This window comes from Ambystoma mexicanum, chromosome 14, assembly GCF_040938575.1.
Source record: "Ambystoma mexicanum isolate Mex_15411 chromosome 14, UKY_AmexF1_1, whole genome shotgun sequence".
Lineage (NCBI taxonomy): Eukaryota > Metazoa > Chordata > Amphibia > Caudata > Ambystomatidae > Ambystoma > Ambystoma mexicanum.
Window position 1 is genome coordinate 567,610,754 of NC_090940.1, and position 71,665 is coordinate 567,682,418.

Below are 71,665 nucleotides of genomic sequence, written 5' to 3' on the forward strand. Positions count from 1 at the left end.
ATTCTGAACGTTCACGGGTGTAGGATGCATTTTCCGTGCCCAAAATATTTTTGGGAAATTCAGTTGTCTAGGATGCGGGTTAATGCCCCTTTCAGGCTGCAAATGTTTTTGGGACATTCAGAGCTCTCTGACACAGTTTTTGGGCCACAAACATTTTCTGGACTTTAGGGGGTCTAGGATGTCTGTAAAGCCCTTTTTTGGGCCTCCAAAGTTTTCAATGTTTTTACAGGCCTTAGATGCATTTTAAGGGCTTTTTTGGCTGCTAACATATACTGAACGTTCAGGGGTATAGGATTCATTTTTTCGTTCCCAATATATTTTTGGGATTTTCAGTGGTCTAGGATGCGGGTTAATGCCCCTTTCAGGCTGCAAATGTTTTTGGGACATTCAGAGCTCTCTGACACAGTTTTTGGGCCACCAACATTTTCTGGACTTTAGGGGGTCTAGGATGCCTGTAAACCCCTTTTTTGGGCCTTAAAAGTTTTCAACCTTTTTGCAGGCCTAAGATGCATTTTAAAGCCTTTTTTGGGCTGCTAACATATACTGAACTTTTAGGGGTGTAGGATGCATTTTTGGTGCCCAATATATTTTTGAGAATTTCAGTGGTCTAGGATGCGGGTTAATGCCCCTTTCAAGCTGCAAATGTTTTTGGGTCATTCAGAGCTCTCTGACAGTTTGTGGGCCACCAAAAGTTGCTGGACTTTAGGGGGTCTAGGATGTCTGTAAAGCCCTTTTTTGGGCCTCCAAAGTTTTCAACTTTTTTGCAGGCCTTAGATGCATTTTAAGGGCTTTTTTGGCTGCTAACATATACTGAACGTTCAGGGGTATAGGATTCATTTTTTCGTTCCCAATATATTTTTGGGATTTTCAGTGGTCTAGGATGCGGGTTAATGCCCCTTTCAGGCTGCAAATGTTTTTGGGACATTCAGAGCTCTCTGACACAGTTTTTGGGCCACCAACATTTTCTGGACTTTAGGGGGTCTAGGATGCCTGTAAACCCCTTTTTTTGGCCTTCAAAGTTTTCAACCTTTTTGAAGGCCTAAGATGCATTTTAAGGCCTTTTTTGGGCTGCTAACATATACTGAACATTCAGGGGTGTAGGATGCATTTTTCGTGCCCAAAATATTTTTGGAAATTCAGTCGTCTAGGATGCGGGTTATTGCCCCTATCAGGCTGCAAATGTTTTTGGGACATTCAGAGCTCTCTGGACTTTAGGGGGTCTAGGATGTCTGTAAAGCCCTTTTTTGGGCCTCCAAAGTTTTCAACCTTTTTGCAGGCCTAAGATGCATTTTAAGGCCTTTTTGGGCTGCTAACATATACTGAACTTTCAGGGTGTAGGATGCATTTTCCGTGCCCAAAATATTTTTAAGAACTTCAGTGGTCTAGGATGCTGGTTAATGCCCCTTTCAGGCTGCAAATGTTTTTGGGTCATTCAGAGCTCTCTGACAGTTTTTGGGCCACCAACATTTTCTGGACTTTAGGGGGTCTAGGATGTCTGTAAACCCCTTTTTTGGGCCTCCAAAGTTTTCAACCTTTTTGCAGGCCTAAGATGCATTTTAAGGCCTTTTTTGCCTGCTAACATATTCTGAACGTTCACGGGTGTAGGATGCATTTTCCGTGCCCAAAATATTTTTGGGAAATTCAGTTGTCTAGGATGCAGGTTAATGCCCCTTTCAGGCTGCAAATGTTTTTGGGACATTCAGAGCTCTCTGACACAGTTTTTGGGCCACAAACATTTTCTGGACTTTAGGGGGTCTAGGATGTCTGTAAAGCCCTTTTTTGGGCCTCCAAAGTTTTCAATGTTTTTACAGGCCTTAGATGCATTTTAAGGGCTTTTTTGGCTGCTAACATATACTGAACGTTCAAGGGTGTAGGATTCATTTTTTCGTCCCCAATATATTTTTGGGATTTTCAGTGGTCTAGGATGCGGGTTAATGCCCCTTTCAGGCTGCAAATGTTTTTGGGACATTCAGAGCTCTCTGACACAGTTTTTGGGCCACCAATATTTTCTGGACTTTAGGGGCTCTAGGATGCCTATAAACCCCTTTTTTGGGCATCCAAAGTTTTCAACCTTTTTGCAGGCCTAAGTTGCATTTTAAGGCCTTTTTTGGGCTGCTAACATATACTGAACTTTCAGGGTGTAGGATGCATTTTCCGTGCCCAAAATATTTTTGGGAAATTCAGTGGTCTAGGATGCGGGTTAATGCCCCTTTCAGGCTGCAAATGTTTTTGGGACATTCAGAGCTCTCTGACACAGTTTTTGGGCCACCAACATTTTCTGGACTTTAGGGGGTCTAGGATGCCTGTAAACCCCTTTTTTGGGCCTTCAAAGTTTTCAACCTTTTTGCAGGCCTAAGATGCATTTTAAGGTCTTTTTTGCCTGCTAACATATTCTGAACGTTCACGGGTGTAGGATGCATTTTCCGTGCCCAAAATATTTTTGGGAAATTCAGTCGTCTAGGATGCGGGTTAATGCCCCTTTCAGGCTGCAAATGTTTTTGGGACATTCAGAGCTCTCTGACACAGTTTTTGGGCCACAAACATTTTCTGGAATTTAGGGGGTCTAGGATGTCTGTAAAGCCCTTTTTTGGGCCTCCAAAGTTTTCAACTTTTTTGCAGGCCTTAGAGGCATTTTAAGGGCTTTTTTGGCTGCTAACATATACTGAACGTTCAGGGGTATAGGATTCATTTTTTCGTTCCCAATATATTTTTGGGATTTTCAGTGGTCTAGGATGCGGGTTAATGCCCCTTTCAGGCTGCAAATGTTTTTGGGACATTCAGAGCTCTCTGACACAGTTTTTGGGCCACCAATATTTTCTGGACTTTAGGGGCTCTAGGATGCCTGTAAAGCCCTTTTTTGGGCATCCAAAGTTTTCAACCTTTTTGCAGGCCTAAGATGCATTTTAAGGCCTTTCCTTTTTGGGCTGCTAACATATACTGAACTTTCAGGGTGTAGGATGCATTTTCTGTGCCCAAAATATTTTTGGGAAATTCAGTGGTCTAGGATGCGGGTTAATGCCCCTTTTAGGCTGCAAATGTTTTTTGGACATTCAGAGCTCTCTGACACAGTTTTTGGGCCACCAACATTTTCTGGACTTTAGGGGGTCTAGGATGCTTGTAAACCCCTTTTTTTGGGCCTTCAAAGTTTTCAACCTTTTTGCAGGCCTAAGATGCATTTAAAGGCCTTTTTTTGGGCTTCTATCATATTCTGAATTTTCAGGGGTGTAGGATGCATTTTTCGTGCCCAAAATATTTTTGAGAATTTCAGTGGTCTAGGATGCGGGTTAATGCCCCTTTCAAGCTGCAAATGTTTTTGGGTCATTCAGAGCTCTCTGAAAGTTTTTGGGCCACCAACATTTTCTGGACTTTAGGGGGTCTAGGATGTCTGTAAACCCCTTTTTTGGGCCTCCAAAGTTTTCAACCTTTTTGCAGGCCTAAGATGCATTTTAAGGCCTTTTTTGCCTGCTAACATATTCTGAACGTTCACGGGTGTAGGATGCATTTTCCGTGCCCAAAATATTTTTTTGAAAATTCAGTCGTGTAGGATGCGGGTTAATGCCCCTTTCAGGCTGCAAATGTTTTTGGGATATTCAGAGCTCTCTGACACAGTTTTTGAGCCACAAACATTTTCTGGACTTTAGGGGGTCTAGGATGTCTGTAAAGCCCTTTTTTGGGCCTCCAAAGTTTTCAACCTTTTTGCAGGCCTAAGATGCATTTTAAGGCCTTTTTTGGGCTGCTAACATATACTGAACATTCAAGGGTATAGGATTCATTTTTTCGTCCCCAATATATTTTTGGGATTTTCAGTGGTCTAGGATGCGGGTTAATATCCGTTTCAGGCTGCAAATGTTTTTGGGACATTCAGAGCTCTCTGACACAGTTTTTGGGCCACCAATATTTTCTGGACTTTAGGGGCTCTAGGATGCCTGTAAAGCCCTTTTTCGGGCATCCAAAGTTTTCAACCTTTTTGCAGGCCTTAGATGCATTTTAAGGGCTTTTTTGGCTGCTAACATATACTGAACGTTCAAGGGTGTAGGATTCATTTTTTCGTCCCCAATATATTTTTGGGATTTTCAGTGGTCTAGGATGCGGGTTAATGCCCCTTTCAGGCTGCAAATGTTTTTGGGACATTCAGAGCTCTCTGACACAGTTTTTGGGCCACCAATATTTTCTGGACTTTAGGGGCTCTAGGATGCCTATAAACCCCTTTTTTGGGCATCCAAAGTTTTCAACCTTTTTGCAGGCCTAAGTTGCATTTTAAGGCCTTTTTTGGGCTGCTAACATATACTGAACTTTCAGGGTGTAGGATGCATTTTCCGTGCCCAAAATATTTTTGGGAAATTCAGTGGTCTAGGATGCGGGTTAATGCCCCTTTCAGGCTGCAAATGTTTTTGGGACATTCAGAGCTCTCTGACACAGTTTTTGGGCCACCAACATTTTCTGGACTTTAGGGGGTCTAGGATGCCTGTAAACCCCTTTTTTGGGCCTTCAAAGTTTTCAACCTTTTTGCAGGCCTAAGATGCATTTTAAGGTCTTTTTTGCCTGCTAACATATTCTGAACGTTCACGGGTGTAGGATGCATTTTCCGTGCCCAAAATATTTTTGGGAAATTCAGTCGTCTAGGATGCGGGTTAATGCCCCTTTCAGGCTGCAAATGTTTTTGGGACATTCAGAGCTCTCTGACACAGTTTTTGGGCCACAAACATTTTCTGGAATTTAGGGGGTCTAGGATGTCTGTAAAGCCCTTTTTTGGGCCTCCAAAGTTTTCAACTTTTTTGCAGGCCTTAGAGGCATTTTAAGGGCTTTTTTGGCTGCTAACATATACTGAACGTTCAGGGGTATAGGATTCATTTTTTCGTTCCCAATATATTTTTGGGATTTTCAGTGGTCTAGGATGCGGGTTAATGCCCCTTTCAGGCTGCAAATGTTTTTGGGACATTCAGAGCTCTCTGACACAGTTTTTGGGCCACCAATATTTTCTGGACTTTAGGGGCTCTAGGATGCCTGTAAAGCCCTTTTTTGGGCATCCAAAGTTTTCAACCTTTTTGCAGGCCTAAGATGCATTTTAAGGCCTTTCCTTTTTGGGCTGCTAACATATACTGAACTTTCAGGGTGTAGGATGCATTTTCTGTGCCCAAAATATTTTTGGGAAATTCAGTGGTCTAGGATGCGGGTTAATGCCCCTTTTAGGCTGCAAATGTTTTTTGGACATTCAGAGCTCTCTGACACAGTTTTTGGGCCACCAACATTTTCTGGACTTTAGGGGGTCTAGGATGCTTGTAAACCCCTTTTTTTGGGCCTTCAAAGTTTTCAACCTTTTTGCAGGCCTAAGATGCATTTTAAGGCCTTTTTTGGGCTGCTAACATATACTGAACATTCAAGGGTATAGGATTCATTTTTTCGTCCCCAATATATTTTTGGGATTTTCAGTGGTCTAGGATGCGGGTTAATATCCGTTTCAGGCTGCAAATGTTTTTGGGACATTCAGAGCTCTCTGACACAGTTTTTGGGCCACCAATATTTTCTGGACTTTAGGGGCTCTAGGATGCCTATAAACCCCTTTTTCGGGCATCCAAAGTTTTCAACCTTTTTGCAGGCCTAAGATGCATTTTAAGGCCTTTTTTGCCTGCTAACATATTCTGAACGTTCACGGGTGTAGGATGCATTTTCCGTGCCCAAAATATTTTTTGGAAATTCAGTCGTCTAGGATGCGGGTTAATGTCCCTTTCAGGCTGCAAATGTTTTTGGGGTCATTCAGAGCTCTCTGACAGTTTTTGGGCCACCAACATTTTCTGGACTTTAGGGGGTCTAGGATGTCTGTAAAGCCCTTTTTTGGGCCTCCAAAGTTTTCAATGTTTTTACAGGCCTTAGATGCATTTTAAGGGCTTTTTTGGCTGCTAACATATACTGAACGTTCAGGGGTGTAGGATGCATTTTTGGTGCCCAATATATTTTTGAGAATTTCAGTGGTCTAGGATGCGGGTTAATGCCCCTTTCAAGCTGCAAATGTTTTTGGGTCATTCAGAGCTCTCTGACAGTTTTTGGGCCACCGACAGTTGCTGGATTTTAGGGGGTCTAGGATGTCTGTAAACCCCTTTTTTGGGCCTCCAAAGTTTTCAACCTTTTTGCAGGCCTAAGATGCATTTTAAGGCCTTTTTTGCCTGCTAACATATTCTGAACGTTCACGGGTGTAGGATGCATTTTCCGTGCCCAAAATATTTTTGGGAAATTCAGTCATCTAGGATGCGGGTTAATGCCCCTTTCAGGCTGCAAATGTTTTTGGGACATTCAGAGCTCTCTGACACAGTTTTTGGGTCACAAATATTTTCTGGACTTTAGGGGGTCTAGGATGTCTGTAAAGCCCTTTTTTGGGCCTCCAAAGTTTTCAACTTTTTTGCAGGCCTTAGATGCATTTTAAGGGCTTTTTTGGCTGCTAACATATACTGAACGTTCAGGGGTATCGGATTCATTTTTTCGTTCCCAATATATTTTTGGGATTTTCAGTGGTCTAGGATGCGGGTTAATGCCCCTTTCAGGCTGCAAATGTTTTTGGGACATTCAGAGCTCTCTGACACAGTTTTTGGGCCACCAACATTTTCTGGACTTTAGGGGGTCTAGGATGCCTGTAAACCCCTTTTTTTGGCCTTCAAAGTTTTCAACCTTTTTGAAGGCCTAAGATGTATTTTAAGGCCTTTTTTGGGCTGCTAACATATACTGAACATTCAGGGGTGTAGGATGCATTTTTCGTGCCCAAAATATTTTTGGAAATTCAGTCGTCTAGGATGCGGGTTATTTCCCCTATCAGGCTGCAAATGTTTTTGGGACATTCAGAGCTCTCTGACACAGTTTTTGGGCCACAAACATTCTCTGGACTTTAGGGGGTCTAGGATGTCTGTAAAGCCCTTTTTTGGGCCTCCAAAGTTTTCAACCTTTTTGCAGGCCTAAGATGCATTTTAAGGCCTTTTTGGGCTGCTAACATATACTGAACTTTCAGGGTGTAGGATGCATTTCCCGTGCCCAAAATATTTTTGAGAATTTCAGTGGTCTAGGATGCGGGTTAATACCCCTTTGAAGCTGCAAATGTTTTTGGGTCATTCAGAGCTCTCTGACAGTTTTTGGGCCACCAACATTTTCTGGACTTTAGGGGGTCTAGGATGTCTGTAAACCCTTTTTTTGGGCCTCCAAAGTTTTCAACCTTTTTGCAGGCCTAAGATGCATTTTAAGGCCTTTTTTGCCTGCTAACATATTCTGAACGTTCACGGGTGTAGGATGCATTTTCCGTGCCCAAAATATTTTTGGGAAATTCAGTTGTCTAGGATGCGGGTTAATGCCCCTTTCAGGCTGCAAATGTTTTTGGGACATTCAGAGCTCTCTGACACAGTTTTTGGGCCACAAACATTTTCTGGACTTTAGGGGGTCTAGGATGTCTGTAAAGCCCTTTTTTGGGCCTCCAAAGTTTTCAATGTTTTTGCAGGCCTTAGAGGCATTTTAAGGGCTTTTTTGGCTGCTAACATATACTGAACGTTCAGGGGTATAGGATTCATTTTTTCGTTCCCAATATATTTTTGGGATTTTCAGTGGTCTAGGATGCGGGTTAATGCCCCTTTCAGGCTGCAAATGTTTTTGGGACATTCAGAGCTCTCTGATACAGTTTTTGGGCCACCAATATTTTCTGGACTTTAGGGGCTCTAGGATGCCTGTAAAGCCCTTTTTGGGCATCCAAAGTTTTCAACCTTTTTGCAGGCCTAAGATGCATTTTAAGGCCTTTTTGGGCTGCTAACATATACTGAACTTTCAGGGTGTAGGATGCATTTTCCGTGCCCAAAATATTTTTGGGAAATTCAGTGGTCTAGGATGCGGGTTAATGCCCCTTTCAGGCTGCAAATGTTTTTGGGACATTCAGAGCTCTCTGGCACAGTTTTAGGCCCACCAACATTTTCTGGACTTTAGGGGGGCTAGGATGCCTGTAAACCCCTTTTTTGGGCCTTCAAAGTTTTCAACCTTTTTGCAGGCCTAAGATGCATTTTAAGGCCTTTTTTTGGGCTGCTATCATATTCTGAACTTTCAGGGGTGTAGGGTGCATTTTTCGTGCCCAAAATATTTTTGAGAATTTCAGTGGTCTACGATGCTGGTTAATGCCCCTTTCAAGCTGCAAATGTTTTTGGGGTCATTCAGAGCTCTCTGACAGTTTTTGGGCCACCAACATTTTCTGGACTTTAGGGGGTCTAGGATGTCTGTAAACCCCTTTTTTGGGCCTCCAAAGTTTTCAACCTTTTTGCAGGCCTAAGATGCATTTTAAGGCCTTTTTTGCCTGCTAACATATTCTGAACGTTCACGGGTGTAGGATGCATTTTCCGTGCCCAAAATATTTTCTGGAAATTCAGTCGTCTAGGATGAGGGTTAATGCCCTTTTCAGGCTGCAAATGTTTTTGGGACATTCAGAGCTCTCTGACACAATTTTTGGGCCACAAACATTTTCTGGACTTTAGGGGGTCTAGGATGTCTGTAAAGCCCTTTTTTGGGCCTCCAAAGTTTTCAACTTTTTTGCAGGCCTTAGAGGCATTTTAAGGGCTTTTTTGGCTGCTAACATATACTGAACGTTCAGGGGTATAGGATTCATTTTTTCGTTCCCAATATATTTTTTGGATTTTCAGTGGTCTAGGATGCGGGTTAATGCCCCCTTCAGGCTGCAAATGTTTTTGGGACATTCAGAGCTCTCTGACACAGTTTTTGGGCCACCAACATTTTCTGGACTTTAGGGGGTCTAGGATGCCTGTAAACCCCTTTTTTTGGCCTTCAAAGTTTTCAACCTTTTTGCAGGCCTAAGATGCATTTTAAGGCCTTTTTTGGGCTGCTAACATATACTGAACTTTCAGGGGTGTAGGATGCATTTTTCGTGCCCAAAATATTTTTGGAAATTCAGTCGTCTAGGATGCGGGTTATTGCCCCTTTCAGGCTGCAAATGTTTTTGGGACATTCAGAGCTCTCTGACACAGTTTTTGGGCCACAAACATTCTCTGGACTTTAGGGGGTCTAGGATGTCTGTAAAGTCCTTTTTTGGGCCTCCAAAGTTTTCAACCTTTTTGCAGGTCTTAGATGCATTTTAAGGGCTTTTTTTGGCTGCTAACATATACTGAACGTTCAGGGGTATAGGATTCATTTTTTCGTTCCTAATATATTTTTGGGATTTTCAGTGGTCTAGGATGCGGGATAATGCCCCTTTCAGGCTGCAAATGTTTTTGGGAAATTCAGAGCTGTCTGACACAGTTTTTGGGCCACAAATATTTTCTGGACTTTAGGGGCTCTAGGATGCCTGTAAACCCCTTTTTTGGGCATCCAAAGTTTTCAACCTTTTTGCAGGCCTAAGATGCATTTTAAGGCCTTTTTGGGCTGCTAACATATACTGAACTTTCAGGGTGTAGGATGCATTTTCCGTGCCCAAAATATTTTTGAGAATTTCAGTGGTCTAGGATGCGGGTTAAATGCCCCTTTGAAGCTGCAAATGTTTTTGGGTCATTCAGAGCTCTCTGACAGTTTTTGGGCCACCAACATTTTCTGGACTTTAGGGGGTCTAGGATGTCTGTAAACCCCTTTTTTGGGCCTCCAAAGTTTTCAACCTTTTTGCAGGCCTAAGATGCATTTTAAGGCCTTTTTTGCCTGCTAACATATTCTGAACGTTCACGGGTGTAGGATGCATTTTCCGTGCCCAAAATATTTTTGGGAAATTCAGTCGTCTAGGATGCGGGTTAATGCCCCTTTCAGGCTGCAAATGTTTTTGGGACATTCAGAGCTCTCTGACACAGTTTTTGGGCCACAAACATTTTCTGGACTTTAGGGGGTCTAGGATGTCTGTAAAGCCCTTTTTTGGGCCTCCAAAGTTTTCAACCTTTTTGCAGGCCTTAGATGCATTTTAAGGGCTTTTTTGGCTGCTAACATATACTGAACCTTCAAGGGTATAGGATTCATTTTTTCGTACCTAATATATTTTTGGGATTTTCAGTGGTCTAGGATGCGGGTTAATGCCCGTTTCAGGCTGCAAATGTTTTTGGGACATTCAGAGCTCTCTGACACAGTTTTTGGGCCACCAATATTTTCTGGACTTTAGGGGCTCTAGGATGCCTATAAACCCCTTTTTTGGGCATCCAAAGTTTTCAACCTTTTTGCAGGCCTAAGATGCATTTTAAGGCCTTTTTGGGCTGCTAACATATACTGAACGTTCACGGGTGTAGGATGCATTTTCCGTGCCCAAAATATTTTTGGGAAATTCAGTCGTCTAGGATGCGGGTTAATGCCCCTTTCAGGCTGCAAATGTTTTTGGGACATTCAGAGCTCTCTGACACAGTTTTTGGGCCACAAACATTTTCTGGACTTTAGGGGGTCTAGGATGTCTGTAAAGCCCTTTTTTGGGCCTCCAAAGATTTCAACCTTTTTGCAGGCCTTAGATGCATTTTCAGGGCTTTTTTGGCTGCTAACATATACTGAACGTTCAAGGGTATAGGATTCATTTTTTCGTTCCCAAAATATTTTTGGGAAATTCAGTGGTCTAGGATGCGGGTTAATGCCCCCTTCAGGCTGCAAATGTTTTTGGGACATTCAGAGCTCTCTGACACAGTTTTTGGGCCACCAACATTTTCTGGACTTTAGGGGGTCTAGGATGCCTGTAAACCCCTTTTTTTGGCCTTCAAAATTTTCAACCTTTTTGCAGGCCTAAGATGCATTTTAAGGCCTTTTTTGGGCTGCTAACATATACTGAACTTTCAGGGGTGTAGGATGCATTTTTCGTGCCCAAAATATTTTTGGAAATTCAGTCGTCTAGGATGCGGGTTATTGCCCCTTTCAGGCTGCAAATGTTTTTGGGACATTCAGAGCTCTCTGACACAGTTTTTGGGCCACAAACATTCTCTGGACTTTAGGGGGTCTAGGATGTCTATAAAGCCCTTTTTTGGGCCTCCAAAGTTTTCAACCTTTTTGCAGGCCTTAGATGCATTTTAAGGGCTTTTTTTTGGCTGCTAACATATACTGAACGTTCAGGGGTATAGGATTCATTTTTTCGTTCCTAATATATTTTTGGGATTTTCAGTGGTCTAGGATGCGGGATAATGCCCCTTTCAGGCTGCAAATGTTTTTGGGAAATTCAGAGCTGTCTGACACAGTTTTTGGGCCACAAATATTTTCTGGACTTTAGGGGCTCTAGGATGCCTGTAAACCCCTTTTTTGGGCATCCAAAGTTTTCAACCTTTTTGCAGGCCTAAGATGCATTTTAAGGCCTTTTTGGGCTGCTAACATATACTGAACTTTCAGGGTGTAGGATGCATTTTCCGTGCCCAAAATATTTTTGGGAAATTCAGTGGTCTAGGATGCGGGTTAATACCCCTTTCAGGCTGCAAATGTTTTTGGGACTTTCAGAGCTCTCTGAAACAGTTTTTGGGCAACCAACATTTTCTGGACTTTAGGGGGTCTAGGATGCCTGTAAACCCCTTTTTTGGGCCTTCAAAGTTTTCAACCTTTTTGCAGGCCTAAGATGCATTTTAAGGCCTTTTTTGGGCTGCTATCATATTCTGAACTTTCAGGGGTGTAGGATGCATTTTTCGTGCCCAAAATATTTTTGAGAATTTCAGTGGTCTAGGATGCGGGTTAAATGCCCCTTTGAAGCTGCAAATGTTTTTGGGTCATTCAGAGCTCTCTGACAGTTTTTGGGCCACCAACATTTTCTGGACTTTAGGGGGTCTAGGATGTCTGTAAACCCCTTTTTTGGGCCTCCAAAGTTTTCAACCTTTTTGCAGGCCTAAGATGCATTTTAAGGCCTTTTTTGCCTGCTAACATATTCTGAACGTTCACGGGTGTAGGATGCATTTTCCGTGCCCAAAATATTTTTGGGAAATTCAGTTGTCTAGGATGCGGGTTAATGCCCCTTTCAGGCTGCAAATGTTTTTGGGACATTCAGAGCTCTCTGACACAGTTTTTGGGCCACAAACATTTTCTGGACTTTAGGGGGTCTAGGATGTCTGTAAAGCCCTTTTTTGGGCCTCCAAAGTTTTCAACCTTTTTGCAGGCCTTAGATGCATTTTCAGGGCTTTTTTGGCTGCTAACATATACTGAACGTTCAAGGGTATAGGATTCATTTTTTCGTTCCCAAAATATTTTTGGGAAATTCAGTTGTCTAGGATGCGGGTTAATGCCCCTTTCAGGCTGCAAATGTTTTTGGGTCATTCAGAGCTCTCTGACAGTTTTTGGGCCACCAACATTTTCTGGACTTTAGGGGGTCTAGGATGTCTGTAAAGCCCTTTTTTGGGCCTCCAAAGTTTTCAATGTTTTTACAGGCCTTAGATGCATTTTAAGGGCTTTTTTGGCTGCTAACATATACTGAACGTTCAGGGGTGTAGGATGCATTTTTCGTGCCCAAAATATTTTTGGAAATTCAGTTGTCTAGGATGCGGGTTATTGCCCCTATCAGGCTGCAAATGTTTTTGGGACATTCAGAGCTCTCTGACACAGTTTTTGGGCCACAAACATTCTCTGGACTTTAGGGGGTCTAGGATGTCTGTAAAGCCCTTTTTTGGGCCTCCAAAGTTTTCAACCTTTTTGCAGGCCTAAGATGCATTTTAAGGCCTTTTTGGGCTGCTAACATATACTGAACTTTCAGGGTGTAGGATGCATTTTCCGTGCCCAAAATATTTTTGAGAATTTCAGTGGTCTAGGATGCGGGTTAATACCCCTTTGAAGCGGCAAATGTTTTTGGGTCATTCAGAGCTCTCTGACAGTTTTTGGGCCACCAACATTTTCTGGACTTTAGGGGGTCTAGGATGTCTGTAAACCCCTTTTTTGGGCCTCCAAAGTTTTCAACCTTTTTGCAGGCCTAAGATGCATTTTAAGGCCTTTTTGGGCTGCTAACATATACTGAACTTTCAGGGTGTAGGATGCATTTTCCGTGCCCAAAATATTTTTGAGAATTTCAGTGGTCTAGGATGCGGGTTAATACCCCTTTGAAGCGGCAAATGTTTTTGGGTCATTCAGAGCTCTCTGACAGTTTTTGGGCCACCAACATTTTCTGGACTTTAGGGGGTCTAGGATGTCTGTAAACCCCTTTTTTGGGCCTCCAAAGTTTTCAACCTTTTTGCAGGCCTAAGATGCATTTTAAGGCCTTTTTTGCCTGCTAACATATTCTGAACGTTCACGGGTGTAGGATGCATTTTCCGTGCCCAAAATATTTTTGGGAATTTCAGTGGTCTAGGATGCTGGTTAATGCCCCTTTCAAGCTGCAAATGTTTTTGGGGTCATTCAGAGCTCTCTGACAGTTTTTGGGCCACCAACATTTTCTGGACTTTAGGGGGTCTAGGATGTCTGTAAACCCCTTTTTTGGGCCTCCAAAGTTTTCAACCTTTTTGCAGGGCTAAGATGCATTTTAAGGCCTTTTTTGCCTGCTAACATATTCTGAACGTTCACGGGTGTAGGATGCATTTTCCGTGCCCAAAATATTTTTGGGAAATTCAGTGGTCTAGGATGCTGGTTAATGCCCCTTTCAGGCTGCAAATGTTTTTGGGTCATTCAGAGCTCTCTGACAGTTTTTGGGCCACCAACATTTTCTGGACTTTAGGGGGTCTAGGATGTCTGTAAAGCCCTTTTTTGGGCCTCCAAAGTTTTCAATGTTTTTACAGGCCTTAGATGCATTTTAAGGGCTTTTTTGGCTGCTAACATATACTGAACGTTCAGGGGTGTAGGATGCATTTTTCGTGCCCAAAATATTTTTGGAAATTCAGTTGTCTAGGATGCGGGTTATTGCCCCTATCAGGCTGCAAATGTTTTTGGGACATTCAGAGCTCTCTGACACAGTTTTTGGGCCACAAACATTCTCTGGACTTTAGGGGGTCTAGGATGTCTGTAAAGCCCTTTTTTGGGCCTCCAAAGTTTTCAACCTTTTTGCAGGCCTAAGATGCATTTTAAGGCCTTTTTGGGCTGCTAACATATACTGAACTTTCAGGGTGTAGGATGCATTTTCCGTGCCCAAAATATTTTTGAGAATTTCAGTGGTCTAGGATGCGGGTTAATACCCCTTTGAAGCGGCAAATGTTTTTGGGTCATTCAGAGCTCTCTGACAGTTTTTGGGCCACCAACATTTTCTGGACTTTAGGGGGTCTAGGATGTCTGTAAACCCCTTTTTTGGGCCTCCAAAGTTTTCAACCTTTTTGCAGGCCTAAGATGCATTTTAAGGCCTTTTTTGCCTGCTAACATATTCTGAACGTTCACGGGTGTAGGATGCATTTTCCGTGCCCAAAATATTTTTGGGAATTTCAGTGGTCTAGGATGCTGGTTAATGCCCCTTTCAGGCTGCAAATGTTTTTGGGACATTCAGAGCTCTCTGACACAGTTTTTGGGCCACAAACATTTTCTGGACTTTAGTGGGTCTAGGATGTCTGTAAAGCCCTTTTTTGGGCCTCCAAAGTTTTCAACCTTTTTGCAGGCCTTAGATGCATTTTAAGGGCTTTTTTGGCTGCTAACATATACTGAACCTTCAAGGGTATAGGATTCATTTTTTCGTCCCTAATATATTTTTGGGATTTTCAGTGGTCTAGGATGCGGGTTAATGCCCCTTTCAGGCTGCAAATGTTTTTGGGACATTCAGAGCTCTCTGACACAGTTTTTGGGCCACCAATATTTTCTGGACTTTAGGGGCTCTAGGATGCCTATAAACCCCTTTTTTGGGCATCCAAAGTTTTCAACCTTTTTGCAGGCCTAAGATGCATTTTAAGGCCTTTTTGGGCTGCTAACATATACTGAACTTTCAGGGTGTAGGATGCATTTTCCGTGCCCAAAATATTTTTGGGAAATTCAGTGGTCTAGGATGCGGGTTAATGCCACTTTCAGGCTGCAAATGTTTTTGGGTCATTCAGAGCTCTCTGACAGTTTTTGGGCCACAAACATTTTCTGGACTTTAGGGGGTCTAGGATGTCTGTAAACCCCTTTTTTGGGCCTCCAAAGTTTTCAACCTTTTTGCAGGCCTAAGATGCATTTTAAGGCCTTTTTTGCCTGCTAACATATTCTGAACGTTCACGGGTGTAGGATGCATTTTCCGTGCCCAAAATATTTTTGGGAAATTCAATCGTCTAGGATGCGGGTTAATGCCCCTTTCAGGCTGCAAATGTTTTTGGGACATTCAGAGCTCACTGACACAGTTTTTGGGCCACAAACATTTTCTGGACTTTAGGGGGTCTAGGATGTCTGTAAACCCCTTTTTTGGGCATCCAAAGTTTTCAACCTTTTTGCAGGCCTATGATGCATTTTAAGACCTTTTTGGGCTGCTAACATATACTGAACTTTCAGGGTGTAGGATGCATTTTCCGTGCCCTAAATATTTTTGGGAAATTCAGTGGTCTAGGATGCTGGTTAATGCCCCTTTCAAGCTGCAAATGTTTTTGGGTCATTCAGAGCTCTCTGACAGTTTTTGGGCCACCAACATTTTCTGGACTTTAGGGGGTCTAGGATGCTTGTAAACCCCTTTTTTGGGCCTTCAAAGTTTTCAACCTTTTTGCAGGCCTAAAATGCATTTTGGGGCCTTTTTTGGGCTGCTATCATATTCTGAACTTTCAGGGGTGTAGGATGCATTTTTCGTGCCCAAAATATTTTTGAGAATTTCAGTGGTCTAGGATGCGGGTTAATGCCCCTTTCAAGCTGCAAATGTTTTTGGGGTCATTCAGATCTCTCTGACAGTTTTTGGGCCACCAACATTTTCTGGACTTTAGGGGGTCTAGGATGTCTGTAAACCCCTTTTTTGGGCCTCCAAAGTTTTCAACCTTTTTGCAGGGCTAAGATGCATTTTAAGGCATTTTTTGCCTGCTAACATATTCTCAACGTTCACGGGTGTAGGATGCATTTTCCGTGCCCAAAATATTTTTGGGAAATTCAGTCGTCTAGGATGCGGGTTAATGCCCCTTTCAGGCTGCAAATGTTTTTAGGACATTCAGAGCTCTCTGACACAGTTTTTGGGCCACAAACATTTTCTGGACTTTAGGGGGTCTAGGATGTCTGTAAAGCCCTTTTTTGGGCCTCCAAAGTTTTCAACCTTTTTGCAGGCCTTAGATGCATTTTAAGGGCTTTTTTGGCTGCTAACATATACTGAACGTTCAAGGGTATAGGATTCATTTTTTCGTCCCTAATATATTTTTGGGATTTTCAGGGGTCTAGGATGCGGGATAATGCCCCTTTCAGGCTGCAAATGTTTTTGGGGTCATTCAGATCTCTCTGACAGTTTTTGGGCCACCAATATTTTCTGGACTTTAGGGGCTCTAGGATGCCTATAAACCCCTTTTTTGGGCATCCAAAGTTTTCAACCTTTTTGCAGGCCTAAGATGCATTTTAAGGCCTTTTTGGGCTGCTAACATATACTGAACTTTCAGGGTGTAGGATGCATTTTCCGTGCCCAAAATATTTTTGGGAAATTCAGTGGTCTAGGATGCGGGTTAATGCCCCTTTCAGGCTGCAAATGTTTTTTGGACATTCAGAGCTCTCTGACACAGTTTTTGGGCCACCAACATTTTCTGGACTTTAGGGGGTCTAGGATGCCTGTAAACCCCTTTTTTGGGCCTTCAAAGTTTTCAACCTTTTTGCAGGCCTAAGATGCATTTTAAGGCCTTTTTTTGGGCTGCTATCATATTCTGAACTTTCAGGGGTGTAGGATGCATTTTTCGTGCCCAAAATATTTTTGAGAATTTCAGTGGTCTAGGATGCGGGTTAATGCCCCTTTCAGGCTGCAAATGTTTTTGGGACATTCAGAGCTCTCTGACACAGTTTTTGGGCTACCAATATTTTCTGGACTTTAGGGGCTCTAGGATGCCTGTAAACCCCTCTTTTGGGCATCCAACGTGTTCAACCTTTTTGCAGGCCTAAGATGCATTTTAAGGCCTTTTTGGGCTGCTAACATATACTGAACTTTCAGGGTGTAGGATGCATTTTCCGGGCCCAAAATATTTTTGGGAAATTCAGTGGTCTAGGATGCTGGTTAATGCCCCTTTCAAGCTGCAAATGTTTTTGGGTCATTCAGAGCTCTCTGACATTTTTGGGCCACCAACATTTTCTGGACTTTAGGGGGTCTAGGATGTCTGTAAACCCCTTTTTTGGGCCTCCAAAGTTTTCAACCTTTTTGCAGGCCTAAGATGCATTTTAAGGCCTTTTTTGCCTGCTAACAAATTATGAACGTTCACGGGTGTAGGATGCATTTTCCGTGCCCAAAATATTTTTGGGAAATTCAGTCGTCTAGGATGCGGGTTAATGCCCCTTTCAGGCTGCAAATGTTTTTGGGACATTCAGAGCTCTCTGACACAGTTTTTGGGCCACAAACATTTTCTGGACTTTAGGGGGTCTAGGATGTCTGTAAAGCCCTTTTTTGGGCGTCCAAAGTTTTCAACCTTTTTGCAGGCCTAAGGTGCATTTTAAGGCCTTTTTGGGCTGCTAACATATACTGAACTTTCAGGGTGTAGGATTCATTTTTTCGTTCCCAATATATTTTTGGGATTTTCAGTGGTCTAGGATGCGGGTTAATGCCCCCTTCAGGCTGCAAATGTTTTTGGGACATTCAGAGCTCTCTCACACAGTTTTTGGGCCACCAACATTTTCTGGACTTTAGGGGGGCTAGGATGCCTGTAAACCCCTTTTTTGGGCCTTCAAAGTTTTCAACCTTTTTGCAGGCCTTAGATGCATTTTAAGGCCTTTTTTTGGGCTGCTATCATATTCTGAAATTTCAGGGGTGTAGGATGCATTTTACGTGCCCAAAATATTTTTGAAAATTTCAGTGGTCTAGGATGCTGGTTAATGCCCCTTTCAAGCTGCAAATGTTTTTGGGGTCATTCAGAGCTCTCTGACAGTTTTTGGGCCACCAACATTTTCTGGACTTTAGGGGGTCTAGGATGTCTGTAAAGCCCCTTTTTTGGGCCTCCAAAGTTTTCAACTTTTTTGCAGGCCTTAGAGGCATTTTAAGGGCTTTTTTAGCTGCTAACATATACTGAACGTTCAGGGGTATAGGATTCATTTTTTCAGTGGTCTTGGATGCGGGTTAATGCCCCTTTCAGGCTGCAAATGTTTTTGGGACATTCAGAGCTCTCCGACACAGTTTTTGGGCCACCAATAATTTCTGGACTTTAGGGGCTCTAGGATGCCTGTAAACCCCTTTTTTGGGCATCCAAAGTTTTCAACCTTTTTGCAGGCCTAAGATGCATTTTAAGGCCTTTTTGGGCTGCTAACATATACTGAACTTTAAGGGTGTAGGATGCATTTTCCGTGCCCAAAATATTTTTGGGAAATTCAGTGGTCTAGGATGCTGGTTAATGCCCCTTTCAAGCTGCAAATGTTTTTGGGTCATTCAGAGCTCTCTGACAGTTTTTGGGCCACCAACATTTTCTGGACTTTAGGGGCTCTAGGATGCCTGTAAACCCCTTTTTTGGGCATCCAAAGTTTTCAACCTTTTTGCAGGCCTAAGATGCATTTTAAGGCCTTTTTGGTCTGCTAACATATACTGAGCTTTCAGGGTGTAGGATGCATTTTCCGTGCCCAAAATATTTTTGGGAAATACAGTCGTCTAGGATGCGGGTTAATGCCCCTTTCAGGCTGCAAATGTTTTTGGGACATTCAGAGCTCTCTGACAGTTGTTGGGCCACCAACATTTTCTGGACTTTAGGGGGTCTAGGATGTCTGTAAACCCCTTTTTTGGGCCTCCAAAGTTTTCAATCTTTTTGCAGGCCTAAGATGCATTTTAAGGCCTTTTTTGCCTGCTAACATATTCTGAACTTTCAGGGTGTAGTATGCATTTCCCGTGCCCAAAATATTTTTGGGAAATTCAGTGGTCTAGGATGCAGGTTAATGCCCCTTTCAGGCTGCAAATGTTTTTGGGATATTCAGAGCTCTCTGCACAGTTTTTGGGCCACCAACATTTTCTGGACTTTAGGGGGGCTAGGATGCCTGTAAACCCCTTTTTTGGGCCTTCAAAGTTTTCAACCTTTTTGCAGGCCTAAGAGTCATTTTAAGGCCTTTTTTTGGGCTGCTATCATATTCTGAACTTTCAGGGGTGTAGGATGCATTTTTCGTGCCCAAAATATTTTTGAGAATTTCAGTGGTCTAGGATGCTGGTTAATGCCCCTTTCAAGCTGCAAATGTTTTTGGGGTCATTCAGAGCTCTCTGACAGTTTTTGGGCCACCAACATTTTCTGGACTTTAGGGGGTCTAGGATGTCTGTAAACCCCTTTTTTGGGCCTCCAAAGTTTTCAACCTTTTTGCAGGGCTAAGATGCATTTTAAGGCCTTTTTTACCTGCTAACATATTCTGAACGTTCACGGGTGTAGGATGCATTTTCCGTGCCCAAAATATTTTTGGGAAATTCAGTCGTCTAGGATGCGGGTTAATGCCCCTTTCAGGCTGCAAATGTTTTTGGGACATTCAGAGCTCTCTGACACAGTTTGTGGGCCACACACATTTTCTGGACTTTAGGGGGTCTAGGATGTCTGTAAAGCCCTTTTTTGGGCCTCCAAAGTTTTCAACCTTTTTGCAGGTCTTAAATGCATTTTAAGGGCTTTTTTGGCTGCTAACATATACTGAACGTTCAAGGGTATAGGATTCATTTTTTCGTCCCTAATATATTTTTGGTATTTTCAGTGGTCTAGGATGCGGGTTAATGCCCCTTTCAGGCTGCAAATGTTTTTGGGACATTCAGAGCTCTCTGACAGTTTTTGGGCCACCAACATTTTCTGGACTTTAGGGGGTCTAGGATGTCTGTAAAGCCCTTTTTTGGGCCTCCAAAGTTTTCAACCTTTTTGCAGGCCTTAGATGCATTTTCAGGGCTTTTTTGGCTGATAACATATATTGAACGTTCAAGGGTATAGGATTCATTTTTTCGTCCCCAATATATTTTTGGGATTTTCAGTGGTCTAGGATGCGGGTTAATGCCCCTTTCAGGCTGCAAATGTTTTTGGGACATTCAGAGCTCTCTGACATTTTTGGGCCACCAACATTTTCTGGACTTTACGGGGGCTAGGATGTCTGTAAACCCCTTTTTTGGGCCTCCAAAGTTTTCAACCTTTTTGCAGGCCTAAGATGCATTTTAAGGCCTTTTTTGCCTGCTAACATATTATGAACGTTCACGGGTGTAGGATGCATTTTCCGTGCCCAAAATATTTTTGGGAAATTCAGTCGTCTAGGATGCGGGTTAATGCCCCTTTCAGGCTGCAAATGTTTTTGGGACATTCAGAGCTCTCTGACACAGTTTTTGGGCCACAAACATTTTCTGGACTTTTAGGGGGTCTAGGATGTCTGTAAAGCCCCTTTTTTGGGCCTCCAAAGTTTTCAACTTTTTTGTAGGCCTTAGAGGCATTTTAAGGGCTTTTTTAGCTGCTAACATATACTGAACGTTCAGGGGTATAGGATTCATTTTTTCAGTGGTCTAGGATGCGGGTTAATGCCCCTTTCAGGCTGCAAATGTTTTTGAGACATTCAGAGCTCTCTGACACAGTTTTTGGGCCACCAATAATTTCTGGACTTTAGGGGCTCTAGGATGCCTGTAAACCCCTTTTTTGGGCATCCAAAGTTTTCAACCTTTTTGCAGGCCTAAGATGCATTTTAAGGCCTTTTTGGGCTGCTAACATATACTGAACTTTCAGGGTGTAGGATGCATTTTCCGTGCCCAAAATATTTTTGGGAAATTCAGTGGTCTAGGATGCTGGTTAATGCCCCTTTCAAGCTGCAAATGTTTTTGGGTCATTCAGAGCTCTCTGACAGTTTTTGGGCCACCAACATTTTCTGGACTTTAGGGGGTCTAGGATGTCTGTAAACCCCTTTTTTGGGCCTCCAAAGTTTTCAACCTTTTTGCAGGCCTAAGATGTATTTTAAGGCCTTTTTTGCCTGCTAACATATTCTGAACGTTCACAGGTGTAGGATGCATTTTCCGTGCCCAAAATATTTTTGGGAAATAAAGTCGTCTAGGATGCGGGTTAATGCCCCTTTCAGGCTGCAAATGTTTTTGGGACATTCAGAGCTCTCTGACACAGTTTTTGGGCCACAAACATTTTCTGGACTTTAGGGGGTCTAGGATGTCTGTAAAGCCCTTTTTTGGGCCTCCAAAGATTTCAACCTTTTTGCAGGCCTTAGATGCATTTTCAGGGCTTTTTTGGCTGCTAACATATACTGAACGTTCAAGGGTATAGGATTCATTTTTTCGTTCCCAAAATATTTTTGGGAAATTCAGTGGTCTAGGATGCGGGTTAATGCCCCTTTCAGGCTGCAAATGTTTTTGGGACATTCAGAGCTCTCTGACACAGTTTTTGGGCCACCAATATTTTCTGGACTTTAGGGGCTCTAGGATGCCTGTAAACCCCTTTTTTGGGCATCCAAAGTTTTCAACGTTTTTGCAGGCCTAAGATGCATTTTAAGACCTTTTTGGGCTGCTAACATATACTGAACTTTCAGGGTGTAGGATGCATTTCCCGTGCCCAAAATATTTTTGGGAAATTCAGTGGTCTAGGATGCTGGTTAATGCCCCTTTCAAGCTGCAAATGTTTTTGGGTCATTCAGAGCTCTCTGACAGTTTTTGGGCCACCAACATTTTCTGGACTTTAGGGGGTCTAGGATGTCTGTAAAGCCCTTTTTTGGGCCTCCAAAGATTTCAACCTTTTTGCAGGCCTTAGATGCATTTTCAGGGCTTTTTTGGCTGCTAACATATACTGAACGTTCAAGAGTATAGGATTTATTTTTTCGTTCCCAAAATATTTTTGGGAAATTCAGTGGTCTAGGATGCGGGTTAATGCCCCTTTCAGGCTGCAAATGTTTTTGGGACATTCAGAGCTCTCTGACACAGTTTTTGGGCCACCAATATTTTCTGGACTTTAGGGGCTCTAGGATGCCTGTAAACCCCTTTTTTGGGCATCCAAAGTTTTCAACCTTTTTGCAGGCCTAAGATGCATTTTAAGGCCTTTTTGGGCTGCTAACATATACTGAACTTTCAGGGTGTAGGATGCATTTCCCGTGCCCAAAATATTTTTGGGAAATTCAGTGGTCTAGGATGCAGGTTAATGCCCCTTTCAGGCTGCAAATGTTTTTGGGATATTCAGAGCTCTCTGCACAGTTTTTGGGCCACCAACATTTTCTGGACTTTAGGGGGGCTAGGATGCCTGTAAACCCCTTTTTTGGGCCTTCAAAGTTTTCAACCTTTTTGCAGGCCTAAGATGCATTTTAAGGCCTTTTTTTGGGCTGCTATCATATTCTGAACTTTCAGGGGTGTAGGATGCCATTTTCGTGCCCAAAATATTTTTGAGAATTTCAGTGGTCTAGGATGCGGGTTAATGCCCCTTTGAAGCTGCAAATGTTTTTGGGTCATTCAGAGCTCTCTGACAGTTTTTGGGCCACCAACATTTTCTGGACTTTAGGGGGTCTAGGATGTCTGTAAACCCCTTTTTTGGGCCTCCAAAGTTTTCAACCTTTTTGCAGGCCTAAGATGCATCCTAAGGCCTTATTTGCCTGCTAACATATTCTGAATGTTCACGGGTGTAGGATGCATTTTCCGTGCCCAAAATATTTTTGGGAAATTCAGTTGTCTAGGATGCGGGTTCATGCCCCTTTCAGGCTGCAAATGTTTTTGGGACATTCAGAGCTCTCTGACACAGTTTTTGGGCCACAAACATTTTCTGGACTTAGGGGGTCTAGGATGTCTGTAAAGCCCTTTTTTGGGCCTCCAAAGTTTTCAACCTTTTTGCAGGCCTTAGATGCATTTTCAGGGCTTTTTTGGCTGCTAACATATATTGAACGTTCAAGGGTATAGGATTCATTTTTTCGTCCCCAATATATTTTTGGGATTTTCAGTGGTCTAGGATGCGGGTTAATGCCCCTTTCAGGCTGCAAATGTTTTTGGGACATTCAGAGCTCTCTGACACAGTTTTTGGGCCACCAATATTTTCTGGACTTTAGGGGCTCTAGGATGCCTGTAAACCCCTTTTTTGGGCATCCAAAGTTTTCAACCTTTTTGCAGGCCTAAGATGCATTTTAAGGCCTTTTTGGGCTGCTGACATATACTGAACTTTCAGGGTGTAGGATGCATTTTCCGGGCCCAAAATATTTTTGGGAAATTCAGTGGTCTAGGATGCTGGTTAATGCCCCTTTCAAGCTGCAAATGTTTTTGGGTCATTCAGAGCTCTCTGACAGTTTTTGGGCCACCAACATTTTCTGGACTTTAGGGGGTCTAGGATGTCTGTAAACCCCTTTTTTGGGCCTCCAAAGTTTTCAACCTTTTTGCAGGCCTAAGATGCATTTTAAGGCCTTTTTTGCCTGCTAACATATTCTGAACGTTCACGGGTGTAGGATGCATTTTCCGTGCCCAAAATATTTTTGGGAAATTCAGTCGTCTAGGATGCGGGTTAATGCCCCTTTCAGGCTGCAAATGTTTTTGGGACATTCAGAGCTCTCTGACACAGTTTTTGGGCCACAAACATTTTCTGGACTTTAGGGGGTCTAGGATGTCTGTAAAGCCCTTTTTTGGGCCTCCAAAGATTTCAACCTTTTTGCAGGCCTTAGATGCATTTTCAGGGCTTTTTTGGCTGCTAACATATACTGAACGTTCAAGGGTATAGGATTCATTTTTTCGTTCCCAAAATATTTTTTGGGAAATTCAGTGGTCTAGGATGCGGGTTAATGCCCCTTTCAGGCTGCAAATGTTTTTGGGAAATTCAGAGCTCTCTGACACAGTTTTTGGGCCACCAATATTTTCTGGACTTTAGGGGCTCTAGGATGCCTGTAAACCCCTTTTTTGGGCATCCAAAGTTTTCAACCTTTTTGCAGGCCTATGATGCATTTTAAGACCTTTTTGGGCTGCTAACATATACTGAACTTTCAGGGTGTAGGATGCATTTTCGTGCCCTAAATATTTTTGGGAAATTCAGTGGTCTAGGATGCTGGTTAATGCCCCTTTCAAGCTGCAAATGTTTTTGGGCCATTCAGAGCTCTCTGACAGTTTTTGGGCCACCAACATTTTCTGGACTTTAGGGGGTCTAGGATGTCTGTAAACCCCTTTTTTGGGCCTCCAAAGTTTTCAACCTTTTTGGAGGCCTAAGATGCATTTTAAGGCCTTTTTTGCCTGCTAACATATTCTGAACGTTCACGGGTGTAGGATGCATTTTCCGTCCCCAAAATATTTTTGGGAAATTCAGTTGTCTAGGATGCGGGTTAATGCCCCTTTCAGGCTGCAAATGTTTTTGGGTCATTCAGAGCTCTCTGACAGTTTTTGGGCCACCAACATTTTCTGGACTTTAGGGGGTCTAGGATGTCTGTAAAGCCCTTTTTTGGGCCTCCAAAGTTTTCAATGTTTTTACAGGCCTTAGATGCATTTTAAGGGCTTTTTTGGCTGCTAACATATACTGAACGTTCAGGGGTGTAGGATGCATTTTTCGTGCCCAAAATGTTTTTGGAAATTCAGTTGTCTAGGATGCGGGTTATTGCCCCTATCAGGCTGCAAATGTTTTTGGGACATTCAGAGCTCTCTGACACAGTTTTTGGGCCACAAACATTCTCTGGACTTTAGGGGGTCTAGGATGTCTGTAAAGCCCTTTTTTGGGCCTCCAAAGTTTTCAACCTTTTTGCAGGCCTAAGATGCATTTTAAGGCCTTTTTGGGCTGCTAACATATACTGAACTTTCAGGGTGTAGGATGCATTTTCCGTGCCCAAAATATTTTTGAGAATTTCAGTGGTCTAGGATGCGGGTTAATACCCCTTTGAAGCGGCAAATGTTTTTGGGTCATTCAGAGCTCTCTGACAGTTTTTGGGCCACCAACATTTTCTGGACTTTAGGGGGTCTAGGATGTCTGTAAACCCCTTTTTTGGGCCTCCAAAGTTTTCAACCTTTTTGCAGGCCTAAGATGCATTTTAAGGCCTTTTTTGCCTGCTAACATATTCTGAACGTTCACGGGTGTAGGATGCATTTTCCGTGCCCAAAATATTTTTGGGAATTTCAGTGGTCTAGGATGCTGGTTAATGCCCCTTTCAAGCTGCAAATGTTTTTGTGGTCATTCAGAGCTCTCTGACAGTTTTTGGGCCACCAACATTTTCTGGACTTTAGGGGGTCTAGGATGTCTGTAAACCCCTTTTTTGGGCCTCCAAAGTTTTCAACCTTTTTGCAGGGCTAAGATGCATTTTAAGGCCTTTTTTGCCTGCTAACATATTCTGAACGTTCACGGGTGTAGGATGCATTTTCCGTGCCCAAAATATTTTTGGGAAATTCAGTGGTCTAGGATGCTGGTTAATGCCCCTTTCAGGCTGCAAATGTTTTTGGGACATTCAGAGCTCTCTGACACAGTTTTTGGGCCACAAACATTTTCTGGACTTTAGTGGGTCTAGGATGTCTGTAAAGCCCTTTTTTGGGCCTCCAAAGTTTTCAACCTTTTTGCAGGCCTATGATGCATTTTAAGACCTTTTTGGGCTGCTAACATATACTGAACTTTCAGGGTGTAGGATGCATTTTCCGTGCCCTAAATATTTTTGGGAAATTCAGTGGTCTAGGATGCTGGTTAATGCCCCTTTCAAGCTGCAAATGTTTTTGGGTCATTCAGAGCTCTCTGACAGTTTTTGGGCCACCAACATTTTCTGGACTTTAGGGGGTCTAGGATGCTTGTAAACCCCTTTTTTGGGCCTTCAAAGTTTTCAACCTTTTTGCAGGCCTAAAATGCATTTTGGGGCCTTTTTTGGGCTGCTATCATATTCTGAACTTTCAGGGGTGTAGGATGCATTTTTCGTGCCCAAAATATTTTTGGGAATTTCAGTGGTCTAGGGTGCGGGTTAATGCTCCTTTCAAGCAGCAAATGTTTTTGGGACATTCAGAGCTCTCTGACACAGTTTTTGGGCCACCAACATTTTCTGGACTTTAGGGGGTCTAGGATGCTTGTAAACCCCTTTTTTGGGCCTTCAAAGTTTTCAACCTTTTTACAGGCCTAAAATGCATTTTAGGGCCTTTTTTGGGCTGCTATCATATTCTGAACTTTCAGGGGTGTAGGATGCATTTTTCGTGCCCAAAATATTTTTGAGAATTTCAGTGGTCTAGGATGCGGGTTAATGCCCCTTTCAAGCTGCAAATGTTTTTGGGGTCATTCAGAGCTCTCTGACAGTTTTTGGGCCACCAACATTTTCTGGACTTTAGGGGGTCTAGGATGTCTGTAAACCCCTTTTTTGGGCCTTCAAAGTTTTCAACCTTTTTGCAGGGCTAAGATGCATTTTAAGGCATTTTTTGCCTGCTAACATATTCTGAACGTTCACGGGTGTAGGATGCATTTTCCGTGCCCAAAATATTTTTGGGAAATTCAGTCGTCTAGGATGCGGGTTAATGCCCCTTTCAGGCTGCAAATGTTTTTAGGACATTCAGAGCTCTCTGACACAGTTTTTGGGCCACAAACATTTTCTGGACTTTAGGGGGTCTAGGATGTCTGTAAAGCCCTTTTTTGGGCCTCCAAAGTTTTCAACCTTTTTGCAGGCCTTAGATGCATTTTAAGGGCTTTTTTGGCTGCTAACATATACTGAACGTTCAAGGGTATAGGATTCATTTTTTCGTCCCTAATATATTTTTGGGATTTTCAGGGGTCTAGGATGCGGGATAATGCCCCTTTCAGGCTGCAAATGTTTTTGGGACATTCAGAGCTCTCTGACACAGTTTTTGGGCCACCAATATTTTCTGGACTTTAGGGGCTCTAGGATGCCTATAAACCCCTTTTTTGGGCATCCAAAGTTTTCAACCTTTTTGCAGGCCTAAGATGCATTTTAAGGCCTTTTTGGGCTGCTAACATATACTGAACTTTCAGGGTGTAGGATGCATTTTCCGTGCCCAAAATATTTTTGGGAAATTCAGTGGTCTAGGATGCGGGTTAATGCCCCTTTCAGGCTGCAAATGTTTTTTGGACATTCAGAGCTCTCTGACACAGTTTTTGGGCCACCAACATTTTCTGGACTTTAGGGGGTCTAGGATGCCTGTAAACCCCTTTTTTGGGCCTTCAAAGTTTTCAACCTTTTTGCAGGCCTAAGATGCATTTTAAGGCCTTTTTTTGGGCTGCTATCATATTCTGAACTTTCAGGGGTGTAGGATGCATTTTTCGTGCCCAAAATATTTTTGAGAATTTCAGTGGTCTAGGATGCGGGTTAATGCCCCTTTCAGGCTGCAAATGTTTTTGGGACATTCAGAGCTCTCTGACACAGTTTTTGGGCTACCAATATTTTCTGGACTTTAGGGGCTCTAGGATGCCTGTAAACCCCTTTTTTGGGCATCCAACGTGTTCAACCTTTTTGCAGGCCTAAGATGCATTTTAAGGCCTTTTTGGGCTGCTAACATATACTGAACTTTCAGGGTGTAGGATGCATTTTCCGGGCCCAAAATATTTTTGGGAAATTCAGTGGTCTAGGATGCTGGTTAATGCCCCTTTCAAGCTGCAAATGTTTTTGGGTCATTCAGAGCTCTCTGACATTTTTGGGCCACCAACATTTTCTGGACTTTAGGGGGTCTAGGATGTCTGTAAACCCCTTTTTTGGGCCTCCAAAGTTTTCAACCTTTTTGCAGGCCTAAGATGCATTTTAAGGCCTTTTTTGCCTGCTAACAAATTATGAACGTTCACGGGTGTAGGATGCATTTTCCGTGCCCAAAATATTTTTGGGAAATTCAGTCGTCTAGGATGCGGGTTAATGCCCCTTTCAGGCTGCAAATGTTTTTGGGACATTCAGAGCTCTCTGACACAGTTTTTGGGCCACAAACATTTTCTGGACTTTAGGGGGTCTAGGATGTCTGTAAAGCCCTTTTTTGTGCCTCCAAAGTTTTCAACCTTTTTGCAGGCCTTAGATGCATTTTAAGGCCTTTTTGGGCTGCTAACATATACTGAACTTTCAGGGTGTAGGATGCATTTTCCGTGCCCAAAATATTTTTGGGAAATTCAGTGGTCTAGGATGCGGGTTAATACCCCTTTCAGGCTGCAAATGTTTTTGGGACATTCAGAGCTCTCTGAAACAGTTTTTGGGCCACCAACATTTTCTGGACTTTAGGGGGTCTAGGATGTCTGTAAAGCCCTTTTTTGGGCGTCCAAAGTTTTCAACCTTTTTGCAGGCCTAAGGTGCATTTTAAGGCCTTTTTGGGCTGCTAACATATACTGAACTTTCAGGGTGTAGGATTCATTTTTTCGTTCCCAATATATTTTTGGGATTTTCAGTGGTCTAGGATGCGGGTTAATGCCCCCTTCAGGCTGCAAATGTTTTTGGGACATTCAGAGCTCTCTCACACAGTTTTTGGGCCACCAACATTTTCTGGACTTTAGGGGGGCTAGGATGCCTGTAAACGCCTTATTTGGGCCTTCAAAGTTTTCAACCTTTTTGCAGGCCTTAGATGCATTTTAAGGCCTTTTTTTGGGCTGCTATCATATTCTGAACTTTCAGGGGTGTAGGATGCATTTTACGTGCCCAAAATATTTTTGAGAATTTCAGTGGTCTAGGATGCTGGTTAATGCCCCTTTCAAGCTGCAAATGTTTTTGGGGTCATTCAGAGCTCTCTGACAGTTTTTGGGCCACCAACATTTTCTGGACTTTAGGGGGTCTAGGATGTCTGTAAAGCCCCTTTTTTGGGCCTCCAAAGTTTTCAACTTTTTTGCAGGCCTTAGAGGCATTTTAAGGGCTTTTTTAGCTGCTAACATATACTGAACGTTCAGGGGTATAGGATTCATTTTTTCAGTGGTCTTGGATGCGGGTTAATGCCCCTTTCAGGCTGCAAATGTTTTTGGGACATTCAGAGCTCTCCGACACAGTTTTTGGGCCACCAATAATTTCTGGACTTTAGGGGCTCTAGGATGCCTGTAAACCCCTTTTTTGGGCATCCAAAGTTTTCAACCTTTTTGCAGGCCTAAGATGCATTTTAAGGCCTTTTTGGGCTGCTAACATATACTGAACTTTAAGGGTGTAGGATGCATTTTCCGTGCCCAAAATATTTTTGGGAAATTCAGTGGTCTAGGATGCTGGTTAATGCCCCTTTCAAGCTGCAAATGTTTTTGGGTCATTCAGAGCTCTCTGACAGTTTTTGGGCCACCAACATTTTCTGGACTTTAGGGGCTCTAGGATGCCTGTAAACCCCTTTTTTGGGCATCCAAAGTTTTCAACCTTTTTGCAGGCCTAAGATGCATTTTAAGGCCTTTTTGGTCTGCTAACATATACTGAGCTTTCAGGGTGTAGGATGCATTTTCCGTGCCCAAAATATTTTTGGGAAATACAGTCGTCTAGGATGCGGGTTAATGCCCCTTTCAGGCTGCAAATGTTTTTGGGACATTCAGAGCTCTCTGACAGTTGTTGGGCCACCAACATTTTCTGGACTTTAGGGGGGTCTAGGATGTCTGTAAACCCCTTTTTTGGGCCTCCAAAGTTTTCAATCTTTTTGCAGGCCTAAGATGCATTTTAAGGCCTTTTTTGCCTGCTAACATATTCTGAACTTTCAGGGTGTAGTATGCATTTCCCGTGCCCAAAATATTTTTGGGAAATTCAGTGGTCTAGGATGCAGGTTAATGCCCCTTTCAGGCTGCAAATGTTTTTGGGATATTCAGAGCTCTCTGCACAGTTTTTGGGCCACCAACATTTTCTGGACTTTAGGGGGGCTAGGATGCCTGTAAACCCCTTTTTTGGGCCTTCAAAGTTTTCAACCTTTTTGCAGGCCTAAGAGTCATTTTAAGGCCTTTTTTTGGGCTGCTATCATATTCTGAACTTTCAGGGGTGTAGGATGCATTTTTCGTGCCCAAAATATTTTTGAGAATTTCAGTGGTCTAGGATGCTGGTTAATGCCCCTTTCAAGCTGCAAATGTTTTTGGGGTCATTCAGAGCTCTCTGACAGTTTTTGGGCCACCAACATTTTCTGGACTTTAGGGGGTCTAGGATGTCTGTAAACCCCTTTTTTGGGCCTCCAAAGTTTTCAACCTTTTTGCAGGGCTAAGATGCATTTTAAGGCCTTTTTTACCTGCTAACATATTCTGAACGTTCACGGGTGTAGGATGCATTTTCCGTGCCCAAAATATTTTTGGGAAATTCAGTCGTCTAGGATGCGGGTTAATGCCCCTTTCAGGCTGCAAATGTTTTTGGGACATTCAGAGCTCTCTGACACAGTTTGTGGGCCACACACATTTTCTGGACTTTAGGGGGTCTAGGATGTCTGTAAAGCCCTTTTTTGGGCCTCCAAAGTTTTCAACCTTTTTGCAGGTCTTAGATGCATTTTAAGGGCTTTTTTGGCTGCTAACATATACTGAACGTTCAAGGGTATAGGATTCATTTTTTCGTCCCTAATATATTTTTGGTATTTTCAGTGGTCTAGGATGCGGGTTAATGCCCCTTTCAGGCTGCAAATGTTTTTGGGACATTCAGAGCTCTCTGACAGTTTTTGGGCCACCAACATTTTCTGGACTTTAGGGGGTCTAGGATGTCTGTAAAGCCCTTTTTTGGGCCTCCAAAGTTTTCAACCTTTTTGCAGGCCTTAGATGCATTTTCAGGGCTTTTTTGGCTGATAACATATATTGAACGTTCAAGGGTATAGGATTCATTTTTTCGTCCCCAATATATTTTTGGGATTTTCAGTGGTCTAGGATGCGGGTTAATGCCCCTTTCAGGCTGCAAATGTTTTTGGGACATTCAGAGCTCTCTGACACAGTTTTTGGGCCACCAATATTTTCTGGACTTTAGGGGCTCTAGGATGCCTGTAAACCCCTTTTTTGGGCATCCAAAGTTTTCAACCTTTTTGCAGGCCTAAGATGCATTTTAAGGCCTTTTTGGGCTGCTAACATATACTGAACTTTCAGGGTGTAGGATGCATTTTCCGGGCCCAAAATATTTTTGGGAAATTCAGTGGTCTAGGATGCTGGTTAATGCCCGTTTCAAGCTGCAAATGTTTTTGGGTCATTCAGAGCTCTCTGACATTTTTGGGCCACCAACATTTTCTGGACTTTACGGGGGCTAGGATGTCTGTAAACCCCTTTTTTGGGCCTCCAAAGTTTTCAACCTTTTTGCAGGCCTAAGATGCATTTTAAGGCCTTTTTTGCCTGCTAACATATTATGAACGTTCACGGGTGTAGGATGCATTTTCCGTGCCCAAAATATTTTTGGGAAATTCAGTCGTCTAGGATGCGGGTTAATGCCCCTTTCAGGCTGCAAATGTTTTTGGGACATTCAGAGCTCTCTGACACAGTTTTTGGGCCACAAACATTTTCTGGACTTTTAGGGGGTCTAGGATGTCTGTAAAGCCCGTCTTTGGGCCTCCAAAGATTTCAACCTTTTTGCAGGCCTTAGATGCATTTTAAGGGCTTTTTTGGCTGCTAACATATACTGAACGTTCAAGGGTATAGGATTCATTTTTTCGTTCCCAAACTATTTTTGGGAAATTCAGTGGTCTAGGATGCGGGTTAATGTCCCCTTCAGGCTGCAAATGTTTTTGGGACATTCAGAGCTCTCTGACACAGTTTTTGGGCCACCAACATTTTCTGGACTTTAGGGGGGCTAGGATGCCTGTAAACCCCTTTTTTGGGCCTCCAAAGTTTTCAACCTTTTTGCAGGCATAAGATGCATTTTAAGGCCTTTTCTGCCTGCTAACATATTCTGAACGTTCACTGGTGTAGGATGCATTTTCCGTGCCCAAAATATTTTTGGGAAATTCAGTCGTCTAGGATGCGGGTTAATGCCCCTTTCAGGCTGCAAATGTTTTTGGGACATTCAGAGCTCTCTGACACTGTTTTTGGGCCACACACATTTTCTGGACTTTAGGGGGTCTAGGATGTCTGTAAAGCCCCTTTTTTGGGCCTCCAAAGTTTTCAACTTTTTTGTAGGCCTTAGAGGCATTTTAAGGGCTTTTTTAGCTGCTAACATATACTGAACGTTCAGGGGTATAGGATTCATTTTTTCAGTGGTCTAGGATGCGGGTTAATGCCCCTTTCAGGCTGCAAATGTTTTTGAGACATTCAGAGCTCTCTGACACAGTTTTTGGGCCACCAATAATTTCTGGACTTTAGGGGCTCTAGGATGCCTGTAAACCCCTTTTTTGGGCATCCAAAGTTTTCAACCTTTTTGCAGGCCTAAGATGCATTTTAAGGCCTTTTTGGGCTGCTAACATATACTGCACTTTCAGGGTGTAGGATGCATTTTCCGTGCCCAAAATATTTTTGGGAAATTCAGTGGTCTAGGATGCTGGTTAATGCCCCTTTCAAGCTGCAAATGTTTTTGGGTCATTCAGAGCTCTCTGACAGTTTTTGGGCCACCAACATTTTCTGGACTTTAGGGGGTCTAGGATGTCTGTAAACCCCTTGTTTGGGCCTCCAAAGTTTTCAACCTTTTTGCAGGCCTAAGATGTATTTTAAGGCCTTTTTTGCCTGCTAACATATTCTGAACGTTCACAGGTGTAGGATGCATTTTCCGTGCCCAAAATATTTTTGGGAAATAAAGTCGTCTAGGATGCGGGTTAATGCCCCTTTCAGGCTGCAAATGTTTTTGGGACATTCAGAGCTCTCTGACACAGTTTTTGGGCCACAAACATTTTCTGGACTTTAGGGGGTCTAGGATGTCTGTAAAGCCCTTTTTTGGGCCTCCAAAGATTTCAACCTTTTTGCAGGCCTTAGATGCATTTTCAGGGCTTTTTTGGCTGCTAACATATACTGAACGTTCAAGGGTATAGGATTCATTTTTTCGTTCCCAAAATATTTTTGGGAAATTCAGTGGTCTAGGATGCGGGTTAATGCCCCTTTCAGGCTGCAAATGTTTTTGGGACATTCAGAGCTCTCTGACACAGTTTTTGGGCCACCAATATTTTCTGGACTTTAGGGGCTCTAGGATGCCTGTAAACCCCTTTTTTGGGCATCCAAAGTTTTCAACGTTTTTGCAGGCCTAAGATGCATTTTAAGACCTTTTTGGGCTGCTAACATATACTGAACTTTCAGGGTGTAGGATGCATTTCCCGTGCCCAAAATATTTTTGGGAAATTCAGTGGTCTAGGATGCTGGTTAATGCCCCTTTCAAGCTGCAAATGTTTTTGGGTCATTCAGAGCTCTCTGACAGTTTTTGGGCCACCAACATTTTCTGGACTTTAGGGGGTCTAGGATGTCTGTAAAGCCCTTTTTTGGGCCTCCAAAGATTTCAACCTTTTTGCAGGCCTTAGATGCATTTTCAGGGCTTTTTTGGCTGCTAACATATACTGAACGTTCAAGAGTATAGGATTTATTTTTTCGTTCCCAAAATATTTTTGGGAAATTCAGTGGTCTAGGATGCGGGTTAATGCCCCTTTCAGGCTGCAAATGTTTTTGGGACATTCAGAGCTCTCTGACACAGTTTTTGGGCCACCAACATTTTCTGGACTTTAGGGGGGCTAGGATGCCTGTAAACCCCTTTTTTGGGCCTTCAAAGTTTTCAACCTTTTTGCAGGCCTAAGAGTCATTTTAAGGCCTTTTTTTGGGCTGCTATCATATTCTGAACTTTCAGGGGTGTAGGATGCATTTTTCGTGCCCAAAATATTTTTGAGAATTTCAGTGGTCTAGGATGCTGGTTAATGCCCCTTTCAGGCTGCAAATGTTTTTGGGACATTCAGAGCTCTCTGACACAGTTTTTGGGCCACAAACATTTTGTGGACTTTAGGGGGTCTAGGATGTCTGTAAAGCCCTTTTTTGGGCCTCCAAAGTTTTCAACCTTTTTGTAGGCCTTAGATGCATTTTAAGGGCTTTTTTGGCTGCTAACATATACTGAACGTTCAAGGGTATAGGATTCATTTTTTCGTCCCTAATATATTTTTGGTATTTTCAGTGGTCTAGGATGCGGGTTAATGCCCCTTTCAGGCTGCAAATGTTTTTGGGACATTCAGAGCTCTCTGACACAGTTTGTGGGCCACACACATTTTCTGGACTTTAGGGGGTCTAGGATGTCTGTAAAGCCCTTTTTTGGGCCTCCAAAGTTTTCAACCTTTTTGCAGGTCTTAGATGCATTTTAAGGGCTTTTTTGGCTGCTAACATATACTGAACGTTCAAGGGTATAGGATTCATTTTTTCGTCCCTAATATATTTTTGGTATTTTCAGTGGTCTAGGATGCGGGTTAATGCCCCTTTCAGGCTGCAAATGTTTTTGGGACATTCAGAGCTCTCTGACAGTTTTTGGGCCACCAACATTTTCTGGACTTTAGGGGGTCTAGGATGTCTGTAAAGCCCTTTTTTGGGCCTCCAAAGTTTTCAACCTTTTTGCAGGCCTTAGATGCATTTTCAGGGCTTTTTTGGCTGATAACATATATTGAACGTTCAAGGGTATAGGATTCATTTTTTCGTCCCCAATATATTTTTGGGATTTTCAGTGGTCTAGGATGCGGGTTAATGCCCCTTTCAGGCTGCAAATGTTTTTGGGACATTCAGAGCTCTCTGACACAGTTTTTGGGCCACCAATATTTTCTGGACTTTAGGGGCTCTAGGATGCCTGTAAACCCCTTTTTTGGGCATCCAAAGTTTTCAACCTTTTTGCAGGCCTAAGATGCATTTTAAGGCCTTTTTGGGCTGCTAACATATACTGAACTTTCAGGGTGTAGGATGCATTTTCCGGGCCCAAAATATTTTTGGGAAATTCAGTGGTCTAGGATGCTGGTTAATGCCCGTTTCAAGCTGCAAATGTTTTTGGGTCATTCAGAGCTCTCTGACATTTTTGGGCCACCAACATTTTCTGGACTTTACGGGGGCTAGGATGTCTGTAAACCCCTTTTTTGGGCCTCCAAAGTTTTCAACCTTTTTGCAGGCCTAAGATGCATTTTAAGGCCTTTTTTGCCTGCTAACATATTATGAACGTTCACGGGTGTAGGATGCATTTTCCGTGCCCAAAATATTTTTGGGAAATTCAGTCGTCTAGGATGCGGGTTAATGCCCCTTTCAGGCTGCAAATGTTTTTGGGACATTCAGAGCTCTCTGACACAGTTTTTGGGCCACAAACATTTTCTGGACTTTTAGGGGGTCTAGGATGTCTGTAAAGCCCGTCTTTGGGCCTCCAAAGATTTCAACCTTTTTGCAGGCCTTAGATGCATTTTAAGGGCTTTTTTGGCTGCTAACATATACTGAACGTTCAAGGGTATAGGATTCATTTTTTCGTTCCCAAACTATTTTTGGGAAATTCAGTGGTCTAGGATGCGGGTTAATGCCCCCTTCAGGCTGCAAATGTTTTTGGGACATTCAGAGCTCTCTGACACAGTTTTTGGGCCACCAACATTTTCTGGACTTTAGGGGGGCTAGGATGCCTGTAAACCCCTTTTTTGGGCCTCCAAAGTTTTCAACCTTTTTGCAGGCATAAGATGCATTTTAAGGCCTTTTCTGCCTGCTAACATATTCTGAACGTTCACTGGTGTAGGATGCATTTTCCGTGCCCAAAATATTTTTGGGAAATTCAGTCGTCTAGGATGCGGGTTAATGCCCCTTTCAGGCTGCAAATGTTTTTGGGACATTCAGAGCTCTCTGACACCGTTTTTGGGCCACAAACATTTTCTGGACTTTAGGGGGTCTAGGATGTCTGTAAAGCCCCTTTTTTGGGCCTCCAAAGTTTTCAACTTTTTTGTAGGCCTTAGAGGCATTTTAAGGGCTTTTTTAGCTGCTAACATATACTGAACGTTCAGGGGTATAGGATTCATTTTTTCAGTGGTCTAGGATGCGGGTTAATGCCCCTTTCAGGCTGCAAATGTTTTTGAGACATTCAGAGCTCTCTGACACAGTTTTTGGGCCACCAATAATTTCTGGACTTTAGGGGCTCTAGGATGCCTGTAAACCCCTTTTTTGGGCATCCAAAGTTTTCAACCTTTTTGCAGGCCTAAGATGCATTTTAAGGCCTTTTTGGGCTGCTAACATATACTGAACTTTCAGGGTGTAGGATGCATTTCCCGTGCCCAAAATATTTTTGGGAAATTCAGTGGTCTAGGATGCTGGTTAATGCCCCTTTCAAGCTGCAAATGTTTTTGGGTCATTCAGAGCTCTCTGACAGTTTTTGGGCCACCAACATTTTCTGGACTTTAGGGGGTCTAGGATGTCTGTAAACCCCTTTTTTGGGCCTCCAAAGTTTTCAACCTTTTTGCAGGCCTAAGATGTATTTTAAGGCCTTTTTTGCCTGCTAACATATTCTGAACGTTCACAGGTGTAGGATGCATTTTCCGTGCCCAAAATATTTTTGGGAAATAAAGTCGTCTAGGATGCGGGTTAATGCCCCTTTCAGGCTGCAAATGTTTTTGGGACATTCAGAGCTCTCTGACACAGTTTTTGGGCCACAAACATTTTCTGGACTTTAGGGGGTCTAGGATGCCTGTAAACCCCTTTTTTGGGCATCCAAAGTTTTCAACGTTTTTGCAGGCCTAAGATGCATTTTAAGACCTTTTTGGGCTGCTAACATATACTGAACTTTCAGGGTGTAGGATGCATTTCCCGTGCCCAAAATATTTTTGGGAAATTCAGTGGTCTAGGATGCTGGTTAATGCCCCTTTCAAGCTGCAAATGTTTTTGGGTCATTCAGAGCTCTCTGACAGTTTTTGGGCCACCAACATTTTCTGGACTTTAGGGGGTCTAGGATGTCTGTAAAGCCCTTTTTTGGGCCTCCAAAGATTTCAACCTTTTTGCAGGCCTTAGATGCATTTTCAGGGCTTTTTTGGCTGCTAACATATACTGAACGTTCAAGAGTATAGGATTTATTTTTTCGTTCCCAAAATATTTTTGGGAAATTCAGTGGTCTAGGATGCGGGTTAATGCCCCTTTCAGGCTGCAAATGTTTTTGGGACATTCAGAGCTCTCTGACACAGTTTTTGGGCCACCAATATTTTCTGGACTTTAGGGGCTCTAGGATGCCTGTAAACCCCTTTTTTGGGCATCCAAAGTTTTCAACCTTTTTGCAGGCCTAAGATGCATTTTAAGGCCTTTTTGGGCTGCTAACATATACTGAACTTTCAGGGTGTAGGATGCATTTCCCGTGCCCAAAATATTTTTGGGAAATTCAGTGGTCTAGGATGCAGGTTAATGCCCCTTTCAGGCTGCAAATGTTTTTGGGATATTCAGAGCTCTCTGCACAGTTTTTGGGCCACCAACATTTTCTGGACTTTAGGGGGGCTAGGATGCCTGTAAACCCCTTTTTTGGGCCTTCAAAGTTTTCAACCTTTTTGCAGGCCTAAGATGCATTTTAAGGCCTTTTTTTGGGCTGCTATCATATTCTGAACTTTCAGGGGTGTAGGATGCCATTTTCGTGCCCAAAATATTTTTGAGAATTTCAGTGGTCTAGGATGCGGGTTAATGCCCCTTTGAAGCTGCAAATGTTTTTGGGTCATTCAGAGCTCTCTGACAGTTTTTGGGCCACCAACATTTTCTGGACTTTAGGGGGTCTAGGATGTCTGTAAACCCCTTTTTTGGGCCTCCAAAGTTTTCAACCTTTTTGCAGGCCTAAGATGCATCTTAAGGCCTTATTTGCCTGCTAACATATTCTGAATGTTCACGGGTGTAGGATGCATTTTCCGTGCCCAAAATATTTTTGGGAAATTCAGTTGTCTAGGATGCGGGTTCATGCCCCTTTCAGGCTGCAAATGTTTTTGGGACATTCAGAGCTCTCTGATACAGTTTTTGGGCCACAAACATTTTCTGGACTTTAGGGGGTCTAGGATGTCTGTAAAGCCCTTTTTTGGGCCTCCAAAGTTTTCAACCTTTTTGCAGGCCTTAGATGCATTTTCAGGGCTTTTTTGGCTGCTAACATATATTGAACGTTCAAGGGTATAGGATTCATTTTTTCGTCCCCAATATATTTTTGGGATTTTCAGTGGTCTAGGATGCGGGTTAATGCCCCTTTCAGGCTGCAAATGTTTTTGGGACATTCAGAGCTCTCTGACACAGTTTTTGGGCCACCAATATTTTCTGGACTTTAGGGGCTCTAGGATGCCTGTAAACCCCTTTTTTGGGCATCCAAAGTTTTCAACCTTTTTGCAGGCCTAAGATGCATTTTAAGGCCTTTTTGGGCTGCTGACATATACTGAACTTTCAGGGTGTAGGATGCATTTTCCGGGCCCAAAATATTTTTGGGAAATTCAGTGGTCTAGGATGCTGGTTAATGCCCCTTTCAAGCTGCAAATGTTTTTGGGTCATTCAGAGCTCTCTGACAGTTTTTGGGCCACCAACATTTTCTGGACTTTAGGGGGTCTAGGATGTCTGTAAACCCCTTTTTTGGGCCTCCAAAGTTTTCAACCTTTTTGCAGGCCTAAGATGCATTTTAAGGCCTTTTTTGCCTGCTAACATATTCTGAACGTTCACGGGTGTAGGATGCATTTTCCGTGCCCAAAATATTTTTGGGAAATTCAGTCGTCTAGGATGTGGGTTAATGCCCCTTTCAGGCTGCAAATGTTTTTGGGACATTCAGAGCTCTCTGACACAGTTTTTGGGCCACACACATTTTCTGGACTTTAGGGGGTCTAGGATGTCTGTAAAGCCCTTTTTTGGGCCTCCAAAGATTTCAACCTTTTTGCAGGCCTTAGATGCATTTTCAGGGCTTTTTTGGCTGCTAACATATACTGAACGTTCAAGGGTATAGGATTCATTTTTTCGTTCCCAAAATATTTTTGGGAAATTCAGTGGTCTAGGATGCGGGTTAATGCCCCCTTCAGGCTGCAAATGTTTTTTCGGACATTTAGAGCTCTCTGACACAGTTTTTGGGCCACCAACATTTTCTGGACTTTAGGGGGGCTAGGATGCCTGTTAACCCCTTTTTTGGGCCTTCATAGTTTTCAACCTTTTTGCAGGCCTAAGATGCATTTTAAGGCCTTTTTTTCGGCTGCTATCATATTCTGAACTTTCAGGGATGTAGGATGCATTTTTCGTGCCCAAAATATTTTTGAGAATTTCAGTGGTCTAGGATGCTGGTTAATGCCCCTTTCAAGCTGCAAATGTTTTTGGGGTCATTCAGAGCTCTCTGACAGTTTTTGGGCCACCAACATTTTCTGGACTTTAGGGGGTCTAGGATGTCTGTAAACCCCTTTTTTGGGCCTCCAAAGTTTTCAACCTTTTTGCAGGCCTAAGATGCATTTTAAGGCCTTTTTTGCCTGCTAACATATTCTGAACGTTCACGGGTGTAGGATGCATTTTCCGTGCCCAAAATATTTTTTTGGAAATTCAGTCGTCTAGGATGCGGGTTAATGCCCCTTTCAGGCTGCAAATGTTTTTGGGACATTCAGAGCTCTCTGACACAGTTTTTGGGCCACAAACATTTTCTGGACTTTAGGGGGTCTAGGATGTCTGTAAAGCCCCTTTTTTGGGCCTCCAAAGTTTTCAACTTTTTTGCAGGCCTTAGAGGCATTTTAAGGGCTTTTTTGGCTGCTAACATATACTGAACGTTCAGGGGTATAGGATTCATTTTTTCGTTCCCGATATATTTTTGGGATTTTCAGTGGTCTAGGAAGCGGGTTAATGCCCCTTTCAGGCTGCAAATGTTTTTGGGACATTCAGAGCTCTCTGACACAGTTTTTGGGCCACCAATATTTTCTGGACTTTAGGGGCTCTAGGATGCCTGTAAACCCCTTTTTTGGGCCTCCAAAGTTTTCAACCTTTTTGCAGGCCTAAGATGCATTTTAAGGCCTTTTTGGGCTGCTAACATATACTGAACTTTCAGGGGTGTAGGATGCATTTTTCGTGCCCAATATATTTTCGGGATTTTCAGTGGTCTAGGATGCGGGTTAATGCCCCTTTCAGGCTGCAAATGTTTTTGGGACATTCAGAGCTCTCTGGCACAGTTTTTGGGCCACCAACATTTTCTGGACTTTAGGGGGTTAGGATGTCTGTAAACCCCTTTTTTGGGCCTTCAAAGTTTTCAACCTTTTTGCAGGCCTAAGATGCATTTTAAGGCCTTTTTTGCCTGCTAACATATTCTGAACGTTCATGGTGTAGGATGCATTTTCCGTGCCCAAAATATTTTTGGGAAATTCAGTCGTCTAGGATGCGGGTTAATGCCCCTTTCAGGCTGCAAATGTTTTTGGGACATTCAGAGCTCTCTGACACAGTTTTTGGGCCACAAACATTTTGTGGACTTTAGGGGGTCTAGGATGTCTGTAAAGCCCTTTTTTGGGCCTCCAAAGTTTTCAACCTTTTTGTAGGCCTTAGATGCATTTTAAGGGCTTTTTTGGCTGCTAACATATACTGAACGTTCAAGGGTATAGGATTCATTTTTTCGTCCCTAATATATTTTTGGTATTTTCAGTGGTCTAGGATGCGGGTTAATGCCCCTTTCAGGCTGCAAATGTTTTTGGGACATTCAGAGCTCTCTGAAACAGTTTTTGGGCCACCAACATTTTCTGGACTTTAGGGGCTCTAGGATGCCTATAAACCCCTTTTTTGGGCATCCAAAGTTTTCAACCTTTTTGCAGGCCTTAGATGCATTTTAAGGCCTTTTTGGGCTGCTAACATATACTGAACTTTCAGGGTGTAGGATGCATTTTCCGTGCCCAAAATATTTTTGGGAAATTCAGTCGTCTAGGATGCGGGTTAATGCCACTTTCAGGCTGCAAATGTTTTTGGGACATTCAGAGCTCTCTGACACAGTTTTTGGGCCACAAACATTTTCTGGACTTTAGGGGGTCTAGGATGTCTGTAAAGCCATTTTTTGGGCCACCAAAGTTTTCAATGTTTTTACAGGCCTTAGATGCATTTTAAGGGTTTTTTTGGCTGCTAACATATACTGAAGGTTCAAGGGTATAGGATTCATTTTTTCGTCCCCAATATATTTTTGGGATTTTCAGTGGTCTAGGATGCGGGTTAATGCCCCTTTCAGGCTGCAAATGTTTTTGGGACATTCAGAGCTCTCTGACACCGTTTTTGGGCCACCAATATTTTCTGGACTTTAGGGGTCTAGGATGCCTGTAAACCCCTTTTTTGGGCATCCAAAGTTTTCAACCTTTTTGCAGGCCTAAGATGCATTTTAAGGCCTTTTTGGGCTCCTAACATATACTGAACTTTCAGGGTGTAGGATGCATTTTCCGTGCCCAAAATATTTTTGGGAAATTCATTGGTCTAGGATGCTGGTTAATGCCCCTTTCAAGCTGCAAATGTTTTTGGGTCATTCAGAGCTCTCTGACAGTTTTTGGGCCACCAACATTTTCTGGACTTTAGGGGATCTAGGATGTCTGTAAACCCCTTTTTTGGGCCTCCAAAGTTGTCAACCTTTTTGCAGGCCTAAGATGCATTTTAAGGCCTTTTTTGCCTGCTAACATATTCTGAACGTTCACGGGTGTAGGATGCATTTTCCGTGCCCAAAATATTTTTGGGAAATTCAGTCGTCTAGGATGCGGGTTAATGCCCCTTTCAGGCTGCAAATGTTTTTGGGACATTCAGAGCTCTCTAACACAGTTTTTGGGCCACAAACATTTTCTGGATTTTAGGGGGTCTAGGATGTCTGTAAAGCCCTTTTTTGGGCCTCCAAAGTTTTCAATGTTTTTACAGGCCTTAGATGCATTTTAAGGGTTTTTTTGGCTGCTAACATATACTGAAAGTTCAAGGGTATAGGATTCATTTTTTCGTCCCCAATATATTTTTGGGATTTTCAGTGGTCTAGGATGCGGGTTAATGCCCCTTTCAGGCTGCAAATGTTTTTGGGACATTCAGAGCTCTCTGACACAGTTTTTGGGCCACAAACATTTTCTGGACTTTAGGGGGTCTAGGATGTCTGTAAAGCCATTTTTTGGGCCACCAAAGTTTTCAATGTTTTTACAGGCCTTAGATGCATTTTAAGGTTTTTTTTGGCTGCTAACATATACTGAACTTTCAGGGTGTAGGATGCATTTTCCGTGCCCAAAATATTTTTGGGAAATTCATTGGTCTAGGATGCTGGTTAATGCCCCTTTCAAGCTGCAAATGTTTTTGGGTCATTCAGAGCTCTCTGACAGTTTTTGGGCCACCAACATTTTCTGGACTTTAGGGGGTCTAGGATGTCTGTAAACCCCTTTTTTGGGCCTCCAAAGTTGTCAACCTTTTTGCAGGCCTAAGATGCATTTTAAGGCCTTTTTTGCCTGCTAACATATTCTGAACGTTCACGGGTGTAGGATGCATTTTCCGTGCCCAAAATATTTTTGGGAAATTCAGTCGTCTAGGATGCGGGTTAATGCCCCTTTCAGGCTGCAAATGTTTTTGGGACATTCAGAGCTCTCTGACACAGTTTTTGGGCCACAAACATTTTCTGGACTTTAGGGGGTCTAGGATGTCTGTAAAGCCCTTTTTTGGGCCTCCAAAGATTTCAACCTTTTTGCAGGCCTTAGATGCATTTTCAGGGCTTTTTTGGCTGCTAACATATACTGAACGTTCAAGGGTATAGGATTCATTTTTTCGTTCCCAAAATATTTTTGGGAAATTCAGTGGTCTAGGATGCGGGTTAATGCCCCCTTCAGGCTGCAAATGTTTTTCGGACATTCAGAGCTCTCTGAGACAGTTTTTGGGCCACCAACATTTTCTGGACTTTAGGGGGGCTAGGATGCCTGTTAACCCCTTTTTTGGGCCTTCAAAGTTTTCAACCTTTTTGCAGGCCTAAGATGCATTTTAAGGCCTTTTTTTCGGCTGCTATCATATTCTGAACTTTCAGGGATGTAGGATGCATTTTTCGTGCCCAAAATATTTTTGAGAATTTCAGTGGTCTAGGATGCTGGTTAATGCCCCTTTCAAGCTGCAAATGTTTTTGGGGTCATTCAGAGCTCTCTGACAGTTTTTGGGCCACCAACATTTTCTGGACTTTAGGGGGTCTAGGATGTCTGTACACCCCTTTTTTGGGCCTCCAAAGTTTTCAACCTTTTTGCAGGCCTAAGATGCATTTTAAGGCCTTTTTTGCCTGCTAACATATTCTGAACGTTCACGGGTGTAGGATGCATTTTCCGTGCCCAAAATATTTTTTGGAAATTCAGTCGTCTAGGATGCGGGTTAATGCCCCTTTCAGGCTGCAAATGTTTTTGGGACATTCAGAGCTCTCTGACACAGTTTTTGGGCCACAAACATTTTCTGGACTTTAGGGGGTCTAGGATGTCTGTAAAGCCCCTTTTTTGGGCCTCCAAAGTTTTCAACTTTTTTGCAGGCCTTAGAGGCATTTTAAGGGCTTTTTTGGCTGCTAACATATACTGAACGTTCAGGGGTATAGGATTCATTTTTTCGTTCCCGATATATTTTTGGGATTTTCAGTGGTCTAGGAAGCGGGTTAATGCCCCTTTCAGGCTGCAAATGTTTTTGGGACATTCAGAGCTCTCTGACACAGTTTTTGGGCCACCAATATTTTCTGGACTTTAGGGGCTCTAGGATGCCTGTAAACCCCTTTTTTGGGCATCCAAAGTTTTCAACCTTTTTGCAGGCCTAAGATGCATTTTAAGGCCTTTTTGGGCTGCTAACATATACTGAACTTTCAGGGGTGTAGGATGCATTTTTCGTGCCCAATATATTTTCGGGATTTTCAGTGGTCTAGGATGCGGGTTAATGCCCCTTTCAGGCTGCAAATGTTTTTGGGACATTCAGAGCTCTCTGGCACAGTTTTTGGGCCACCAACATTTTCTGGACTTTAGGGGGGCTAGGATGCCTGTAAACCCCTTTTTTGGGCCTTCAAAGTTTTCAACCTTTTTGCAGGCCTAAGATGCATTTTAAGGCCTTTTTTGCCTGCTAACATATTCTGAACGTTCATGGTGTAGGATGCATTTTCCGTGCCCAAAATATTTTTGGGAAATTCAGTCGTCTAGGATGCGGGTTAATGCCCCTTTCAGGCTGCAAATGTTTTTGGGACATTCAGAGCTCTCTGACACAGTTTTTGGGCCACAAACATTTTGTGGACTTTAGGGGGTCTAGGATGTCTGTAAAGCCCTTTTTTGGGCCTCCAAAGTTTTCAACCTTTTTGTAGGCCTTAGATGCATTTTAAGGGCTTTTTTGGCTGCTAACATATACTGAACGTTCAAGGGTATAGGATTCATTTTTTCGTCCCTAATATATTTTTGGTATTTTCAGTGGTCTAGGATGCGGGTTAATGCCCCTTTCAGGCTGCAAATGTTTTTGGGACATTCAGAGCTCTCTGAAACAGTTTTTGGGCCACCAACATTTTCTGGACTTTAGGGGCTCTAGGATGCCTATAAACCCCTTTTTTGGGCTTCCAAAGTTTTCAACCTTTTTGCAGGCCTTAGATGCATTTTAAGGCCTTTTTGGGCTGCTAACATATACTGAACTTTCAGGGTGTAGGATGCATTTTCCGTGCCCAAAATATTTTTGGGAAATTCAGTCGTCTAGGATGCGGGTTAATGCCACTTTCAGGCTGCAAATGTTTTTGGGACATTCAGAGCTCTCTGACACAGTTTTTGGGCCACAAACATTTTCTGGACTTTAGGGGGTCTAGGATGTCTGTAAAGCCATTTTTTGGGCCACCAAAGTTTTCAATGTTTTTACAGGCCTTAGATGCATTTTAAGGGTTTTTTTGGCTGCTAACATATACTGAACGTTCAAGGGTATAGGATTCATTTTTTCGTCCCCAATATATTTTTCGGATTTTCAGTGGTCTAGGATGCGGGTTAATGCCCCTTTCAGGCTGCAAATGTTTTTGGGACATTCAGAGCTCTCTGACACAGTTTTTGGGCCACCAACATTTTCTGGACTTTAGGGGGGCTAGGATGCCTGTAAACCCCTTTTTTGGGCATCCAAAGTTTTCAACCTTTTTGCAGGCCTAAGATGCATTTTAAGGCCTTTTTGGGCTGCTAACATATACTGAACTTTCAGGGGTGTAGGATGCATTTTTCGTGCCCAATATATTTTCGGGATTTTCAGTGGTCTAGGATGCGGGTTAATGCCCCTTTCAGGCTGCAAATGTTTTTGGGACATTCAGAGCTCTCTGGCACAGTTTTTGGGCCACCAACATTTTCTGGACTTTAGGGGGGCTAGGATGCCTGTAAACCCCTTTTTTGGGCCTTCAAAGTTTTCAACCTTTTTGCAGGCCTAAGATGCATTTTAAGGCCTTTTTTGCCTGCTAACATATTCTGAACGTTCATGGTGTAGGATGCATTTTCCGTGCCCAAAATATTTTTGGGAAATTCAGTCGTCTAGGATGCGGGTTAATGCCCCTTTCAGGCTGCAAATGTTTTTGGGACATTCAGAGCTCTCTGACACAGTTTTTGGGCCACAAACATTTTGTGGACTTTAGGGGGTCTAGGATGTCTGTAAAGCCCTTTTTTGGGCCTCCAAAGTTTTCAACCTTTTTGTAGGCCTTAGATGCATTTTAAGGGCTTTTTTGGCTGCTAACATATACTGAACGTTCAAGGGTATAGGATTCATTTTTTCGTCCCTAATATATTTTTGGTATTTTCAGTGGTCTAGGATGCGGGTTAATGCCCCTTTCAGGCTGCAAATGTTTTTGGGACATTCAGAGCTCTCTGAAACAGTTTTTGGGCCACCAACATTTTCTGGACTTTAGGGGCTCTAGGATGCCTATAAACCCCTTTTTTGGGCTTCCAAAGTTTTCAACCTTTTTGCAGGCCTTAGATGCATTTTAAGGCCTTTTTGGGCTGCTAACATATACTGAACTTTCAGGGTGTAGGATGCATTTTCCGTGCCCAAAATATTTTTGGGAAATTCAGTCGTCTAGGATGCGGGTTAATGCCACTTTCAGGCTGCAAATGTTTTTGGGACATTCAGAGCTCTCTGACACAGTTTTTGGGCCACAAACATTTTCTGGACTTTAGGGGGTCTAGGATGTCTGTAAAGCCATTTTTTGGGCCACCAAAGTTTTCAATGTTTTTACAGGCCTTAGATGCATTTTAAGGGTTTTTTTGGCTGCTAACATATACTGAACGTTCAAGGGTATAGGATTAATTTTTTCGTCCCCAATATATTTTTCGGATTTTCAGTGGTCTAGGATGCGGGTTAATGCCCCTTTCAGGCTGCAAATGTTTTTGGGACATTCAGAGCTCTCTGACACCGTTTTTGGGCCACCAATATTTTCTGGACTTTAGGGGGTCTAGGATGCCTGTAAACCCCTTTTTTGGGCATCCAAAGTTTTCAACCTTTTTGCAGGCCTAAGATGCATTTTAAGGCCTTTTTGGGCTCCTAACATATACTGAACTTTCAGGGTGTAGGATGCATTTTCCGTGCCCAAAATATTTTTGGGAAATTCATTGGTCTAGGATGCTGGTTAATGCCCCTTTCAAGCTGCAAATGTTTTTGGGTCATTCAGAGCTCTCTGACAGTTTTTGGGCCACCAACATTTTCTGTACTTTAGGGGGTCTAGGATGTCTGTAAACCCCTTTTTTGGGCCTCCAAAGTTGTCAACCTTTTTGCAGGCCTAAGATGCATTTTAAGGCCTTTTTTGCCTGCTAACATATTCTGAACGTTCACGGGTGTAGGATGCATTTTCCGTGCCCAAAATATTTTTGGGAAATTCAGTCGTCTAGGATGCGGGTTAATGCCCCTTTCAGGCTGCAAATGTTTTTGGGACATTCAGAGCTCTCTGACACAGTTTTTGGGCCACAAACATTTTCTGGATTTTAGGGGGTCTAGGATGTCTGTAAAGCCCTTTTTTGGGCCTCCAAAGTTTTCAATGTTTTTGCAGGCCTTAGATGCATTTTAAGGGCTTTTTTTGGCTGCTAACATATACTGAACGTTCAGGGGTATAGGATTCATTTTTTCGTTCCTAATATATTTTTGGGATTTTCATTGGTCTAGGATGCGGGATAATGCCCCTTTCAGGGTGCAAATGTTTTTGGGACATTCAGAGCTCTCTGACACAGTTTTTGGGCCACGAATATTTTCTGGACTTTAGGGGCTCTAGGATGCCTGTAAACCCCTTCTTGGGGCATCCAAAGTTTTCAACCTTTTTGCAGGCCTAATATGCATTTTAAGGCCTTTTTGGGCTGCTAACATATACTGAACTTTCAGGGTGTAGGATGCATTTTCCGTGCCCAAAATATTTTTGGGAAATTCAGTGGTCTAGGATGCGGGTTAATACCCCTTTCAGGCTGCACATGTTTTTGGGACATTCAGAGCTCTCTGAAACAGTTTTTGGGCCACCAACATTTTCTGGACTTTAGGGGGTCTAGGATGCCTGTAAACCCCTTTTTTGGGCCTTAAAAGATTTCAACCTTTTTGCAGGCCTAAGGTGCATTTTAAGACCTTTTTGGGCTGCTAACATATACTGAACTTTCAGGGTGTAGGATGCATTTTCCGTGCCCTAAATATTTTTGGGAAATTCAGTGGTCTAGGATGCTGGTTAATGCCCCTTTCAAGCTGCAAATGTTTTTGGGTCATTCAGAGCTCTCTGACAGTTTTTGGGCCACCAACATTTTCTGGACTTTAGGGGGTCTAGGATGTCTGTAAACCCCTTTTTTGGGCCTCCAAAGTTTTCAACTTTTTTGCAGGCCTAAGATGCATTTTAAGGCCTTTTTTGCCTGCTAACATATTCTGAACGTTCACGGGTGTAGGATGCATTTTCCGTGCCCAAAATATTTTTGGGAAATTCAGTTGTCTAGGATGCGGGTTAATGCCCCTTTCAGGCTGCAAATGTTTTTGGGACATTCAGAGCTCTCTGACACAGTTTTTGGGCCACAAACATTTTCTGGACTTTAGGGGGTCTAGGATGTCTGTAAAGCCCTTTTTTGGGCCTCCAAAGTTTTCAATGTTTTTACAGGCCTTAGATGCATTTTAAGGGCTTTTTTGGCTGCTAACATATACTGAACGTTCAGGGGTATAGGATTCATTTTTTCGTTCCCAATATATTTTTGGGATTTTCAGTGGTCTAGGATGCGGGTTAATGCCCCTTTCAGGCTGCAAATGTTTTTGGGACATTCAGAGCTCTCTGACACAGTTTTTGGGCCACCAACATTTTCTGGACTTTAGGGGGTCTAGGATGCCTGTAAACCCCTTTTTTGGGCCTTAAAAGTTTTCAACCTTTTTGCAGGCCTAAGATGCATTTTAAGGCCTTTTTTGGGCTGCTAACATATACTGAACTTTCAGGGGTGTAGGATGCATTTTTCGTGCCCAATATATTTTTGGGAATTTCAGTGGTCTAGGGTGCGGGTTAATGCTCCTTTCAAGCTGCAAATGTTTTTGGGACATTCAGAGCTCTCTGACACAGTTTTTGGGCCACCAACATTTTCTGGACTTTAGGGGGTCTAGGATGCTTGTAAACCCCTTTTTTGGGCCTTCAAAGTTTTCAACCTTTTTGCAGGCCTAAGATGCATTTTAAGGCCTTTTTTGGGCTGCTATCATATTCTGAACTTTCAGGGGTGTAGGATGCATTTTTCGTGCCCAAAATATTTTTGAGAATTTCAGTGGTCTAGGATGCCGGTTAATGCCCCATTCAAGCTGCAAATGTTTTTGGGTCATTCAGAGCTCTCTGACAGTTTTTGGGCCACCAACAGTTGCTGGACTTTAGGGGGTCTAGGATGTCTGTAAACCCCTTTTTTGGGCCTCCAAAGTTTTCAACCTTTTTGCAGGCCTAAGATGCATTTTAAGACCTTTTTTGCCTGCTAACATATTCTGAACGTTCACGGGTGTAGGATGCATTTTCCGTGCCCAAAATATTTTTTGGAAATTCAGTCATCTAGGATGCGGGTTAATGCCCCTTTCAGGCTGCAAATGTTTTTGGGACATTCAGAGCTCTCTGACACAGTTTTTGGGCCACAAATATTTTCTGGACTTTAGGGGGTCTAGGATGTCTGTAAAGCCCTTTTTTGGGCCTCCAAAGTTTTCAACCTTTTTGCAGGCCTTAGATGCATTTTAAGGGCTTTTTTGGCTGCTAACATATACTGAACGTTCAGGGGTATAGGATTCATTTTTTCGTTCCCAATATATTTTTGGGATTTTCAGTGGTCTAGGATGCTGGTTAATGCCCCTTTCAGGCTGCAAATGTTTTTGGGACATTCAGAGCTCTCTGACACAGTTTTTGGGCCACCAACATTTTCTGGACTTTAGGGGGTCTAGGATGCCTGTAAACCCCTTTTTTGGCCTTCAAAGTTTTCAACCTTTTTGCAGGCCTAAGATGCATTTTAAGGCCTTTTTTGGGCTGCTAACATATACTGAACTTTCAGGGGTGTAGGATGCATTTTTCGTGCCCAAAATATTTTTGGATATTCAGTCGTCTAGGATGCAGGTTATTGCCCCTTTCAGGCTGCAAATGTTTTTGGGACATTCAGAGCTCTCTGACACAGTTTTTGGGCCACAAACATTCTCTGGACTTTAGGGGGTCTAGGATGTCTGTAAAGCCCTTTTTGGGCCTCCAAAGTTTTCAACCTTTTTGCAGGCCTTAGATGCATTTTAAGGACTTTTTTTGGCTGCTAACATATACTGAACGTTCAGGGGTATAGGATTCATTTTTTCGTTCCTAATATATTTTTGGGATTTTCAGTGGTCTAGGATGCGGGATAATGCCCCCTTCAGGCTGCAAATGTTTTTGGGACATTCAGAGCTCTCTGACACAGTTTTTGGGCCACGAATATTTTCTGGACTTTAGGGGCTCTAGGATGCCTGTAAACCCCTTTTTTGGGCATCCAAAGTTTTCAACCTTTTTGCAGGCCTAAGATGCATTTTAAGGCCTTTTTGGGCTGCTAACATATACTGAACTTTCAGGGTGTAGGATGCAATTTCCGTGCCCAAAATATTTTTGGGAAATTCAGTGGACTAGGATGCGGGTTAATACCCCTTTCAGGCTGCAAATGTTTTTGGGACATTCAGAGCTCTCTGAAACAGTTTTTGGGCCACCAACATTTTCTGGACTTTAGGGGGTCTAGGATGTCTGTAAACCCCTTTTTTGGGCCTCCAAAGTTTTCAACCTTTTTGCAGGCCTAAGATGCATTTTAAGGCCTTTTTTGCCTGCTAACATATTCTGAACGTTCACGGGTGTAGGATGCATTTTCCGTGCCCAAAATATTTTTGGGAAATTCAGTCGTCTAGGATGCGGGTTCATGCACCTTTCAGGCTCCAAATGTTTTTGGGACATTCAGAGCTCTCTGACACAGTTTTTGGGCCACAAACATTCTCTGGACTTTAGGGGCTCTAGGATGCCTGTAAACCCCTTTTTTGGGCATCCAAAGTTTTCAACCTTTTTGCAGGCCTAAGATGCATTTTAAGGCCTTTTTGGGCTGCTAACATATACTGAACTTTCAGGGTGTAGGATGCATTTTCCGTGCCCAAAATATTTTTGGGAAATTCAGTGGTCTAGGATGCAGGTTAATAACCCTTTCAGGCTGCAAATGTTTTTGGGACATTCAGAGCTCTCTGAAACAGTTTTTGGGCCACCAACATTTTCTGGACTTTAGGGGGTCTAGGATGCCTGTAAACCCCTTTTTTTGGGCCTTCAAAGTTTTCAACCTTTTTGCAGGCCTAAGATGCATTTTAAGGCCTTTTTTTGGGCTGCTATCATATTCTGAACTTTCAGGGGTGTAGGATGCATTTTTCGTGCCCAAAATATTTTTGAGAATTTCAGTGGTCTAGGATGCGGGTTAATGCCCCTTTGAAGCTGCAAATGTTTTTGGGTCATTCAGAGCTCTCTGACAGTTTTTGGGCCACCAACATCTTCTGGACTTTAGGGGGTCTAGGATGTCTGTAAAGCCCTTTTCTGGGCCTCCAAAGTTTTCAACCTTTTTGCAGGCCTAAGATGCATTTTAAGGCCTTTTTGGGCTGCTAACATATACTGAATTTCAGGGTGTAGGATGCATTTTCCGTGCCCAAAATATTTTTGGGAAATTCAGTGGACTAGGATGCGGGTTAATACCCCTTTCAGGCTGCAAATGTTTTTGGGACATTCAGAGCTCTCTGAAACAGTTTTTGGGCCACCAACATTTTCTGGACTTTAGGGGGTCTAGGATGTCTGTAAACCCCTTTTTTGGGCCTCCAAAGTTTTCAACCTTTTTGCAGGCCTAAGATGCATTTTAAGGCCTTTTTTGCCTGCTAACATATTCTGAACGTTCACGGGTGTAGGATGCATTTTCCGTGCCCAAAATATTTTTGGGAAATTCAGTCGTCTAGGATGTGGGTTAATGCCCCTTTCAGGCTGCAAATGTTTTTGGGACATTCAGAGCTCTCTGACACAGTTTTTGGGCCACAAACATTTTCTGGACTTTAGGGGGTCTAGGATGTCTGTAAAGCCCTTTTTTGGGCCTCCAAAGTTTTCAACCTTTTTGCAGGCCTTAGATGCTTTTTAAGGGCTTTTTTGGCTGCTAACATATACTGAACGTTCAAGGGTATAGGATTCATTTTTTCGTCCCTAATATATTTTTGGGATTTTCAGTGGTCTAGGATGCGGGTTAATGCCCCTTTCAGGCTGCAAATGTTTTTGGGACATTCAGAGCTCTCTGACACAGTTTTTGGGCCACCAATATTTTCTGGACTTTAGGGGCTCTAGGATGCCTATAAACCCCTTTTTTGGGCATCCAAAGTTTTCAACCTTTTTGCAGGCCTAAGATGCATTTTAAGGCCTTTTTGGGCTGCTAACATATACTGAACTTTCAGGGTGTAGGATGCATTTTCCGTGCCCAAAATATTTTTGGGAAATTCAGTGGTCTAGGATGCGGGTTAATGCCCCTTTCAGGCTGCAAATGTTTTTTGGACATTCAGAGCTCTCTGACACAGTTTTTGGGCCACCAACATTTTCTGGACTTTAGGGGGTCTAGGATGCCTGTAAACCCCTTTTTTGGGCCTTCAAAGTTTTCAACCTTTTTGCAGGCCTAAGATGCATTTTAAGGCCTTTTTTTGGGATGCTATCATATTCTGAACTTTCAGGGGTGTAGGATGCATTTTTCGTGCCCAAAATATTTTTGAGAATTTCAGTGGTCTAGGATGCGGGTTAATGCCCCTTTGAAGCTGCAAATGTTTTTGGGTCATTCCGAGCTCTCTGACAGTTTTTGGGCCACCAACATTTTCTGGACTTTAGGGGGTCTAGGATGTCTGTAAACCCCTTTTTTGGGCCTCCAAAGTTTTCAACCTTTTTGCAGGCCTATGATGCATTTTAAGGCCTTTTTTGTCTGCTAACATATTCTCAACGTTCACGGGTGTAGGATGCATTTTCCGTTCCCAAAATATTTTTTGGAAATTCAGTGGTCTAGGATGCGGGTTCATGCCCCTTTCAGGCTGCAAATGTTTTTGGGACATTCAGAGCTCTCTGACACAGTTTTTGGGCCACAAACATTTTCTGGACTTTAGGGGGTCTAGGATGTCTGTAAAGCCCCTTTTTTGGGCCTCCAAAGTTTTCAACTTTTTTGCAGGCCTATGATGCATTTTAAGGCCTTTTTTGTCTGCTAACATATTCTCAACGTTCACGGGTGTAGGATGCATTTTCCGTTCCCAAAATATTTTTTGGAAATTCAGTGGTCTAGGATGCGGGTTCATGCCCCTTTCAGGCTGCAAATGTTTTTGGGACATTCAGAGCTCTCTGACACAGTTTTTGGGCCACAAACATTTTCTGGACTTTAGGGGGTCTAGGATGTCTGTAAAGCCCCTTTTTTGGGCCTCCAAAGTTTTCAACTTTTTTGCAGGCCTTAGAGGCATTTTATGGGCTTTTTTGGCTGCTAACATATACTGAACGTTCAGGGGTATAGGATTCATTTTTTCAGTGGTCTAGGATGCGGGTTAATGCCCCTTTCAGGCTGCAAATGTTTTTGGGACATTCAGAGCTCTCTGACACAGTTTTTGGGCCACCAATAATTTCTGGACTTTAGGGGCTCTAGGATGCCTGTAAACCCCTTTTTTGGGCATCCAAAGTTTTCAACCTTTTTGCAGGCCTAAGATGCATTTTAAGGCCTTTTTGGGCTGCTAACATATACTGAACTTTCAGGGTGTAGGATGCATTTTCCGTGCCCAAAATATTTTTGGAAAATTCAGTGGTCTAGGATGCTGGTTAATGCCCCTTTCAAGCTGCAAATGTTTTTGGGTCATTCCGAGCTCTCTGACACAGTTTTTGGGCCACCAACATTTTCTGGACTTTAGGGGGTCTAGGATGCTTGTAAACCCCTTTTTTGGGCCTCCAAAGTTTTCAACCTTTTTGCAAGCCTAAGATGCATTTTAAGGCCTTTTTTGGGCTGCTAACATATTCTGAACGTTCACAGGTGTAGGATGCATTTTCCGTGCCCAAAATATTTTTGGGAAATTCAGTCGTCTAGGATGCGGGTTAATGCCCCTTTCAGGCTGCAAATGTTTTTGGGACATTCAGAGCTCTCTGACACAGTTTTTGGGCCACAAACATTTTCTGGACTTTAGGGGGTCTAGGATGTCTGTAAAGCCCTTTTTTGGGCCTCCAAAGATTTCAACCTTTTTGCAGGCCTTGGATGCATTTTCAGGGCTTTTTTGGCTGCTAACATATACTGAACGTTCAAGGGTATAGGATTCATTTTTTCGTTCCCAAAATATTTTTGGGAAATTCAGTGGTCTAGGATGCGGGTTAATGCCCCTTTCAGGCTGCAAATGTTTTTGGGACATTCAGAGCTCTCTGACACCGTTTTTGGGCCACCAACATTTTCTGGACTTTAGGGGGTCTAGGATGCCTGTAAACCCCTTTTTTGGGCCTTAAAAGATTTCAACCTTTTTGCAGGCCTAAGGTGCATTTTAAGGCCTTTTTTGGGCTGCTAACATATACTGAACTTTCAGGGGTGTAGGATGCATTTTTCGTGCCCAATATATTTTTGGGAATTTCAGTGGTCTAGGGTGCGGGTTAATGCTCCTTTCAAGCTGCAAATGTTTTTGGGACATTCAGAGCTCTCTGACACAGTTTTTGGGCCACCAACATTTTCTGGACTTTAGGGTTCTAGGATGCTTGTAAACCACTTTTTTGGGCCTTCAAAGTTTTCAACCTTTTTGCAGGCATAAGATGCATTTTAAGGCCTTTTTCTGGGCTGCTATCATATTCTGAACTTTCAGGGGTGTAGGATGCATTTTTCGTGCCCAAAATATTTTTGAGAATTTCAGTGGTCTAGGATGCGGGTTAATGCCCCTTTCAAGCTGCAAATGTTTTTGGGTCATTCAGAGCTCTCTGACACAGTTTTTGGGCCACCAACATTCTCTGGACTTTAGGGGGTCTAGGATGTCTGTAAACCCCTTTTTTGGGCCTCCAAAGTTTTCAACCTTTTTGCAGGCCTAAGATGAATTTTAAGGCCTTTTTTGCCTGCTAACATATTCTGAACGTTCACGGGTGTAGGATGCATTTTCAGTGCCCAAAATATTTTTTGGAAATTCAGTCGTCTAGGGTGCGGGTTAAAGCCCCTTTAAGGCTGCAAATGTTTTTGGGACATTCAGAGCTCTCTGACACAGTTTTTGGGCCACAAACATTTTCTGGACTTTAGGGGGTCTAGGATGTCTGTAAAGCCCTTTTTTTGGCCTCCAAAGTTTTCAACCTTTTTGCAGGCCTTAGATGCATTTTCAGGGCTTTTTTGGCTGCTAACATATATTGAACGTTCAAGGGTATAGGATTCATTTTTTCGTCCCCAATATATTTTTGGGATTTTCAGTGGTCTAGGATGCGGGTTAATGCCCCTTTCAGGCTGCAAATGTTTTTGGGACATTCAGAGCTCTCTGACACAGTTTTTGGGCCACCAATATTTTCTGGACTTTAGGGGCTCTAGGATGCCTGTAAACCCCTTTTTTGGGCATCCAAAGTTTTCAACCTTTTTGCAGGCCTAAGATGCATTTTAAGGCCTTTTTGGGCTGCTAACATACACTGAACTTTCAGGGTGTAGGATGCATTTTCCGGGCCCAAAATATTTTTGGGAAATTCAGTGGTCTAGGATGCTGGTTAATGCCCCTTTCAAGCTGCAAATGTTTTTGGGTCATTCAGAGCTCTCTGACAGTTTTTGGGCCACCAACATTTTCTGGACTTTAGGGGGTCTAGGATGTCTGTAAACCCCTTTTTTGGGCCTCCAAAGTTTTCAACCTTTTTGCAGGCCTAAGATGCATTTTAAGGGCTTTTTTGGCTGCTAACATATACTGAACGTTCAGGGGTGTAGGATTCATTTTTTCGTTCCCAAAATATTTTTTGGAAATTCAGTGGTCTAGGATGCGGGTTAATGCCCCTTTCAGGCTGCAAATGTTTTTGGGACATTCAGAGCTCTCTGACAGTTTTTGGGCCACCAACAGTTGCTGGACTTTAGGGGGTCTAGGATGTCTGTAAACCCCTTTTTTGGGCCTCCAAAGTTTTCAACCTTTTTGCAGACCTAAGATGCATTTTAAGGCCTTTTTTGCCTGCTAACATATTCTGAACGTTCACGGGTGTAGGATGCATTTTCCGTGCCCAAAATATTTTTGGGAAATTCAGTCGTCTAGGATGCGGGTTAATGCCCCTTTCAGGCTGCAAATGTTTTTGGGACATTCAGAGCTCTCTGACAGTTTTTGGGCCACCAACATTTTCTGGACCTTAGGGGGTCTAGGATGTCTGTAAACCCCTTTTTTGGGCCTCCAAAGTTTTCAACCTTTTTGCAGACCTAAGATGCATTTTAAGGCCTTTTTTGCCTGCTAACATATTCTGAACGTTCACGGGTGTAGGATGCATTTTCCGTGCCCAAAATATTTTTGGGAAATTCAGTCGTCTAGGATTCTGGTTAATGCCCCTTTCAGGCTGCAAATGTTTTTGGGACATTCAGAGCTCTCTGACACAGTTTTTGGGCCACAAACATTTTCTGGACTTTAGGGGGTCTAGGATGTCTGTAAAGCCCTTTTTTGGGCCTCCAAAGCTTTCAACCTTTTTGCAGGCCTTTAATGCATTTTAAGGGCTTTTTTGGCTGCTAACATATACTGAACGTTCAAGGGTATAGGATTCATTTTTTCGTCCCTAATATATTTTTGGGATTTTCAGTGGTCTAGGATGCGGGTTAATGCCCCTTTCAGGCTGCAAATGTTTTTGGGACATTCAGAGCTCTCTGACACAGTTTTTGGGCCACCAATATTTTCTGGACTTTAGGGGCTCTAGGATGCCTATAAACCCCTTTTTTGGGCATCCAAAATTTTCAACCTTTTTGCAGGCCTAAGATGCATTTTAAGGCCTTTTTGGGCTGCTAACATATACTGAACTTTCAGGGTGTAGGATGCATTTTCCGTGCCCAAAATATTTTTGGGAAATTCAGTGGTCTAGGATGCGGGTTAATGCCCCTTTCAGGCTGCAAATGTTTTTTGGACATTCAGAGCTCTCTGACACAGTTTTTGGGCCACCAACATTTTCTGGACTTTAGGGGGTCTAGGATGCCTGAAACCCCTTTTTTGGGCCTCCAAAGTTTTCAACCTTTTTGCAGTCCTAAAATGCATTTTAAGGCCTTTTTTGGGGTGCTAACATATTCTGAATTTTCAGGGGTGTAGGATTCATTTTTCGTGCCCAAAATATTTTTGAGAATGTCCGTGGTCTAGGATGTGGGTTAATGCCCCTTTCAGGCTGCAAATGTTTTTGGGACATTCAGAGCTCTCTGACACAGTTTTTGGGCCACCAACATTTTCTGGACTTTAGGGGGTCTAGGATGTCTGTAAACCCCTTTTTTGGGCCTCCAAAGTTTTCAACCTTTTTGCAGGCCTAAGATGCATTTTAAGGCCTTTTTGGGCTGCTAACATATACTGAACTTTCAGGGTTGTAGGATGCATTTTTCGCCCCCAATATATTTTTGGAAATTTCAGTTGTCTAGGGTGCAGGTTAATGCCCCTTTCAAGCTGCAAATGTTTTTGGGTCATTCCGAGCTCTCTGACAGTTTTTGGGCCACCAACATTTTCTGGACTTTAGGGGGGTCTAGGATGCTTGTAAACCACTTTTTTGGGCCTTTAAAGTTTTCAACCTTTTTGCAGGCCTAAGATGCATTTTAAGGCCTTTTTCTGGGCTGCTATCATATTCTGAACTTTCAGGGGTGTAGGATGCATTTTTCGTGCCCAAAATATTTTTGAGAATTTCAGTGCTCTAGGATGCGGGTTAATGCCCTTTCAGGCTGCAAATGTTTTTGGTCATTCAGAGCTCTCTGACACAGTTTTTGGGCCACAAACATTTTCTGGACTTTAGGGGGTCTAGGATGTCTGTAAAGCCCTTTTTTGTGCCTCCAAAGTTTTCAACCTTTTTGCAGGCCTAAGATGCATTTTAAGGCCTTTTTGGGCTGCTAACATATACTGAACTTTCAGGGTGTAGGATTCATTTTTTCGTTCCCAATATATTTTTGGGATTTTCAGTGGTCTAGGATGCGGGTTAATGCCCCTTTCAGGCTGCAAATGTTTTTGGGACATTCAGAGCTCTTTGACACAGTTTTTGGGCCACCAACATTTTCTGGACTTTAGGGGCTCTAGGATGCCTGTAAACCCCTTTTTTGGGCATCCAAAGTTTTCAACCTTTTTGCAGGCCTAAGATGCATTTTAAGGCCTTTTTGGGCTGCTAACATATACTGAACTTTCAGGGTGTAGGATGCATTTTCCGTGCCCAAAATATTTTTTGGGAAATTCAGCGGTCTAGGATGCTGGTTAATGCCCCTTTCAGGCTGCAAATGTTTTTGGGACATTCAGAGCTCTCTGACACAGTTTTTGGGCCACAAACATTTTCTGGACTTTAGGGGGTCTAGGATGTCTGTAAACCCCTTTTTTGGGCCTTCAAAGTTTTCAACCTTTTTGCAGGCCTAAGATGCATTTTAAGGCCTTTTTTGCCTGCTAACATATTCTGAACGTTCACGGGTGTAGGATTCATTTTTTCGTTCCCAAAATATTTTTGGGAAATTCAGTGGTCTAGGATGCGGATTAATGCCCCTTTCAGGCTGCAAATGTTTTTGGGACATTCAGAGCTCTCTGACACAGTTTTTGGGCCACCAATATTTCCTGGACTTTAGGGGCTCTAGGATGCCTGTAAACCCCTTTTTTGGGCATCCAAAGTTTTCAACCTTTTTGCAGGCCTAAAATGGATTTTAAGGCCTTGTTTGGGCTGCTAACATATACTGAACTTTCAGGGGGGTAGGATGCATTTTTCGTGCCCAAAATATTTTTGAGAATTTCAGTGGTCTAGGATGCTGGTTAATGCCCCTTTCAAGCTGCAAATGTTTTTGGGACATTCAGAGCTCTCTGGCATAGTTTTTGGGCCACCAACATTTTCTAGACTTTAGGGGCTCTAGGATGCCTATAAACCCCTTTTTTGGGCATCCAAAGGTTTCAACCTTTTTGCAGGCCTAAGATGCATTTTAAGGCCTTTTTGGGCTGCTAACATATACTGAACTTTCAGGGTGTAGGATGCATTTCCCGTGCCCAAAATATTTTTGGGAAATTCAGTGGTCTAGGATGCGGGTTAATGCCCCTTTCAGGCTGCAAATGTTTTTTGGACATTCAGAGCTCTCTGACACAGTTTTTGGGCCACCAACATTTTCTGGACTTTAGGGGGTCTAGGATGCCTGTAAACCCCTTTTTTGGGCCTTCAAAGTTTTCAACCTTTTTGCAGGCCTAAGATGCATTTTAAGGCCTTTTTTGCCTGCTAACATATTCTGAACGTTCATGGGTGTAGGATGCATCTTCCGTGCCCAAAATATTTTTTTGGAAATTCAGTCGTCTAGGATGCGGGTTAATGCCCCTTTCAGGCTGCAAATGTTTTTGGGACATTCAGAGCTCTCTGACACAGTTTTTGGGCCACAAACATTTTCTGGACTTTAGGGGGTCTAGGATGTCTGTAAAGCCCTTTTTTGGGCCTCCAAAGTTTTCAACCTTTTTGCAGGCCTAAGATGCATTTTAAGGCCTTTTTTGCCTGCTAACATATTCTGAACGTTCAAGGGTATAGGATTCATTTTTTCGTTCCCAAAATATTTTTGGGAAATTCAGTGGTCTAGGATGCGGGTTAATGCCCCTTTCAGGCTGCAAATGTTTTTGGGACATTCAGAGCTCTCTGACACAGTTTTTGGGCCACCAATATTTTCTGGACTTTAGGGGCTCTAGGATGCCTATAAACCCCTTTTTTGGGCATCCAAAGTTTTCAACCTTTTTGCAGGCCTAAGATGCATTTTAAGGCCTTTTTGGGCTGCTAACATATACTGAACTTTCAGGGTGTAGGATCCATTTCCCGTGCCCAAAATATTTTTGGGAAATTCAGTGGTCTAGGATGCGGGTTAATGCCCCTTTCAGGCTGCAAATGTTTTTTGGACATTCAGAGCTCTCTGACACAGTTTTTGGGCCACCAATATTTTCTGTGGTCTAGGATGCGAGTTAATGCCCCTTTCAGGCTGCAAATGTTTTTGGGACATTCAGAGCTCTCTGACACAGTTTTTGGGCCACCAATATTTTCTGGACTTTAGGGGCTCTAGGATGCCTATGAACCCCTTTTTTGGGCATCCAAAGTTTTCAACCTTTTTGCAGGCCTAAGTTGCATTTTAAGGCCTTTTTGGGCTGCTAACATATACTGAACTTTCAGGGTGTAGGATGCATTTTCCGTGCCCAAAATATTTTTGGGAAATTCAGAGGTCTAGGATGCTGGTTAATGCCCCTTTCAAGCTGCAAATGTTTTTGGGGTCATTCAGAGCTCTCTGACAGTTTTTGGGCCACCAACATTTTCTGGACTTTAGGGGGTCTAGGATGTCTGTAAACCCCTTTTTTGGGCCTCCAAAGTTTTCAACCTTTTTGCAGACCTAAGATGCATTTTAAGGCCTTTTGTGCCTGCTAACATATTGTGGTGTTCGAGCTAAAAAACATGGCGTTGGTGCGCAGTGCATTCTGGGGGAACTCAGAGCCATGATGGATATTTATCCATGCCTCAGTGGAAAGCTGCACTTGCTTTGCGAAACAACATGTTTTCAACGTTATTCGCTGATGGGTTTGGAATGCAGGCCTTCTCAGCCAAGGACACGGTGCTGGGAAAGCTAAGATCCGCAGGTGCCGGCTGGTACCTGATAACGAAGTTTGTTTTGGTTTGCTATGCTTGCGCCAAGGTTTTGAGATGAGTTATGGAATTGTTTTCCGGGGCGCTTAGGAGAGGGAAGCGCTCTGCTCCTTGAGGTTACTGTCGGTTGACCCAGCTGGCAATCAACGGTCACCCATCAATGCGCAAGCGCATCTGCCAGAAGGTTCGAGAAGGTGCCACCCCTTGTTGAGGAGGGCATATATGCGGAAGCCCTCAACGGTCAGACGGGACATGCACAAAGACCTCAGTCGGAGGGGGGACGCCCTGGTCCGATATACCTGTGGGCTGTTGTGCTCTTGGCCTGGCTGTTGTTGGGGTCTTTCAGCCGCTTCTGGCGAGATGAGGTTTTGTCAAGATACGCCCATGGTGATGTATTCCTGCTAATTTCCTATGATTTATCTGATTTATGCTTGTATTGTATATATGCCTAATTACGAATAAATAGCCGTATAAGTGCTACTTACTCTCTAAGCGTGCGTGTGGTTGTAAGTCATTGCGTTGTCTACCTGCGTTCAAAGTATTGGCTCTGCGGCTGCGCTGGTGATAAATTACTGTCCGTGCACTATTGGCGAGCAATACATGTTTTGGCTCTGCGGCTGTACTGGTGATAAATTACTGTCCGTGCATTTGGAGAGCAATACATTTTGGCGACGAGCGGATGGGATGGTTTGTGATGAATTGTTCCAACCATTAAAGAATCCGGTTGAACGCAGATAGGTTTTGCTTACATTGCGAGCGAAAGGTTGTTTTCATTTGGCAGAGAGTGCTGGACGGTGTTAATCTGTTCTGTGTGTGTGTGCGTGTCTGCGCAAGTGACTGCGGTGTAGAAAGAAATATTTATATATATATATACAGAGGCTTTGTACATTACTGCAGTGATGAATAGTTTGTTCAAGAAAAAGGGAGTTCTCGCTGGCGGTGAATGTCCCGATGTAATGATTCCAGGGTGGGCGAAAAGCCCATATGATAAGTTGGCTCAGTTATGGGCATGCGGTGCAGGGCTGTGTGAAACATGGGATTGTGAAGTGGGAGACGCTGATCCGTCAGAAGTAATGTCTTGTTTACAACAGATTTCAGTAGAGAGGGGAAAGGAATGTGCCGCGCTAGGCAGGCGGGGTTGGGTTCTCCTGCATGCCTACCGAAAGATGCATCAGAAAAATGTGGAAATGAAGGATAATATTTTGCGATTGGAAAAAGAGTTAGCTGCTGAGAAACAGATTGCATTAATGCAGCAGATTCAGATGAAACTTTTCAAAGACAAAGCTGACAAATATCAGGCTGTGGCTGAAAGGGCAGCAGTCAGAGTAGCCCGATATAAGTATAGGAAAAGACGGGGAGGGGTCAACCAAAGAAAAGTGGCAGCGGTAATCGCTACTGCAGATGTAAATTGGGATCCCGATAAATGGGATGGAGACATTTTTGACTCAACAAGCCCAGAGAGTAGCTCGGCAAATGAGTCAGATTCCAAAGCAGAAATTAATCAGAAGGCAGTGGCAGCCAAGCCGGTTAGAAGACGCCGTGCTGGGCCCCACCCGCAGAACCCTGGAGGCGGTGTTGTAGATTTAACCACGTTGGAAGATTACACTCAGCAGGAGGTTGGAGAGATTATTACTCGTTTGAGGCAAAAGTCAGGGGAACCTTTATTGACATGGATGGTGAGACTACTAGACGGGGGAGCTGCAGGGCTGTTCGTGGATGCCACAGACTCACCGCGTTTTTTGCCTTTGTCCAATGACACCAGTGTACAGGAGGTTTTAAGGGCAGGGCCGCCCCCTGATGAGAATGGCCAACCTCCACAAATGTCTTTGTTGGATTTAGCAGCCCAGGCATGTAACCGCAAGTACCCCATTACCACAGATTGGCCCAGTGAGGAAACAAAGTGGTATACTTTGAAAGAGGCGATTCAAAAGGTCAGAGAGCATGCCATGAAAGAGGCGATTCATATAGATGCTCCAGGACACATGGGGGCCGTGGCGCTCTCAGTTTCAACCAGAAACATGGTGATCAGAACTGCACCGCCCGCATACAAAAGTGTCATTATGACTTTGCTCGTAGGTATGACGGGCAAACCCACAGATGAAGTAGTGGATGCCATTCGGCAACTGGCAGATTTAGGGGAGTGGGATAGGAGTGACAACAGGCCACGGGAAAGAGAGGGGCGTAGCGAGAGAAGAACTGAAGGCAGGAGACAAGATAGCAGAGACTCCCGAGTGTCCAGAAAAGACATGTTTTTGGCCCTGTTAAAAGATGGTGTGCCACGGGAAGAAATTGATGGCATTGAAACCAGGGTCATGTACGAACTATACAGAAAGAGAGGGCTTGCAGCCAAGGAGCGCTACAAACAGGTTAAGAAACAGGTAGTGACTAAACCAGAGGGGGACACCACCCCTTCTGCCCCTCCTGAGGAAGAACAGGAGGAGGGGTCTATGGGGACACCTTCCCCGTACCAACCGACATATGCTGATTTGAGGAAGGTGGTGAGTGCAATGCTAAAGGCAGAGTCAGGTTACACTCATTCAAAATTTGACTAGGGTTATGGCCAAGCCCCGGCAGCGTCTGCTCGCATAAAGGTGGATAGGCGGCCCCATGTTAATGTCAAGATTTTTTGGGGGCCAGGAAATACGCAAGGGGTGCGAGCATTGATAGACACCGGGGCGGAGGCCTCTTTGATTCACGGGAATCCGACACGATTCAAAGGCAGACACTTTACTATTACAGGACTAGGGGGGAAGGAGACCCCCGCAGTACAAACTGAAGTGGAAATGAAAATAGGCAGTTTGGCTAGGCATAAATACCAAGTGTTGATTGTCCCGATACCTGAGTACATAATTGGCTTTGACATTCTGGAAGGGTTGACTTTAGGACTTGGAGGTAAAACATACCAGTTTGGGGTGAGTGCATTAATTTGTACACCCATTACAGTAGGCAAATTGAAGATGCCTCCAGTACATGTGCCTGTGGCGACCAAGCGGGTAGCAATGAAGCAATACCGCATTCCTGGGGGGCAAAAGGAAATTTCAGACACCATCAAGGAGTATGTAGAGGCGGGGGTGTTACGACCTATCACTACCGCCTGGAATAACCCCCTTTGGCCCGTCAAAAAAGGGGATGGGTCTTGGAGGATGACGGTGGATTACCGCGAGTTGAATAAACACACTCCTCCATTGGTGCCCGCAGTCCCAGATGCCATTACCTTGATTGAAAATGTCCAAAAGTTTGAGGGGACTTGGTATGCAGTGATAGATTTAGCCAATGCATTTTTCTCTGTGCCAATTGCTGAAGAGTGTCAAGAGCAGTTTGCATTTTCTTGGAGCGGGCGTCAGTACACCTTCACAAGGTTACCTATGGGGTACATACATAGCCCGACTATCTGTCACCGGCTGGTGGCAGAGCACTTAGACAAGATACCGTGTAAACCGGACATACAAATCTCTCACTACATTGATGATATTTTGATTCAGGGCAAGGATGAGTGCAGTGTGCAAAACCAGTTAGAAGTCATTATGGAAGGATTGAAGAAGGAAGGGTGGGAGATTAACCCGAACAAAATTCAAGGCCCAGCTGAGACAGTGACATTTCTAGGAATTCAGTGGCATAATGGGCATCGAGAAATGGTGCCGAAGGCCCGACAGAAAATACTTGAGTTTACCACGCCAATGAATAAAAAGCAAGCTCAACAGTTCATAGGGCTGTTTGGGTTCTGGAGACAGCACATTCCCCATTTAGGGCAGATACTGGCCCCCCTTTACAAAGTGACACGAAAGAAATATGAGTTTCAGTGGGGGGAAGAGCAGCAGAAAGCATTTGAGTTGGCAAAAGACACCGTGCAGCAGGTGCTCGATCTATGGCCATTGAAGGAACAGCTACGTAAGTCTGGAGATGGCAGTTTGGCAGGTTGGCGTGATCGCGTGTTTGATGCGGTGCAAGTGTTGAATAATAGACCGGTGAACAATCATGAGACTCCATTGTTGCGACTAATGACTCCTGCTTTACAGATTCAACCGAACCTAGTTAGAGAGACTCTATTGTACTGGGAGATTACCCCGGGCTCTTTAGCTCCCTATCGGGCGACTCCCGAGTCAGCAGGGGTAGACTTGCATTCTCATGAAGAAATCAGATTAGACCCGAGAGGGATTGTTGTGATTGAAACAGGGATTGGGGTACAAATTCCTCCAGAGCATATGGGATGGATTGCCCCTAGATCTGGACTAGCATTGAAGGGAGTTCAAGTGCTGGGAGGGGTCATTGATGCTGATTACCAAGGCGAGATCAAAGTCATCTTGATGAATAGTGGGGACCAAGTGTTACCGATTCATAAGGGTGATAGAGTGGCTCAGTTAATTATCATTCCTGTTAAGTTGTCCATGATTAAAAAGGGGGAGCCTCCCACAGTGTTAACTACCCGTGGGGATCGTGGTTTTGGCTCTTCAGACAGTATGATACCGGGTGCAAAGGTGTGGGTCGAAAGGCCAAGTGGTCCACCCGTGCCCGCAGATGTTATTGCATCAGGCAAAGACCAGATAGTTTTAGTAATGGAACCTGGTAAAGACAAATGGCAGTATGTGCCCGCAGACAAATGTTACCTAAGGGAGTGATTTTCAACACTGATATCTCTTTTCTGGGTTTGCCTTGTAGATCCTGTGTCTGGCTGGTGTGATTGTGGGACTAAATGGACTCCATTTGGGAGAGTCAAACGGCATAATGCTCCGGATAAAAAATGCCATGTCTGTGCCAACGATCAATGTGAGTCCGATGATGAGGAGCAATGATGTCCGAAAGCAACTCGATACCGATGCCAAAAAGCCAGCCAGACCAACGACATGGATTCATGGAAGGCGACGAACACGTCAGGTGCAAGTCCAAACAACATCGATGCCAGCTATGCAAGAGGCGTCTTTAGGACGGCGAAAATATTCCCCGATGATTACCCAAACGGAGAATATGTGGACGTACCTGGCACAACAAGTACTTAACATTACGCACTTTTGCTTAACCGATGTGCCCAATGCTGAAGCTTTACTAACTACATGTTTAGTTGCAGTGCCAACGCCAGTTCCGGTTCTAAAGCACATTTTTGGCGTCACACACAATGATTCGTTAGTTCAAGATTCCGATATCAGACAATCTTTTTCCGTCTATGAGTACTGCAGGTTTTGCACGGAAACGGATCGCAAATGGAGAAATTTGACACGTATTATAACCTACAATATAACTCAAGGCGATGTGTGCTACTTTATGACCTGCGATGCTAAAGAAATTGGCAAATGCCAACAGCTAAATTTAACCAAACAGAAAAATCAAACTGTGTTCGAGAAACGATTGTGTTCACGAGTTCCAAGCACATGTACCAGTGTGAATAATACTATGTCTTGCAATCATACCGTAATAGCTGCCAGTCATCTAAATCATGTGAAACTTCCAACAGGATGGCTCTTTTCATGTGGTAACATCACATACACTTATATTCCAGCTAACATTTCTGGAGGTCCGTGTGCCTTAACTCGATTAGGACTAATGATGTTTCCTTTACACCCAGCAATATCTCGAAACAAAAGATCAACTTTTGAATCTGTGGGTCTATCCCCCGATTGTGATTCACATGTGCATTTGCTATCAGAAGCTGAAGTTCTAGCATTAACCCTTTCATTAGTAGGAGTTTGGGGTTTATCTGCTGGGGGATACAAGTCTTTGATCAAATTAGCATGTTTAGTAGTAAAAGGACTCAATCATACTTCTCAAGCTTTAGAAGAGTTACTCCTTGACAGCAAAGTTATTAGAAAAGCTACTTTGCAAAACAGAGCTGCTGTCGATTACTTATTGCTGAAGCATAATTTAGGCTGTAACGCAGTTGAAGGTATGTGTTGTTTCAATCTAAGTGACCATTCACGATCCATTGAAAGTCATATTCGAGGTTTGAGGGATCTCATTTCTCAAGTGTCCCAGGAGCAAACTGGGAATTGGTGGGATTGGTTATTTTCATGGATTCCTGATATTGGAGGTACACTGCGTTATGCCTTTGCTTGCATTTGTATTATATTAGCTATCATAATAGCGTGTTGTTGTTGTATTCAATGTATTCCCAACTTGGGTTTAATATTTCGGCGGTTTCAAAGGCCGCCTCCTTTACCACTGGGCTATGGAAGGTAAATATCCAAGGGTGGATTGTGGTGTTCGAGCTAAAAAACATGGCGTTGGTGCGCAGTGCATTCTGGGGGAACTCAGAGCCATGATGGATATTTATCCATGCCTCAGTGGAAAGCTGCACTTGCTTTGCGAAACAACATGTTTTCAACGTTATTCGCTGATGGGTTTGGAATGCAGGCCTTCTCAGCCAAGGACACGGTGCTGGGAAAGCTAAGATCCGCAGGTGCCGGCTGGTACCTGATAACGAAGTTTGTTTTGGTTTGCTATGCTTGCGCCAAGGTTTTGAGATGAGTTATGGAATTGTTTTCCGGGGCGCTTAGGAGAGGGAAGCGCTCTGCTCCTTGAGGTTACTGTCGGTTGACCCAGCTGGCAATCAACGGTCACCCATCAATGCGCAAGCGCATCTGCCAGAAGGTTCGAGAAGGTGCCACCCCTTGTTGAGGAGGGCATATATGCGGAAGCCCTCAACGGTCAGACGGGACATGCACAAAGACCTCAGTCGGAGGGGGGACGCCCTGGTCCGATATACCTGTGGGCTGTTGTGCTCTTGGCCTGGCTGTTGTTGGGGTCTTTCAGCCGCTTCTGGCGAGATGAGGTTTTGTCAAGATACGCCCATGGTGATGTATTCCTGCTAATTTCCTATGATTTATCTGATTTATGCTTGTATTGTATATATGCCTAATTACGAATAAATAGCCGTATAAGTGCTACTTACTCTCTAAGCGTGCGTGTGGTTGTAAGTCATTGCGTTGTCTACCTGCGTTCAAAGTATTGGCTCTGCGGCTGCGCTGGTGATAAATTACTGTCCGTGCACTATTGGCGAGCAATACATGTTTTGGCTCTGCGGCTGTACTGGTGATAAATTACTGTCCGTGCATTTGGAGAGCAATACACATATTCTGAACGTTCACGGGTGTAGGATGCATTTTCCGTGCCCAAAATATTTTTGGGAAATTCAGTCGTCTAGGATTCTGGTTAATGCCCCTTTCAGGCTGCAAATGTTTTTGGGACATTCAGAGCTCTCTGACACAGTTTTTGGGTCACAAACATTTTCTGGACTTTAGGGGGTCTAGGATGTCTGTAAAGCCCTTTTTTGGGCCTCCAAAGCTTTCAACCTTTTTGCAGGCCTTTAATGCATTTTAAGGGCTTTTTTGGCTGCTAACATATACTGAACGTTCAAGGGTATAGGATTCATTTTTTCGTCCCTAATATATTTTTGGGATTTTCAGTGGTCTAGGATGCGGGTTAATGCCCCTTTCAGGCTGCAAATGTTTTTGGGACATTCAGAGCTCTCTGACACAGTTTTTGGGCCACCAATATTTTCTGGACTTTAGGGGCTCTAGGATGCCTATAAACCCCTTTTTTGGGCATCCAAAATTTTCAACCTTTTTGCAGGCCTAAGATGCATTTTAAGGCCTTTTTGGGCTGCTAACATATACTGAACTTTCAGGGTGTAGGATGCATTTTCCGTGCCCAAAATATTTTTGGGAAATTCAGTGGTCTAGGATGCGGGTTAATGCCCCTTTCAGGCTGCAAATGTTTTTTGGACATTCAGAGCTCTCTGACACAGTTTTTGGGCCACCAACATTTTCTGGACTTTAGGGGGTCTAGGATGCCTGAAACCCCTTTTTTGGGCCTCCAAAGTTTTCAACCTTTTTGCAGTCCTAAAATGCATTTTAAGGCCTTTTTTGGGGTGCTAACATATTCTGAATTTTCAGGGGTGTAGGATTCATTTTTCGTGCCCAAAATATTTTTGAGAATGTCCGTGGTCTAGGATGCGGGTTAATGCCCCTTTCAGGCTGCAAATGTTTTTGGGACATTCAGAGCTCTCTGACACAGTTTTTGGGCCACCAACATTTTCTGGACTTTAGGGGGTCTAGGATGTCTGTAAACCCCTTTTTTGGGCCTCCAAAGTTTTCAACCTTTTTGCAGGCCTAAAATGCATTTTAAGGCTTTTTTTGGGCTGCTAACATATACTGAACTTTCCGGGGTGTAGGATGCATTTTTCGTGCCCAAAATCTTTTTGAGAATTTCAGTGGTCTAGGATGCGAGTTAATGCCCCTTTCAGGCTGCAAATGTTTTTGGGACATTCAGAGCTCTCTGACACAGTTTTTGGGCCACAAACATTTTCTGGACTTTAGGGGGTCTAGGATGTCTGTAAACCCCTTTTTTGGGCCTCCAAAGTTTTCAACCTTTTTGCAGGCCTAAGATGCATTTTAAGGCCTTTTTGGGCTGCTAACATATTCTGAACTTTCAGGGTTGTAGGATGCATTTTTCGCCCCCAATATATTTTTGGAAATTTCAGTTGTCTAGGGTGCAGGTTAATGCCCCTTTCAAGCTGCAAATGTTTTTGGGTCATTCAGAGCTCTCTGACAGTTTTTGGGCCACCAACATTTTCTGGACTTTAGGGGGGTCTAGGATGCTTGTAAACCCCTTTTTTGGGCATCCAAAGTTTTCAACCTTTTTGCAGGCCTAAAATGCATTTTAAAGGCTTTTTTGCCTGCTAACATATTCTGAACTTTCAGGGGTGTAGGATGCATTTTTCGTGCCCAAAATATTTTTGAGAATTTCAGTGGTCTAGGATGCGGGTTAATGCCCCTTTCAGGCTGCAAATGTTTTTGGGACATTCAGAGCTCTCTGACACAGTTTTTGGGCCACCAACATTTTCTGGACTTTAGGGGGTCTAGGATGCTTGTAAACCACTTTTTTGGGCCTTTAAAGTTTTCAACCTTTTTGCAGGCCTAAGATGCATTTTAAGGCCTTTTTCTGGGCTGCTATCATATTCTGAACTTTCAGGGGTGTAGGATGCATTTTTCGTGCCCAAAATATTTTTGAGAATTTCAGTGCTCTAGGATGCGGGTTAATGCCCTTTCAAGCTGCACATGTTTTTGGGTCATTCAGAGCTCTCTGACAGTTTTTGGGCCACCAACATTTTCTGGACTTTAGGGGGTCTAGGATGTCTGTAAACCCCTTTTTTGGGCCTCCAAAGTTTTCAACCTTTTTGCAGGCCTAAGATGCATTTTAAGGCCTTTTTTGCCTGCTAACATATTCTGAACTTTCAGGGGTGTAGGATGCATTTTTCGTGCCCAAAATATTTTTGAGAATTTCAGTGGTCTAGGATGCGGGTTAATGCCCTTTCAAGCTGCACATGTTTTTGGGTCATTCAGAGCTCTCTGACAGTTTTTGGGCCACCAACATTTTCTGGACTTTAGGGGGTCTAGGATGTCTGTAAACCCCTTTTTTGGGCCTCCAAAGTTTTCAACCTTTTTGCAGGCCTAAGATGCATTTTAAGGCCTTTTTTGCCTGCTAACATATTCTGAACTTTCAGGGGTGTAGGATGCATTTTTCGTGCCCAAAATATTTTTGAGAATTTCAGTGGTCTAGGATGCGGGTTAATGCCCCTTTCAGGCTGCAAATGTTTTTGGTCATTCAGAGCTCTCTGACACAGTTTTTGGGCCACAAACATTTTCTGGACTTTAGGGGGTCTAGGATGTCTGTAAAGCCCTTTTTTGTGCCTCCAAAGTTTTCAACCTTTTTGCAGGCCTTAGATGCATTTTAAGGCCTTTTTGGGCTGCTAACATATACTGAACTTTCAGGGTGTAGGATGCATTTTCCGTGCCCAAAATATTTTTGGGAAATTCAGTGGTCTAGCATGCAGGTTAATACCCCTTTCAGGCTGCAAATGTTTTTGGGACATTCAGAGCTCTCTGAAACAGTGTTTGGGCCACCAACATTTTCTGGACTTTAGGGGCTCTAGGATGTCTGTAAAGCCCTTTTTTGGGCATCCAAAGTTTTCAACCTTTTTGCAGGCCTAAGATGCATTTTAAGGCCTTTTTGGGCTGCTAACATATACTGAACTTTCAGGGTGTAGGATTCATTTTTTCGTTCCCAATATATTTTTGGGATTTTCAGTGGTCTAGGATGCGGGTTAATGCCCCTTTCAGGCTGCAAATGTTTTTGGGACATTCAGAGCTCTTTGACACAGTTTTTGGGCCACCAACATTTTCTGGACTTTAGGGGCTCTAGGATGCCTGTAAACCCCTTTTTTGGGCATCCAAAGTTTTCAACCTTTTTGCAGGCCTAAGATGCATTTTAAGGCCTTTTTGGGCTGCTAACATATACTGAACTTTCAGGGTGTAGGATGCATTTTCCGTGCCCAAAATATTTTTTGGGAAATTCAGCGGTCTAGGATGCTGGTTAATGCCCCTTTCAGGCTGCAAATGTTTTTGGGACATTCAGAGCTCTCTGGCACAGTTTTTGGGCCACAAACATTTTCTGGACTTTAGGGGGTCTAGGATGTCTGTAAACCCCTTTTTTGGGCCTTCAAAGTTTTCAACCTTTTTGCAGGCCTAAGATGCATTTTAAGGCCTTTTTTGCCTGCTAACATATTCTGAACGTTCACGGGTGTAGGATTCATTTTTTCGTTCCCAAAATATTTTTGGGAAATTCAGTGGTCTAGGATGCGGGTTAATGCCCCTTTCAGGCTGCAAATATTTTTGGGACATTCAGAGCTCTCTGACACAGTTTTTGGGCCACCAATATTTCCTGGACTTTAGGGGCTCTAGGATGCCTGTAAACCCCTTTTTTGGGCATCCAAAGTTTTCAACCTTTTTGCAGGCCTAAAATGGATTTTAAGGCCTTGTTTGGGCTGCTAACATATACTGAACTTTCAGGGGTGTAGGATGCATTTTTCGTGCCCAAAATATTTTTGAGAATTTCAGTGGTCTAGGATGCTGGTTAATGCCCCTTTCAAGCTGCAAATTTTTTTGGGACATTCAGAGCTCTCTGGCATAGTTTTTGGGCCACCAACATTTTCTGGACTTTAGGGGGTCTAGGATGTCTGTAAACCCCTTTTTTGGGCCTCCAAAGTTTTCAACCTTTTTGCAGGCCTTAGATGCATTTTCAGGGCTTTTTTGGCTGCTAACATATACTGAACGTTCAAGGGTATAGGATTCATTTTTTCGTTCCCAAAATATTTTTGGGAAATTCAGTGGTCTAGGATGCGGGTTAATGCCCCTTTCAGGCTGCAAATGTTTTTGGGACATTCAGAGCTCTCTGACACAGTTTTTGGGCCACCAATATTTTCTAGACTTTAAGGGCTCTAGGATGCCTATAAACCCCTTTTTTGGGCATCCAAAGGTTTCAACCTTTTTGCAGGCCTAAGATGCATTTTAAGGCCTTTTTGGGCTGCTAACATATACTGAACTTTCAGGGTGTAGGATGCATTTCCCGTGCCCAAAATATTTTTGGGAAATTCAGTGGTCTAGGATGCGGGTTAATGCCCCTTTCAGGCTGCAAATGTTTTTTGGACATTCAGAGCTCTCTGACACAGTTTTTGGGCCACCAACATTTTCTGGACTTTAGGGGGTCTAGGATGCCTGTAAACCCCTTTTTTGGGCCTTCAAAGTTTTCAACCTTTTTGCAGGCCTAAGATGCATTTTAAGGCCTTTTTTGCCTGCTAACATATTCTGAACGTTCACGGGTGTAGGATGCATTTTCCGTGCCCAAAATATTTTTTTGGAAATTCAGTCGTCTAGGATGCGGGTTAATGCTCCTTTCAGGCTGCAAATGTTTTTGGGACATTCAGAGCTCTCTGACACAGTTTTTGGGCCACAAACATTTTCTGGACTTTAGGGGGTCTAGGATGTCTGTAAAGCCCTTTTTTGGGCCTCCAAAGTTTTCAACCTTTTTGCAGGCCTAAGATGCA